Source organism: Oncorhynchus masou, chromosome 24 (genome assembly GCF_036934945.1).
Source record: "Oncorhynchus masou masou isolate Uvic2021 chromosome 24, UVic_Omas_1.1, whole genome shotgun sequence".
Lineage (NCBI taxonomy): Eukaryota > Metazoa > Chordata > Actinopteri > Salmoniformes > Salmonidae > Oncorhynchus > Oncorhynchus masou.
This window is the reverse complement of record NC_088235.1, coordinates 25,694,043-25,766,131: the sequence shown is the minus strand read 5'-3', so window position 1 is coordinate 25,766,131 and position 72,089 is coordinate 25,694,043. Positions and strand designations below refer to the sequence as shown.

Sequence of the window (72,089 nt, the reverse complement as noted above, 5' to 3'; positions counted from 1 at the left end):
ATTAATGCCCTCCTTGCCTGATCTGTGAGTTTTGGTGGACGGCCCTCTCTTGGCAGGTTTGTTGTTTAATAATGGATTTAATGATGCTCCGTGGGATGTTCAATGTTTCTGATATTTTTTTATAACCCAACCCTGATTTGTACTTCTCCACAACTTTGCCCCTGACCTGTTTAGAGAGCTCCTTGGTCTTCATGGTGCTGCTTGCTTGGTGGTGCCCCTTGCTTAATAGTGTACAGGTGTGTATATATATATATTTTTTTAAACTTTATTTTACTAGGAAAGTCAGTTAAGAACAAATTCTTATTTTCAATGACGGCCTAGGAACAGTGGGTTAACTGCCTGTTCAGGGGCAGAACGACAGATTTGTACCTTGTCAGCTCGGGGATTTGAACTTGCAACCTTTCGGTTACTAGTCCAACGATCTAACCACTAGGCTACCCTGCCGCGCCACTGAGATCATGTGACAGATCATGTGATACTTAGACTGCACACAGGTGGACTTTATTTAACTAATTATGTGACTTCTGAAGGTAATTGGCTGCACCAGATCTTATTTAGGGGCTTAATAGCAAAGGGGTGAATACATACGCGCGCACCAATTTTCCATTTTCCATTTTTTTTTAACAAGTAATTTTTTTCATTTCCCTTCACCAATTTCGAATATTTTGTGTATGTCCATTACATGAAATCCAAATAAAAATCAAATTAAATTACAGGTTGTAATGCAACAAAATATGAAAAACTCCAAGGGGGATGAATGCTTTTGCAAGGCACTATATTTATTGTCCCGGAATCCCGCATAACAGACAGGTTGAAGCCTGCTTGACAGAGAAGCTAAGCTGCTAGCCATCAATCTAACGAAGTTGGTAGCAGATGAGTTTTTTTTTGCAATGGAGTCATCTTTGTCTGGAGAAATAAATGAATGGTTCCTGCGCTGTAGGAGCAGTATATACTACGCTTTGTTTAGGGACAAACCGGATCACTCAGAGTTCCAATGCGGCAATTGTTTACCTGCCGAGGATCTTAGGCTTGAGGTGGCTTCCTTGATTACGCAGGTCACCAGCCTATGCAAGAAACTGGGGGAAAAGCACAGTGGAATATTTACATTTTCTATGCCGGTGGCTGGATGGAGTTTGAGATTGTTGGAAGACTGATCTTCCTGCACCTTCGTCTCTGGGGGTGCCTGTGTCTGCAGCCGCAGTGCCTACTACTACGATTTTGAAGTCGACGTAGACAACCTTCCATCCCTTCTCTGAATTGAGCGGGGCCTCTCCATCTGTCAGAGGCCTGCACCAGGCACCGGGAGCAAAGGGCTCAAGTTATCCTGCCTCTCGCCCGTCCATAAAGGGTTCTCCGACATTATCGATCATAGTCTGCTTCTGGACATTTTTTGTGTTATGCCTTTACACCCACTGCTATATTGTGGATAAAGAGTTACAGTGCCCTCCACTAATTTCGGCACCCTTGGTAAATATGAGCTAAATGGGCTGTGAAATTATTCTTTTTTATGCCACAGATTTTCTATGGGGTTTAGGTCAGGAGACTGGGATGGCCATGGCAAAACCTTGATTCTGTGGTCAGTGAACCATTTTTGTGTTGATTTTGAGGTATGCTTTGGATCATTGTCCTGCTGGAAGATCCAACCATGGTCCAGTTTAAGCTTCCTAGCAGAGGCAGTCAGGTTTTGATTTAATATCTGCTGGTACTTGATGGAGTCCATGATACCTTGTATCCTAACAAGTTGTCCAGGGTCTTTGGAAAAAAAGTAGCCCCACAACATCAAAGATCCACCACCATACTTTACAGTGGAGATGAGGTACTTTTCTGCATGGCTATCTTTCTGTCTACGTCAAAAAAACACCTCCGGTGTTTGTTTCCAAAAAGCTGCATTTTGGTCTCATCTGACCATAGAACCCGGTCCCACATAAAGTTCCAGAAACATTTGGCAAAATGTAGGCGCTTGAGTTTTATGACAACAAAGGCTTTTTATGGCAATCCTCCCAAACAACTTGTGGTTATGTAGGTGGCGTCTGATCATAGTTTTTGAGACTTTTCTGACTCCAAGACCCTACTAACATCTGCAATTATCCAGCTGTGATCTTTGGAGATTTTTTTGTCCACTCAAACCATCCTTCTCACTGTGCGTGGGGTCAATATAAACACACATCCTCTTCCAGGCCGATTGTTAACATCTACAGTTGCATTACACTTCTTAATTATTGCCCTGATAATGGAAATGGTCATTTTCAACCATTGAGCTATTTTCTTATAGCCATTTCCTGATTTGTGCAGCTAAACAATCTTTTGTCACACATCATTACTGTATTCTCGGGTCTTTCCCATAGTGATGGGTGACTATGGGAAGTTGGCCTGTATGTCACCACTTATTTATACCTAAGTGAAACAGGAAGTCATGGCTTTCCACTTAAATGTTTATAATCACTTAGGTGAACTTAAAAATATATATTAATGGGAATATACTTCAGTTAGATTTTACACATAAGAATTTCTAGGGGTGTCAACAATTGAGGCACACATGTTTCGGAGCAATTTTATTTTTCACTTTAAAAAAAAATCATTTTACTTCAATGAAGGTTCTGTTTTTGTGAATATTTTGAATGAAAGACCAAGAGAATAAACCGCAAAGACAATTTTTCGCAGCCCGTTTTGGTCATATTAACCAAGGGTGCCAAAATTAGTGGAGGGTATTGTACCTGTCTGACAGAACACAGAGGGTGTACTTTAATGAAAGCTTCTCCAACATAATCCAGATATAATCAGGAATTCCCCAGGGCAGCTGTCTAGGCCCATTACTATTTTCAATCTTTACTATTGACAGCTTTGAGTAAAGCTGTGTGTCTATGTATGCAGATGACTCAACACTATAGAAGTCAGCTACTATAGCAACTGAAATGACTCTAACCCCTAACAAAGAGTTGCAGTTAGTTTCAGAGTGGGTGGCAAGGAATAAGTTAGTCCTAAATATTTCTAAATGTGTGTGTATGTCTGTGCCTAGGAAAATACAGAGAACAATTAAACTGTGTTTGAACCGACCTGGCTAGAACTCCCTAATCTCGGGGGAATGGAACTGTTGGCTGGGTAGTGATACACAGTGGTGAGAACTATGGAGAAGGATACAACTCACCTACTGTTTGTTTGTATGTATGTGCATAGGATATCTACTGTTGGTGTGAAAGTATATGCGTAGCAAGTATAAAAGGGATGTTTTTGTATAATGGACTAGAGTACTCTCGTGAATAAACATTTGGACTATTGTAAGCTGAGACTCTTGTCTGTTTCATTCAACCAGAATCTTACAAACTCTGGGTTGCAGACTGAATAGATTCATTGAGGTTTATGAACATTGATAACGAAATTCTCATAACAGTTAAGAACACATTTTTATTTACAGTGATGGCCTACCCCAGCGAAACCCGGACGACGCTGGGGCAATTGTGCGCCGCTCTACTGGACTCTCAATCACAGCCGAATGTGATACAGCCTGGATTCAAACCACGGACTGTAGTGACGCTTCTTGCACTGAGATGCAGTGCCTTAGACCGCTGCGCCATTCGGGAGCCCTGACGTAACTGATGCAAGCCGTAAAATACATTTAAAAAATATAAAAACACCTTCTGCAACAACGTGGACTGTGAAGCAACACAAACGTAGGCACAGACTAATGCATACACACACACACGGTAACATACACACTACACATACATTTTGTACTGTAAATATGTGGTAGAGGTGGAGCCTGAGGGAACACAGTGTGTTGTGAAATCTGTGAATGTATTTTAATGTTTTTAAAATTGTATAAACTGCCTTAATTTTGCCGGACTCCAGGAAGAGTAGCTGCTGCCTTAGCCGCATCTATTGGCTTGGCGACATTTCGTAACATCTTCCTTTACCCAACAAATGAAGATAACTCCTCCTTGACTTATAAACAAGAGGCCTGGGATTAGACCCTTGCCTGTGAAAACATTACACTGCTAACAAAAACATATAAAGTGACAAGAACAAGTATGTGAACCCTTAGGAAGTACCTGGATTTCTGCATAAAATGGTCATAAAATTTGATCGGTACTTCACCTAGGTCACAACAATAGACAAACAGGCTGCTTAAACTAATAACACGCAAACACAAATTATTTTTTTAATGTCTTTATTTAACGCACCGTGTAAACATTCACACTGCAGGGTGGGAAAAGTATGTGAACACTTGGATTTAATAACTGGCTGACCCTCCTTTGGCAGCAATAACTTCAACCAAACTTTTTCTGTAGTTGCAGATCAGACCTGCACAACAGTCAGGAGGAATTTTGGACCATTCCTCTTTACAAAACTGTTTCAGTTCAGCAATATTCTTGGGATGTCTTGTGCGAACCGCTCTCTTGAGATCATGCCACAGCATCTCAATCGGGTTGAGGTCAAGACTCTGACTGGCATATTTCCTTCTGTTGAATCCGTTCTGTTGTTGATTTACTTGTATTTTGGGTTGTTGTCCTGTTGCATCACCCAACTTCTGATTAAATTGACAGACAGCCTAACATTCTCCTGCAAAATGTCTTGATAAACTTGGGAATTTATTTTTCCGTCGATGATAGCAAGCTGTCCAGGACCTGAACAGCAAAGTGTCTGGAGTATCTCACACGCTGCTTGATATTTGTCCTGGTTCTGGCATGTCTCAGAGTTATATTTTCAGGCAGTGGGGCTGCTTCCATATCAGCAGCGTGTTGTTCAGCACCTGCTTGGATGGCAGGTTCGGTCGATGGTCTCCAGTCATCCTCATCCATGTTTGTTTGGTAGTCGTTCGGGGGGATGCTGAGTTGTTAAATCACTGGATTAATGTCTTTTCTGTTTCTGCTGTATTTTTTACTGTTCAATAGTACTTCATACTAAGTTAATCAGTGCATATGCCCAGCGTCCAAGTGCTGGCTGAGTTGTTGGGTGGAGAGGAACCCTTACTGTTTTTCCTTGGGTGATGTTGGGCATGTCACAGGCATGTGTGTCATAGTGGTGTTTTGCTGTCAGCCCTTTGGCTTGTTTTCTTGGAATTACATGGGGTTTGAGCAGTTTCTTCATGGTGGGTAGGATTGTGTGCATCTGGACATGAGTCGCTGTACATGAGAACTGTTAAATTCCTCTGTTGGAGTATTCTGCCATGCCAACACTGCTTTCCATGGGTCTTCACCATCCATCGCAGCCTTTTTAAGGAGCGTGTTGGCAATTTTCACCACTGATGCTGCTTTTCAATTGCTTTGGCTGTGATACGGTGATGACGTCACTTGTTTAAAGTTCCACTCATCAGCAAATTTTTTTCAGTCCATTCTGGAGGATTGGCCATTATCAGAAACAATCGTGTGGACAACGCCATGTCTGCTGAACTGTTTTTTGCAGCATTCAATGATGGTGTCTGATGTGGTGTCAGTCAGCTCGTCGAGCTCCCAGTAGTCTGAGTAATAATCAACCATGATGAGGTGGTTGCTTTTGTTGACTGTAAGTAAGTCCATACCGATCTTGGACCATGGGAGGGGAAGGATTTGGTGGGGGACGAGTGTCTCCTTTTGTTGTCTCTTCTGGATGGAGTTGCATGTTGCGCATATGCTGATAAAGATCTTTATGTCCTCCGTAATCAATGTCCAGAAAATAGCATTCTGAGACTGGACTCTATGCCTGAGTGGCCAGAGTGTATTTTGTGTAGAAAGTCAGCATGTAACATGTTAGGGATGAAGACCCTGTTTCCTTTCTACGATGAGCTCCTCTTTGTATATCCGTTTCAGTGTGTGACTCACAGCCTGTATGGTTCCAGGCCAGCCGTTGTTGTTTTGTGAGTACAGAGCCTAAAACAGTGAGTCCTGGGAACAGTGTGTAAATAAGAATTTATTCTTAACTGACTTGCCTAGTTAAATAAAATAAAAATAGACTCATAGTGTAGACTGTGGCTGGTGTTTGCATTTGTCTGTGGTTGATTGAGCTGTACTGGACAGGAAGTCAGCTACATGTACTTCTTTGCCAAGTTTGTATTGCATGTGGTGTTGGTATCTTTGTAACCTTAGCAGCATTCTCTGCAGTCTCTTAGGTGCTGTGAGTAGGGATTTCTTAAAAATTGTCGCATGCGGTTTGTGGTCGCTGTGTATTGTGATGAACTCTCTGCCATGCAGGTACTGGTCAAACTTATCACATGCAAAAAAATGGAGAGATATTCTTTCTCAATCTGTGCATATCTTTGTTCTGTCTGAGTCCATGCTCTGAAGGCAAATGCAACAGGTTGTCCTTTCTGTAGAAGGGCTGCCCCCAAACCTGTCTCACTGACATCACACTGCAGTATAACTGCATCATTCAGATCACAGTATTTGAGCACTGGGTTTTGTGTGACTAACTGTTTGGTAGTCTCAACTGCTGCGTCATGCTGTGGTAGCCATGTTGATTCAATGTCCTTGTTAGTCTTCTAAGCGGCTCACACACCTCAGATAGGCAGGGCATGAACTTTGCAGAACGGTGTACCCATGCTCCGACTGGCTGTTATTTTCTCTGGGTCAGGGCAAAGGCCCTCTGTTGTGAGAAGATGACCCAGGCAGGGCTTGCAAACTATTACAGACTACAAAGGGAAGCCCAGCCGCAAGCTGCCCAGTGATGCGAGCCTACCAGACAAGCTAAATATATTTTATGCTCACTTTGAGGCAAGCAACACTGAAGCATGCATAACAGCACCAACTATTCAGGACGACTGCGTGATAACGCTCTCCGCAGCCGTTGTAAGACCTTTAAACTGCTCAACATTCACAAGGCCGCGGAGCCAGACGAATTACCAGTGCGTGTACTCAGAGCACACGCGGACCAACTGGCAAGTGTCTTCACTGAAATTTTCAACCTCTCCCTGACCGAGTCTGTAATACCTAAATGTTTCAAGCAGACCACCATAGTTTCCGTGCCCAAGAATACGAAGGTAACCTGCCTAAATGACTACTGCCCTGTAGTACTCACGTTGGTAGCTATGAAATGCTTTGAAAGGCTGGTCATGGCTCACATCAACACCATCATCCTGGAAACCCTAGACCCACTCCAATTCACAGATTCACAGATGATGCAATCTCAATCGCACTCCATACTGCCCTTTCTCACCTGGACACAAGGAACACCTATGTGAGAACGTTGTTCATTAACTACAGCTCAGCGTTCAACACCATAGTGCCCACAAGCTCATCACTAAGCTAAGGACCCTGGGACTTAAACACCTCCCTCTGCAACTGGATCATGGACCTCCTGACGGGCCACCACTAGGTGGTAAGGGTAGGCAACAACACATCTGGCACACTGATCCTCAACAACGGGTCCCTTCGGGGGTGCATGCTTAGTCCCCTCCTGTACGCCCTGTTCACCCATGACTGAGTGTCCAAGCACGACTCCAATACCATCATTAAGTTTGTTGACGATACAACAGTGGTAGGCCTGATCACCGACAATGATGAGACAGCCTATAGGGAGGAAGTCAGAGATCTAGCAGTGTGATGCCAGGACAACAACTTCTCCCTCAATATGAGCAAGACAAAGGAGATGATTGTGGACTACAGGAAAAGGAGGGCCAAACAGGCCCCCATTATCATCGATGGGGCTATAGTGGAGCGGGTCGAAAGTTTCAAGTTCCTTGGTATCCACATCACTCCAATACCTGGCCACTCCAATACCTTGACTTAGGTTTCCTTAAGCCATTTTGCCACAACTTTGGAAGTATGCTTGGGGTCATTGTCCATTTGGAAGACCCATTTGCGACCAAGCTTTAACTTCCTGACTGATGTCTTGAGATGTTGCTTGAATAAATCCGCATAATGTTCCTACCTCATGATGCCCTCTATTTTGTGACGTGCACCAGTCCCTCCTGCAGCAAAGCACCCCCACAACATGATGCTGCCACCCCCATGCATTCACGGTTGGGATGGTGTTCTTCGGCTTGCAAGCCTCCCCCTTTTTCCTCCAAACATAACAATGGTCATTAAGGCCAAACAGTTATATTTTGTTTCATCAGACCAGAGGACATTTCTCCAAAAAGTATGATCTTTGTCCTCATGTGCAGTTACAAACCATAATCTGACTTTTGTATGGCGGTTTTGGAGCAGTGGCTTCTTCCTTGCTGAGCGGCCTTTCAGATTATGTCGATTATAGGACTCGTTTTACTGTGGATATAGATACTTTTGTACCCGTTTCCTCCAGCATCTTCACAAGGTCCTTTGCTGTTGTTCTGTGATTGATTTGCACTTTTCGCACTAAAGTACATTCATCTCTAGGAGACAGAACACATCTCCTTCCTGAGCGGTATGACAGTTGCGTGGTCCCACGGTGTTTATACTTGCGTACGATTGTTTGAACAGATGTACGTGGTACCTTCAGGTGTTTGGAAAGGTCTTGGCTGATTTCTTTTGATTTTCCCCATAATGTCAAGCAAAGAGGCACTGAGTTTGAAGATAGGCCTTGAAATACATTCACAGGTACACTTCCAATTGACTCAAATTATGTTAATTAGCCTATCAGAAGCTTCTAAAGCCATGATATAACTTTCTAGAATTTTCCAAGCTGTTTAAAGGCACAGTCAACTTAGTGTATGTAAACTTCTGACCCACTGGAATTGTGATACAGTGTGAAATAATCTGTCTGTAAACAATTGTTGGAAACATTTATTGTGTCATGCACAAAGTTTGAGTTTGAGTTCATTTTATTTTTACAGGGACTTTGCACATAAATCAACGTTTCAGTAAAAGTGCCGGTTTTAGCCAGCCTGCTAATTTTCAACCGCAGTCCCTGGTTAGGTTATTAAAAACAATTACAATATAGACAATAGCAACATAGGACAAGCAATACATAGCATGCAGACATAGCAACATAGAACAAAAAGCAGCAAGACAAAATTCATAAAAGCAACAAAGTGTTTCCACACCTCACTAGCTACAGACAACAGACAACATGGAAAGCGGCAACACACAGCTAGGGACCATGTTCACAAATCTGATTGATTTGAAGTAGATGAAGTAGATGTCCTAACCAACTTCCCAAAACTATAGATTGTTAACAAGAAATTTGTGAGTTTTAATGACTCCAACCTAAGTGTATGTAAACTTCCAACTACAAATGTACTGGATATACTAGACAGTATCAGAGGAAGGCCCAAAAATGTGTCAAAGACTCCAGTCACCCAAGTCATAGACTGCTTTCTCTGATACCACACAGCAAGCAGTACCAGAGCGCCAAGTCTTGGTCCAAAAGGCTCCTTAACAGCTTCTACCCCCAAGCTATAAGACTGCCGAACAATTAATCAAACGGCCACCGGGACTATTTACATTGATCACCCCCCTTTGTTTTTACACTGCTGCTACTCGCTGTTTATTATCTAAGCATAGTCACTTTACTCCTACCTACATGTACAAATGACCTGGACTATCCTGCACATTGACTCGGTACCTGTACCCCCTGTATATAGCCTTGTTATTGTTATGTTATTTTATTGTGGTACTTTTTATTACATTTTTTACTTTATCTTATTTAGTAAATATTTTCGTAACTCTTTCTTGAACTGCATTGTTGGTTACGGGCTTGTAAGTAAGCATTTCACAGTAAGGTACCTGTACCTGTTGTATTCGTCCCATGTGACAAATAAAATTAGATTTGAACTGGATGTGCAATCTCATGAAGGCTTTGTTGAGTGCACTGTGGGTCATGCATATTCATGGTTTATCAGGTTTTTCAATGACAACCATGTTGGTGATCCAGTCTATACAAGAGCAAGGTAATGTTGATTATAAAGTCTTTATGCTTAACTTGGCTCAATATGTTGGATCCTGTGTTTTACATTATAGCCATTAGTGTATATATATATGATTAAATATCATTTGATGTTGGTGTGAGGTGTCTGCATTTGTGCACTGGAGCATCATTATGAGATTAAACAACTGCTTGCTACTTGCCTGTTTGTGTGTGACAAGAACTGAGTAACATGGTGTGACCTGCATGTTGCAAAACTGTAGATAACAGCCCAGCATATGCTTTGTCCTTGTGTTTGTATGTAACAATATTGAGCAAATGGTGTGACTTGCTGTATCTTACAAAGTTGTGATAGGGAGGGGTGGTCATCACGAGGTTTAAGTGAGATGGATAAATACTGAACAACACAATAGCAGGAACTGAGCAACTGCTATAACTAGGCTGCGATACCAGAACAGTAAGGATCTATACATCGAGGAGGGAGGACTCCAAGAAGCGCCAAGAGGCGGTGACCCGCCTGAGCGCCTGCAATAGGCTGGGCAAGTTTAAACCATGCCCAGCCTCTACTGTGATAGGCCAACAGACGGGTTGGAACTATGTCTATCACAGTATAAAGAATACTGTTAACATACATCTTGTCAGTTCTGTTCTGCCCTGCGTGGTATTACAGTGAGCCCGTATATATGAAAGTTGCATTTGCCATTTATTACTTAGCTAATAAAAAATACATAGTATAAAATTGGTGACTCATTGTTATATTTATCCTGATACCAGATTTGAATTTAAGCAACCCTAACAAATAGTACTATATAGTATCACATTCAGATATACATAACAGCGGCGTCATCTATTGGCTTGGCGACATCTCGTAAGAAAATGTAGACAGATCATTTGTTTGTTTGACACGATGGGATCTTTTTTTCTGTCAAATTAATTATGTGAAAATGGTGGTGGAAACGCATTAATGTGCAATTATTGATATACTAACCATCATAAAAGTACATTTGGAAGTCACAAAATTATATGGTGTTTAGTCTTCCACGTTCGAATCAGCTGTTGGCAAGAGTGCATGTGTCAATAACAGAGTGGGCGCACTCGCTATAGAACGCAACATTTTTTGAGAGAAAACCGTAGAAAATACAACAGAAGCCCATTTTACTTGTATTTTTTATTCGGTACACGTGTAACTGCAAAATGTATTTTTATGTGCACTACCTTATCAAACTTTTTCCCGCAGCAAGTCAATTTGATGTAAACATCTCTGGTGGGAAAATGTGCATATTTCTTTATGCCGATTTTAGAATATTCACATGAAAATCTGTCGTCAATTGGATGGAAACATAGCTCGTGAGAGAGAAATTACTACACCAGTGCATAAAGCAATTATCTCAGAGTAATCGTTCCACTCTGCTGAAAATGAGGTTGTATTGATGGCAGTTTGTGATAGGATAAAATGGAGTGTGACGTAATCAGGCATAAATCTAATACCATCTGGACAATTATGTTCCAGTCAAACATTACACAGGCCTCAATGCATTAACTCAGTTTTTCCCAACTCCAGTTCTCAAGAACCCCCAACAGCACACATTTTTGTTGTTGCCCTGGACAAACACACTTGAATCCCTCAATGAGTTGAATCAAGTTTCAATGTCACATGCACAAGTACAGTGAAATGCCTTTCTTTCAAGCGCTAAACCCAACAATGCAGTAATTAATCAATGTAATACAAAAAATGACATAAGGTAAAACAAAAACACAAATATAAGAACATGAGAAAGTAAGCATACTATAAACAGGGTCAGTTCCAGTACCATATTTACAATGTGCAGGGACATTGGAGTGATAGAGGTAGATATGTATAGAGGTAAGGCTTGATGGTTAGTTGACAAGTGGAATCATGTGTTTGTCAGAGCTAAAATCTGAACGTGTACTGTTGGGGAGTTGGGAAACACTGGATTAGCTCACTGACAAACTTCATGGGCCAAGAACATGTTGTTCCAAAGGGTGAGAACCAAGCTGATTATGCTACCTCAAACAGATCTGCCTCTTTCATTAGTTCTTTCTGTAATAAGAACAGTAAGTACACCAGCATTGTTCCACTGTCCTGTTGTGCATCACTGTGTCTGTACTTGATGGTCTTAATAATTATGATAAAAACAACTATGAATCTGAAGCAAAGGGACGAGAGAGTAGTGGTGTTGTTTTGTAATGCTGCAAAACGTGCTTTATTCAACACAAAACAAAATAATACATCAACGGTAAAAAGGAGGACAGAAGATGAGAAAAAAATCACATCCTGACTGGAGTCTGAGTCAGACTCCTATCTCCCTCTCTGACACTGACCTGCAGCGGGGAAAGAGATTCTGGTTTTGGATTCTAGTGTTTTTGTGCAAAAAGGGAGAGCGTGAGCCATCAGGAAAAGACATGTACTTCCAGCTCAAGCTCACACATTACAACACTACCGTAACTTTTAATACACAGAAATATTATACACAGGAATTGAGAAGAGTGCAAAACGTGTCTTTTTGACAGAGAAATAACTTGTAACATGCATTGTGGGAAACACTTAGAGGCAACAACAAATATCTCATGAATGATCTTTAAGATAGTGTGCTCATGTTCAGAGTCTGTTTTGGTTACTGCAGGGCTGTGTGTGTGTGTGTGTGTGTGTGTGTGTGTGTGTGTGTGGTGCACACATTTTTATTCATACAGTACGATCAGTTTCATTCCTTTAAAACATTTGTCATGTGCATTTCCAAAGTCTAGTTGACTGAAACATAAGGCACTGGCATCATCTTTGGCTATAAGACGTTAAAATCATTCTGACTGAGTAGTTAGGTTGCACACACACATGTACAGACACCAGTTTGAAACCTCTTCTGGTAAGAAATTAACTTTAGGACATGAGGGGCACATCAAGGGTTGTCTAAAGTGAACCTCAATATGCTGCTAACAGTATGGCTTCTTCCACTGTCCCTGTCCCCATACCAGGGGACGAGTGATCCTCTGCTCGCAAACACACGTTTGACTTATTCAAAAGGATAATTTCAAGCAAGCTGTGGAGTGAGCTTACACTACGTTCTTGACTCCGTTAAACAATCACATATGGCTCTCAGGCATTACTTAATGTAACACTGATATCAGATATTCACCTCTGATGATTTCTGGTCATCAGCCCTCATAATAAAACACCAGTCCAGTACATTTTTGGGACCTAAAAGCAAATGCATTTACATTTCACCATGTTCAGCATCTTAAGGTACCTTTAAAACAGTCATCTAAATACATTAATACTTCTTCAAAGATACAGTGGGGCAAAAAAGTATTTAGTCAGCCACCAATTGTGCAAGTTCTCCCACTTAAAAAGATGAGAGGCCTGTAATTTTCATCATAGGTACACTTCAACTATGACAGACAAAATGAGAAAAAAAATCCAGAAAATCACATTGTAGGATTTTTAATGAATGTATTTGCAAATTATGGTGGAAAATAAGTATTTGGTCAATAACAAAAGTTTATCTCAATACTTTGTTATATACCCTTTGTTGGCAATGACAGAGGTCAAACGTTTTCTGTAAGTCTTCACAAGGTTTTCACACACTGTTGCTGGTATTTTGGCCCATTCCTCCTTGCAGATCTCCTCTAGAGCAGTGATGTTTTGGGGCTGTTGCTGGGCAACACGGACTTTCAACTCCCGCCAAAGATTTTCTATGGGGTTCAGATCTGGAGACTGGCTAGGCCACTCCAGGACCTTGAAATGCTTCTTACGAAGCCACTCCTTCATTGCCCGGGTGGTGTGTTTGGGATCATTGTCATGCTGAAAGACCCAGCCACATTTCATCTTCAATGCCCTTGCTGATGGAAGGAGGTTTTTACTCAAAATCTCACTACATGGCCCCATTCATTCTTTCCTTTACACGGATCAGTCGTCCTGGTCCCTTTGCAGAAAAACAGCCCCAAAGCATGATGCTTCCACCCCCATGCTTCACAGTAGGTATGGTGTTCTTTGGATGCAACTCAGCATTCTTTGTCCTCCAAACACGACGAGTTGAGTTTTTACCAAAAAGTTATATTTTAGACCATATGACATTCTCCCAATCTTCTTCTGGATCATCCAAATGCTCTCTAGCAAACTTCAGACGGGCCTGGACATGTACTGGCTTAAGCAGGGGGACACATCTGGCACTGCAGGATTTGAGTCCCTGGCGGCGTAGTGTGTTACTGATGGTAGGCTTTGTTACTTTGGTCCCAGCTCTCTGCAGGTCATTCACTAGGTCCCCCCGTGTGGTTCTGTGATTTCTGCTCACCGTTCTTGTGATCATTTTGACCCCACGGGGTGAGATCTTGCGTGGAGCCCCAGATCGAGGGAGATTATCAGTGATCTTGTATGTCTTCCATTTCCTAATAATTGCTCCCATAGTTGATTTCTTCAAACCAAGCTGCTTACCTATTGCAGATTCAGTCTTCCCAGCCTGGTGCAGGTCTACAAGTTTGTTTCTGGTGTCCTTCGACAGCTCTTTGTTCTTGGCCATAGTGGAGTTTGGAGTGTGACTGTTTGAGGTTGTGGACAGGTGTCTTTTATACTGATAACAAGTTCAAACAGGTGCCATTAATACAGGTAACGAGTGGAGGACAGAGGAGCCTCTTAAAGAAGAAGTTACAGGTCTGTGAGAGCCAGAAATCTTGCTTGTTTGTCGGTGACCAAATACTTATTTTCCACCATAATTTGCAAATAAATTAATTAAAAATCCTACAATGTGATTTTCTGGATTTTTTTTCTCTCATTTTGTCTGTCATAGTTGAAGTGTACCTATGATGAAAATTACAGGCCTCATCTTTTTAAGTGGGAGAACTTGCACAATTGGTGGCTGACTAAATACTTCCCACCCCCCCACTGTATATCTGGACCACAATAGTATGTTTGGGATTCAAAGCTACAACAAAAGCAATGAGTGGTGAATCATTGATATGGCAACAGCCAACAGTGGCAACTTCCTGCGTTGACTGGAGGGTACACTAGTGATAATAAAGAGTAGTGGGGTGTTTCTTCATCATCCCACCATGTCCAAAGCGATCCTCACTCCAGTTACCTCATCTTCTCTCGCCTCATGTCCTCTCAAAAACCCACAGACGTCTAGCCATTTGATCTGAGTGAAGTGGTTCTGTAGGGTTAGCCTGGGTGCCAGTGAACCTGTTTGGCCTTGTAATAATTTTGCCATGGCCATGATATAGCTAGCATACACAGAGACACCAGTCAACCAGGCCGGTAGGAAGTATTGTAGATATGCTGTACTGTAGTGGTCATCAATGGTTACCCATACTAGGACACCAGTCAACCAGGCAGGTAGGAAGTATTGTAGATATGCTGTATTGTAGTGGTCATCAATGGTGACCCATACTAGGACACCAGTCAACCAGGCAGGTAGGAAGTATTGTACATATGCTGTACTGTAGTGGTAATCAATGGTGACCCATACTAGGACACCAGTCAACCAGGCAGGTAGGAAGTATTGTAGATATGCTGTACTGTAGTGGTCATCAATGGTGACCCATACTAGGACACCAGTCAACCAGGCCGGTAGGAAGTATTGTAGATATGCTGTACTGTAGTGGTCATCAATGGTGACCCATACTAGGACACCAGTCAGTATCTGGGTAGAGGAGGCAGTGGACAGTCTTAAACCTAGAGAGAGACACAGAGAGGGCAGACGGAGGGAGAGAGGAGAGATGGGGGCAGAAAGAGATTGAGGGAGAGAGATATTGAGGGGAGGGAGAAAGAGTGAACGAGGGCAGATGGAAGTAGAGAGAGGGGATACGGAGGGGGGGAGAGAGGGAAATGGTAAGACAAAGAAAAGTGTTGGTGGAGAGAGAGGGAATAACCATTTACATGTCACTCACAATTCAGCAGAGGTTAAGCAAACCAGTGTCATGCAATTTTCTAGTGCCTGGCAATATTGGGTAAATGTTGGATGGATGTTTACCGTGACGGGTCCTCCACCAGAGAGAAGGCTCCTCCAATGCTGATCACATTCCTCCTGTTCTCAAATCCCCCGTAGCTCAAAGTGACCTAGACACAGACACACAGTTTTTCTTTGATGGCTGAAAACAATTGGGATCTGTTGTATTTCTTTCTCTCTCAGTCTCCCTCTATTTCTCTCCTCCCCACCCCTACCTGCTCCAGCACGGTGTCTGTGGGAAGCCTCTGCAGGTTCTCCAGGTGGGAGTGGAAGAGGTGTGTGTGTGTCAGTGTCACCTCCAGCAGCGCCTCAATGATGTAACCCATGGTGCAGTCGTCAGGGAGACGGATCTTCTCCGCCGTGCTGATGAAGTTGCCCAGACTGGGGGGAGGAGGAGGGGAGAGGATGAGAGGAAAAGAAAGGAGGGAGAAGAAGCGGTAGTGAGTGAACTGCTCAAAACGTATCTCGTATCTCTGAGTGAAGTTCGATCGATTCCCGAGGTCTTTTCATGTGTACTGTATCTCTACAGTATATGTAGCAACGGTTTTAACAACAATTCTAATGAATGCAACAGTTGGAAACTACCCAACAGGGGGTTAAAAATATGACAAAACCAGGTATACCGAGAAAGAGGCTTTGGAGGAAATGTTTTGGGAGTCAGACACAGATGCTGAAGGCTGAGAAAAATGTTTTCTAGAAAGATTGGATTCCGTTTTATATCTGTAGTTAAAAAATTTGGTAAACTTTCTATACTATATGTATTTAGTTTGTTTTATATAGTTGTGGTCTTGTTCTTTGTATTTACAGTATAACTGTGTCCAGTCCTGTGTATCCTATATTCTGTCTATCATTCCAAAGTACTTACATATTTTATATACACTACCACTCAAAAGTTTGGGGTCACTTAGAAATGTCCTTGTTTTTGACAGAAAAGCAATTTTTTTGTCCATTAAAATAACTTCAAATTGGTCAGAAATACAGTGTACACATTGCTAATTTTGTAATTTTTTATAATTTTTTATTTTACCTTTATTTAACTGGGCAAGTCAGTTAAGAACAAATTCTTATTTTCAATGACGGTCTAGGAACAGTGGGTTAACTGCCTTGTTCAGGGGCAGAGCGACAGATTTTTACCTTGTCAACTCGGGGATTCCATCTTGTGACCTTTCGGTTACAAGTCCAACGCTCTAACCACTAGGCTACCTGCAGCCGCAAAATGACTATTGTAACTGAAAATGGCAGATTTTTTAATGGAATATCTACATAGGTGTACAGAGGCCCATTATCAGCAACCATCACTCCTGTGTTCCAATGGCATGTTGTATAAGCTGTTGTTTTGTTATGGTCTGCTTTTTGGTGTTTTGAACTGTATGTATAGCCTACACACAGTATAGGCCTATGTAACTGTGTCCTATTTGTGCAATATAATTCCAATGAGTTCCCCACTAGGAGGCAGGGGAGTACTGTGCCCACCCACTGGGGCGCCAGGCCCTGCCAGGCCCACCCAAACAGAGTGAACAAAAACAACACATTATTGATGGCTGAAAACAAAAATACTACTCAGCCTTGCCCCCCTCCCCACTATTTGCATTGTGTCTGGATGTGTTTCACACCTCTGTCTGAGGCACTTTCCAGACAGTGTCCAAATAATCTTATTCATTATGATCTAAAAAGCTAAACTGCTCCTAGATCAGCACTCCTACTCAGAAATGCTTTGTGGACAGAGGTGAGCTTGCTGCACTCACCTGGCCAGTTGTGAATGGCCAGTCTACAATCCCCCTGGCCAGCTTTGTCCAGTGGGGAGGGGAGCCTACTGGAGAAGTTAGACATTTAGAGTTAGTCTCTGAGATGCCACAAGTCACCAGCAGGGAATGTGTAACACAGTTTAGGCTGGGTGTTATTTTTTTGTATATTGCTTTTATATTAGAAAAATGCAGTTTTGTAAAATTTGTCAAGTGCAATATTGATCCTATTATATTCCTGCATTTTATTCCCCATAGAGAGGATGATGATGTTTGGGAGGTTGAAAGGACACTTGGATGTTCCCTGACACCACCACAATGTTTGGAAGAAGTTGATATTGTAGAAATTTTGTTTTTATACCTCTTACTAAAACATCTGTAAAGTTAGAGCTGTTGTTTCTATAAATCACATTTGTGTCCCAGAAGTGGTTGACTTGTTGTGGAAGGCATCTGATGAGTTTCCAACTCTATTCAGCAATCATCTACTTACAGCTTGTCCATGAAAGATCACGTTAAAAAACACTAAAAAAACAGTTACTTTGTGTGTGCTTGATCTTGTGTGATCTGAACTGTGCCATTCCTATGTTCTGACCATGTCCTTATCAGGTGTGATACCAAGTTCAATGCATGTCCTTATTTAACTGCTCATTAAAATCAGTTACTTTTGGGTGTGTCTATTTAGGCAGAAATCTACATTTTTGCCTTTACATTTAATTCACCTTGAACAGCCACAATAATATGTGCATCTGAAGAACATTGAAAAACGCTGAACTGTTAACTCACCTAGCCCATGGACTCATCTTGAGGGCCAGACCACGACTGATACAGAACCCTGCTCCTCCTGTAGCAAACCAGAACTTCACTGACACCTGGGAGAAGAAAACAAGGGTCAGAGAGAACGAGAGAGGGTTCGAGAGAACGAGAGAGGGTTCGAGAGAACGAGAGAGGGTTCGAGAGAACGAGAGAGGGTTCGAGAGAACGAGAGAGGGTTCGAGAGAACGAGAGAGGGTTCGAGAGAACGAGAGAGGGTACGAGAGAACAAGAGAGGGTTAGAGAGAGACAGGAAGGGAGGTATAGACAGAACGACAGATGGAGGGATGGAGAAAGAGACAAACAGACTGACACTGGATGTACTCACAGATCCGTCACTCTTGACCCTCTCTGCGGCCTCTATGGGGTGGTCAAGGCTGGGCCGGCCCAGATAAACATCCTGTGTGTGGTGGTAGGAGGACAGCAGCTTCAGCAGACTGGGTACAATCACATAGTTATCATCATCCATATGGCAGAACCACCTGGGGGGGGGGGTAGATGCAAGCTATTACATAAACAGTTATAAAAGTGTTACTGAGAAGTTGTTGATGGTGTTCATCAAGTAACAAATACAGGACATGGGACTGGAATAAATGTGTCCATGTTTTCAAATAATGCCTGTGATTAGCAGAGGTATGTGGAGACATATGGTCCTATTCATCTGTTGACCTCCTTAACCAACCACACAGAGAATCTAAGATATACACTACATGACCAAAAGTATGTGGACACCTGTTTGTCGAACATCTCATTGCAAAATCATGGGCAGTAATATGGTTAGTCCCCCCTTTGCTTCTATAACAGCCTCCACTCTTCTGGGAAGGCTTTCCATTAGATTGTAAAACATTGCTGCGGGGACTTCCATTCAGCCAAAAGATCATTAGAGCACGGATGTTGGGCGATTAGGCCTGGCTCACAGTCGGTGTTACAATTCATCCTAAAGCTGTTTGACGCGGTTGAGGTCAGGGCTCTGTGCGGGCCAGTAAAGTTCTTCCACACCTATTTGTATGGACCTCGCTTTGCATTGTCATGCTGAAACAGGAAAGGGCCTTCCCCAAACTGTTGTTACAAAGTTGGAAGTCTAGAACAGCACCGAATAGTCTAGAATGTCATTGTATGCTATAGCGTTAACATTTCCCTTCACTGGAACTAAGGGGCCTAGTTTGAACCATGAAAAACAGCCCCAGACCATTATTCCTCCTCCACCAAACTCTACAGTTGGCACTATGCATTGGGGCAGGTAGTGTTCTCCTGTCATCCGCTAAACCCAGTTTCCACTGCTCCAGAATCCAATGGCGTCAAGCTTTACATCACTCCAGCCGACGCTTGGCATTGCGCATGGTGAACTTAGGCTTGTGTGCAGCTGCTCGGCCATTGAAACCCATTTCATGAAGCTGCTAAAGAACAATTCTTGTGCTGACGCTGCTTCCAGAAGCAGTTTGAAACGCAGTGGAGTGTTGCAACCGAGGACAGACAAATGTCATGCGCTAAGCACTACAGCACTTGGCAGTCCTGTTCTGTGAGCTTGTGTGGCCTACCACTTTGCGGCTGATCCGTTGTTGCTCCTAGACGTCTCCACTTCACAATAACAGCACGTACAGTTGACCGGGGCAGCTCTAGCAGGGCAGAAATTTGACGAACTGACTTGTTAGAAAGGTGGCATCCTATGATGGTGCCATGTTGAAAATCACTGAGCTCCTCAGTATGGCCAATCTACTACCAATGTTTGTCAATGGAGATTGCATGGCTGTGTGCTCTATTCTATACACCTGTCAGCAACGGATCTGGCTGAAATATCCAAATCAACTAATTTGAAGGGGTGTCCACGTACTTTTCTATATAAAGTACCAGTCAAAGGTTTGGAAACACCTACTCATTCAAGGGTTTTTCTTTATTTTTGCTATTTTGTACAGTTTAGAATAATAGTGAAGACAAACCCTATTAAATAACAATTGAAACCATGTAGTAACCAAAAAAGTGTTAAATAAAAATATATTTGAGATTTGAGATTCTTCAAAGTAGCCAGCCATCCTTTGCCTTTGACAGCTTTGGACACTCTCTGCATTCTCTCAACCAGCTTTACCTTTATTGCTTTTCCAACAGTCTTGGAGTTCACACATTTCATTTGATATGCTGAGCACTTGGCTGCTTTTCCTTCACTCTGCGGTCCAACTCATCCCAAACCATCTCAATTGGGTTGAGGTCAGGTTATTGTGGAGGACAGGTCATCTGATGCAGCACTCCATCACTCTCCTTCTTGGTCAAATAGCCCTTACATAGCCTGGAGGTGTGCTGGGTCATTGTCCTGTTGAAAAACAAAATATAGTCCCACTAAGCGCAAACCAGATGGAATGGCGTGTTGCTGCAGAATGCTGTGGTAGCCATGCTGGTTAAGTGTGTTTTGAATTCTTAATATAATCACAGACAGTGTCACCAGCAAAAGCAACCCCACACCATCACACCACCTCCTCCATGCTTCATGATTTCATGATGGGGACCACACATGTGGAGATCATCCGTACTCTGCGTCTCACAAAGACACAGTGGTTAGAACCAAAATTCTCATATTTGGACGCATCAGACCAAAGGACAGATTTCCACCGTTCTAATGTCCATTGCTCATGTTTCTTGGCCCAAGCAAGTCTCTTCTTATTATTGGTGTCCTTTAGTAGTGGTTTCTTTGCAGCAATTCAACCACGAAGGCCTGATTCACACTCTCCTCTGAACAGTTGATGTTGAGATGTGTCTGTTACTTGAACTCTGTGAAGCATTTATTTGGGCTGCAATTTCTGAGGCTGGTAACTCTAATGAACTTATCCTCTGCAGCAGAGGTAACTCTGGGTCTTCCTTTCCTGTGGCAGTCCTCCTGAGAGCCTGTTTCATGATAGTGCTTGATGGTTTTGTGTTTGCACTTGAAGAAACTTTCAAATTTGTTCAAATTTTGCAGATTGGCTGACCTTCATGTCTTAAAGTAATGATGGACTGTAATTTCTCTTTGCTTGTTTGAGCTGTTCTTGCCATAATATGGACTTGGTATTTTACCAAATAGGGCTATCGTCTTTATTTCAACCCTACCTCGTCACAACACAACTGATTGGCTCAAATGCATTGAGAAGTAAAGAAAATCCACAAATTAACTTTTATCAAGGCACACCTGTTAATTGAAATGCACCTCATAAAGCTGGTTGAAAGAATGCCAAGAGCGGGAAAAGCTGTCATCAAGGCAAAGGGTGGCTACTTTGAAGAAATACATTTTGATTTGCTTGACAGTTTTTTAGTTACTACATGATTCCATATGTGTTTTCATAGTTCTGATGTCTTCACTATTATTCTACAATGTAGAAAATAGTCAAAATAAAGACAAACCCTGGAATGAGTAGGTGTGTCCAAACTGAAAATAGGCCTTTTCTCAGCATTAAAGAAAGAGCCCTATTTCTTTACAGTCTCCTGAAACTGGGGGGGGCTCAGTACTCTTGACAAAGGCAGCAGGGTTAAAGGTCCCATGCAGCCGTTTCCCAATATCAAATCTTACTGTGATTGTTTTTAATTCAAATCGTCAAAAGGAAACAAGAATAGCTTCTTACCAAGGAGCCATTTCTCAAGCAAGACTGTCTGGAAGTGGTCAGAGTGGGGAGAGGAAAACTGCAGTTGTTATTGGCGGCAGGGAGCCTAGTGGTTAGAGCATTGGGCCAGTAACCGAAAGGTTGCTAGATCCCCGAGCTGACAAGGTCAAAATCTGTCGTTCTGCCCCTGAACAAGGCAGTTAACCCACTGTTCCCCGGCAGGCCGTCATTGAAAACGAGAATTTGTTCTTAACTGACTTGCCTAAATAAATAAATACAAATAAATTGGCAGAGATCTTTGGAAATCTTTTTATTGGTCTATTAACTAATCTACTGCCTGGAATGTCACCAATCATGCCAAAACTCCATCTCTCCAAAACAAGCTGAAACTTCAGGTGGTCTTTTCAAACAGCTCATCATTTTACAATTCAACAGTATTATTCCAACCTCATAGTATGGAAATACAATAAATATAAAACACCGGAAAATCACGTTTTGACTGCAATGGGCTTTAAAACACAGAGCAAGTGGGACTTCGTCAAGGTCTCTGATCAAGGCAGGAGTAAACATGAACTTCTTCTGAATTGGCTTCTTATTGGCCAATTATAATAAATGACTTCATCTATAGTTAAGTTCTTAGCATGTAATGTGATGGGGAATAACAGGTGTAGCAGACATGGCTACTCATAGTCACGTGATGAGGTAGCCTCGCCTGCGAGATCAAAATCAGTGTCACCAATTTCCTCTTGGTGTTATGGTCAAGACCTGTGTTCAAATCCCACCGGTTACACAGGCAGTAAGGTAAAGTGTGACTGAACACTCACTTCCTCTGTGACTCGATGAACTTGTCGTATTCCACAGACATCTTACAGCACAGGGCCTGCCGCGTGTGTGCTGCTGAACAGTTGGTGTTGATGACGTTAGCCCCTGACAGAGAGAATAAGAAAGGGTGTTAAGACAGTTATAATGGAGAATCAAATACACATATCCCTGATAACATATTATGAGCCTCTCTAAGAACATCAATCACAAAGGTACAGTGACACAATAATTGCTCTCCTATGTGTACTTCCATTGTCTACCTTTGGAAGAGTGTATTGTCTTACCTGCTCTACTCCTCAGCTCCTGATCCTCCCCATCTGTGAATATAAAGGTCTTAAGGACACAAAAACAGAGAAAGAGAGATGGTGTTAAAGGAACTCAATATAAAGGTCTTGAGGACACAGACACAGACGTAACGGAACTCAAACGTTCAACCTGAATTTGGACAGAAACACCTGGAAAGGATTTTTACTGCTAAAGACTGCCAAGGACTACCCAGCAACACAACAACCAGTAGGTAAAGACTGCTAATGGCTACCCAGCAACACAACAACCAGCAGGTAAAGACTGCCAAGGACTACCCAGCAACCAGCAGGTAAAGACTGCCAAGGACTAACCAGCAACCAGCAGGTAAAGACTGACAATGACTACCCAGCAACACAACAACCAGCAGGTAAAGACTGCCAAGGACTATCCAGCAACACAACAACCAACAGGTAAAGACTGCTAAGGACTACCCAGCAACACAACAACCAGCGGGTAAAGACTGCTAAGGACTACCCAGCAACACAACAACCAGTGGGTAAAGACTGCCAAGGACTAACCAGCAACCAGCAGGTAAAGACTGCCAAGGACTAACCAGCAACACAACAACCAGCAGGTAAAGACTGCTAAGGACTACCCAGCAACACAACAACCAGCAGGTAAAGACTGCCAAGGACTAACCAGCAACACAACAACCAACAGGTAAAGACTGCCAAGGACTACCCAGGAACACAACAACCAGCAGGTAAAGACTGCCAAGGACAAACCAGCAACCAGCAGGTAAAGACTGCCAAGGACTAACCAGCAAGCAGCAGGTAAAGACTGCCAAGGACTACCCAGCAACACAACAACCAGCAGGTAAAGACTGCCAAGGACTACCCAGCAACACAACAACCAACAGGTAAAGACTGCTAAGGACAAACCAGCAACACAACAACCAGCAGGTAACGACGGCTAAGGACTACCCAGCAACACAACAACCAGCAGGTAAAGACTGCTAAGGACAACATAACAACAAGCAGGTAAAGACTGCCAAGGACTAACCAGCAACACAACAACCAGGACATAAAGACTGCTAAGGACTACCCAGCAACACAACAACCAGCAGGTAAAGACTGCTAAGGGCTACCCAGCAACCAGCAGGTAAAGACTGCTAAGGACAACATAACAACAAGCAGGTAAAGACTGCCAAGGACTAACCAGCAACACAACAACCAGGACATAAAGACTGCTAAGGACTACCCAGCAACACAACAACCAGCAGGTAAAGACTGCTAAGGGCTACCCAGCAACACAACAACCAGGACATAAAGACTGCTAAGGACTACCCAGCAACACAACAACCAACAGGTAAAAACTGCAAAGGGCTACCCAGCAACCAGCAGGTAAAGACTGCCAAGGACTACCTAAAAACACAACAACCAGTAGGTAAAGACTGCCAAGGACTAAAGGCAAATTCAATTTACATGGGAAGTGATTTACACTTCCCATGTGCTCTGCTGCCATACAACAATGGCAGCAGAGCACCACAGCCTCCTCAACCCAAATTAACAGGCCTCACACTCCTATGCAGAGGCCACACCCCTATGCAGAGGCCACATCCCTACGCAGAGGCAATCAAAGTACAGTTCACCCCAGAATGTAAAAAGTATCCTGTATGTAAAAAGTACAAATAGAAGCTCCACAAGGAATATCCAGAGACACTATTTGCTAAACAACCTCATCTTCCACACCGACCAGTCCCCTGGCACAGCACAGGGCCATAAGAGCACACTACACCTCTGTCAGGAGAAAGGGTATTGATTCAGGGTGGAAACTCAGAATACTGGACATTGAGGACACTGAGACTGCCTCTTTCAACATGTACACGTCTGGAACAGTTATGGTGCAGGGAAACCTCAAACCGTTTCAGCAGGACTTTCACAGGATTAAAGAGAGAGAACAGCAGGAGAAGCTCAATTGTGGTGGCGAACCCACCATCCCGAGCAAGTCGGATCACACCCACTCCTCAAACAGCCCCACAGATGAGCAGCCCCAAGAGGAGAGCCAAAACATGCAAGCTGAGGTCAACCCCTCAGATTTTTTTTGTACATGACTTAAAAAAACATAAGCCTATGCAACATTAACCAATTAAAACAAGTTCTGTAGCAATATCACTGCATATTGGCTATGCTTGAACTGCCCTGCCTATGTTTCTTTTAGGAGATAGTGGTCAGCTTAAGATATTTTTATTGACCGTTCTGGTTGCCTAGTGATGGACTTAAGTTCCTTACAGACAAGTAAAATGTCAGTTAATATCACAAGAGAAGGTTTTGTGTCGGCATTTAAAAAAACAAACCAGACAGACAAACAAACATGCCGTAGCCGAGGCGCTTTCAAGGGGCCACATTCCACTATGTCTGAAAACTGTAACTGATACAGGCTACCGGTAGCCTACTGTCATTTCATACGACACTAAAATGAGGGTCACAATTCCAGCAGCTGTCACACGCTGGGTCTGTACATAGTCAATGGTAGGCTTCAATAGGACTCGTACAGTAGGTACACCAGACTATAGCTCATCTTTTGGCAGTAGTGCTGGAGACTACTTTATCACTGATCATAACCCAGAGTCTCAGAGCGTTCACGGCCAACCAACTGACATACCTATCAGACCACAGCAAAATCACAACCTACAGAAAAACTATTGGCCAACAACAAATCCAATCCCTCCTAGACAACTTCCTGGACAAAATGTTTCCCTGCTATAGTGAAGGAGTAAACTTAGCAGTAGGAAGCCTGAACAGTATATTTAACATATCACATTTAAATATTCAATCACCACCTTCCGGAGACACCTGAAACCCCACCTCTTCAAGGAATACCTAGGATAGGATAAGTAATCCTTCTCACCCCCCCTTAAATGATTTAGATGCACTATTGTAAAGTGGCTGTTCCACTGGATGTCAGAAGGTGAATTCACCAATTTGTAAGTCGCTCTGGATAAGAGCGTCTGCTAAATGACTTAAATGTAATGTAAATGTAAATGAAAACCTAAGAAAACTAACAACAATTAAAAATGGTTTGATGAAGAATGCATCAAACACATTTTTTTTGAAAACTATCCAACAAACTACCCAGAAAAACACAGCTTAGTCCTTCACTATGGTGAAGCACTAGAACAGTCCAGAAATACACTATGAAAAAAGAAGGAACAGCATGACAGATAACAGCTCAATGTGACTGAAGAATCCATAGTATCAAATCACTCATGTGAAGAAAAAAACTACGAAGATCTACCTACCCAAAATGGAGATGTACAGATAAACCCCTTCTCCAACCCTTTCAGCCAAGAACCAAGAACAAAAGCATATAAATGATCATTTACTAAACTTAGAATCAGTTATTAAAGACTACGAAAACAAACTGGTTTCTCTAGTTACATTGAATGAGCTGCAGGACAAAATACAAACCCTCCAACCCCAAAAGTCCTGTGGTGTTGATGGTAAACTAAACCAAATGAGAAAATATACAGACCACAAATTCAAATGGGCTATTCTTAAACTCTTCAACATTATCCTCAGCTCTGGCATCTTCTCCAATATTTGAACCAAGGTCTGGTCACCCCAATGAGGAAATGTTGGAGGATGCTGTTGATGATACTGCAAAAGATTATTCTGAGATTGGAATCTGTATCAACAGCACTGTCATTATTGGGATCAAATTTGTCTCAACTTTTGTTTGGAATTTGTGGTCTGTATATTTTAATTTAGGTTACCATCAACACCACAGGCCTTTTTGGGTTGGAGAGTTTGTATTTTGTATTGTAGCTCATCCAATGTAATTATTGAGTTGGGTTATCTTTTGAGTTGATTATTTTTTGTTCATCGTCCTGTTTATTTGTTTTTGTAAAGACTTTCTTGGTACACACAGGAAACTGTTTAGTGTCAAACACCCAGCAGTGTTGCAGTTCTTGACACATTCAAACCAGTATCCTTGGCACCTACTACCATACCCCATTCAAAGGCACTTAAATATTTTGTCTTGCCCATTCACCCTCTAAATGACACACATACACAATCCATGTCTCAAGGCTTAAAATCCTTCAATAACCTGTCTCTTCCCCTTCATCTACACTGACCTCAATAAGGGATAATAGCTTTCACCTGCTCAGTCTATGTCATGTTTTGTACACCCAGTGTATATCAATGAATTGGCAAGGGCACAAGAGCAGTCCTCAGCAACTGGCCTCACCCTACTGGACTCAGAAATCACATGTCTACTGTTTGCAGATGATCTGGTGCTTCTGTCCCCAACCATGGAGGGCCTACAGCAGCACCTAGATCTTCTGCACAGATTCTGCCAGACAAATCTCAGTAAGACAAAGATAATGGTGTTCCAAAAAAGGTCCAGTGGCCAGGACCACAAATACAAATTATATCGAGACACCGTTGCCCTAGAGCACACAAAGAATTATACCTACCTCAACACCACAGGTAACTTCCACACGGCTGTGAACGATCTAAGAGACAAGGCAAGAAGGGCCTTCTTCTATGCCACCACAAGGAACATAAAACTCGACATCCCAAAAAATGACTTCAATCAGTTATAGAACCCATTGCCCTTTATGGTTGTGAGGTCTGGGGTCCGCTCACCAACCAAGAATTCACAAAATAGGAAAAACACCCAATTGATGCAGAATATACCAAAATATACTTTGTGTACAGAATTAGGACTATACCCACTTGTTATCAAAATCCAGAAAAGAGTCGTTAAATTCTACAACCACCTAAAAGGAAGAAAGTCCCAAACCTTCCATAACAAAGCCATCACCTACAGAGAGATGAACCTAGGGAACAGTCCTCTCAGCCATCTGGTTTTGGGGCTCAGTTATAGGGCTCACAAAAACAAACAGACCCCACAGAGCCTCTGGACAGCAACATAATTACACCCAACCAAATCATGAGAAAACAAAAAGACAACTATTTGACAAACTGGAAAGGGTCAACTAAAATAACAGAACAAACTAGAATGCTATTTGGCCCTAAACAGACAGTACACAGTGGCAGAATACCTGACCACCGTGACGGACACACAATTAAAGAAATCCTTGACTAGGTACAGACTCATTGAGCATAGCCTTGCTCTTGAGAGAGGTCACCGTAGGCAGACCTGGCTCTCAAGAGAAGACGGGATATGTGCCCACTGTCCACAAAATGAGGTGGAAAATGAGCTGCACTTCCTGACCTACCAAATGTATGACCACATTACAGACACCCTTCCCACAGATCCACAAAGAATTTGAAAACAAATCAAACACTAATAAACTCCCATATCTGTTTGGTTAAATACCACAATGTGCAATCACAACAGCATGATTTAGGCCTGTTGCAATGAGGAAAGGGCAACTACTGGAGCACAAACAACACTATAAATACCGCCAATATCTCTGTTTATCTTCCCCCACAAATCGTACTACACATTGCTAAAACACTGTACATAGCTGATAATATAACACATGAAATGGCTATCTTTTTCAACCTTTTAGAGAGAGAGAGGAGAGGGTGAGAAATGTGGCTTGCACAACCATGTCCTAGACCTGCTGATTCATGGATTAAACAATAACCAGACTATTCTGTCAGACAACACTGGGCCCTTTCTCTCTCTCTCTCTCCTTTACCCTGCTCACCTCAACCATGGCTTTCTCTCTCTCTCTCTCTCTCCTTTACCCTGCTAGCCTCAACCATGGCTTTCTCTCTCTCTCCTTTACCCTGCTAGCCTCAACCATGGCTTTCTCTCTCTCCCTCCTTTACCCTGCTAGCCTCAACCATGGCTTTCTCTCTTTCTCTCTCCTTTACCCTGCTAGCCTCAACCATGGCTTTCTCTCTCTCTCTCTCCTTTACCCTGCTAGCCTCAACCATGGCTTTCTCTCTCTCTCTCTCCTTTACCCTGCTAGCCTCAACCATGGCTTTCTCTCTCTCTCTCCTTTACCCTGCTAGCCTCAACCATGGCTTTCTCTCTCTCTCTCCACTTTACCCTGCTAGCCTCAACCATGGCTTTCTCTCTCTCTCCTGTACCCTGCTCACCTCAACCATGGCTTTCTCTATCTCTCTCCTGTACCCTGCTCACCTCAACCATGGCTTTCTCTCTCTCTCTCTCTCCCCTGTACCATGCTCACCTCAACCATGGCTTTCTCTATCTCTCTCCTGTACCCTGCTCACCTCAACCATGGCTTTCTCTCTCTCTCTCTCTCTCCTGTACCATGCTCACCTCTCTCTCCTGTACCATGCTCACCTCAACCATGGCTTTCTCTCTCTCTCTCCTGTACCCTGCTCACCTCAACCATGGCTTTCTCTCTCTCCTTTACCCTGCTCACCTCAACCATGGCTTTCTCTCTCTCCCCTTTACCCTGCTCACCTCAACCATGGCTTTCTCTCTCTCTCTCTCTCTCTCTCTCTCTCTCTCTCTCTCTCTCTCTCTCTCTCTCCTTTACACTGCTCACCTCTACCATGGCTTTCTCTCTCTCTCCTTTACCCTGCTCACCTCAACCATGGCTTTCTCGCTCTCTCCTTTACCCTGCTCACCTCAACCATGGCTTTCTCTCTCTCTCTCTCTCTCCTTTACCCTGCTCACCTCAACTATGGCTTTCTCTCTCTCTCTCCTTTACCCTGCTCACCTCAACCATGGCTTTCTCTCGCTCTCCTTTACCCTGCTCACCTCAACCATGGCTTTCTCTCTCTCTCTCCTTTACCCTGCTCACCTCAACCATGGCTTTCTCTCTCTCTCTCTCCTTTACCCTGCTCGCCTCAACCATGGCTTTCTCTCTCTCTCTCCTTTACCCTGCTCGCCTCAACCATGGCTTTCTCTCTCTCTCTCCTTTACCCTGCTCGCCTCAACCATGGCTTTCTCTCTCTCTCTCCTGTACCCTGCTCGCCTCAACCATGGCTTTCTCTCTCTCTCCTTTACCCTGCTCACCTCACCCATGGCTTTCTCTCTCTCTCCTTTACCCTGCTCACCTCAACCATGGCTTTCTCTCTCTCTCTCCTTTACCCTGCTCACCTCAACCATGGCTTTCTCTCTCTCTCCTTTACCCTGCTCACCTCAACCATGGCTTTCTCTCTCTCCTTTACCCTGCTCACCTCAACCATGGCTTTCTCTCTCTCTCCTTTACCCTGCTCACCTCAACCATGGCTTTCTCTCTCTCTCCCTCTCTCCTTTACCCTGCTCACCACAACCATGGCTTTCTCTCTCTCTCTCCTTTACCCTGCTCGCCTCAACCATGGCTTTCTCTCTCTCTCCTTTACCCTGCTCACCTCAACCATGGCTTTCTCTCTCTCTCCTTTACCCTGCTCGCCTCAACCATGGCTTTCTCTCTCTCTCTCTCCCCTTTACCCTGCTTGCCATGGTTCCTCTCTCACTCTCTCCTTTACCCTGCTCGCCTCAACCATGGCTTTCTCCCTCTCTCCTTTACCCTGCTCGCCTCAACCATGGCTTTCTCTCTCTCTCTCTCCCCTTTACCCTGCTTGCCATGGTTCCTCTCTCTCTCTCTCCTTTACCCTGCTCGCCTCAACCATGGCTTTCTCTCTCTCTCTCTCTCTCCTTTACCCTGCTCGCCTCAACCATGGCTTTCTCTCTCTCTCTCTCTCTCTCTCTCTCTCTCTCCTTTACCCTGCTTGCCATGGTTCCTCTCTCTCTCCTTTACCCTGCTTGCCATGGTTCCTCTCTCTCTCTCCCCTTTACCCTGCTTGCCATGGTTCCTCTCTCTCTCTCCCCTTTACCCTGCTTGCCATGGTTCCTCTCTCTCTCCTTTACCCTGCTCACCTCAACCATGGCTTTCTCTCTCTCTCCCCTTTACCCTGCTTGCCATGGTTCCTCTCTCTCTCTCTCTCTCTCTCTCCCCCTTACCCTGCTTGCCATTGTTCCTCTTTCGTTTCCTCCTCCTTCTCTCTCCTTATTGTCCCTTACCCCTTCCTACTGTCATTTATTCTTCCCTCCCTCCCCTCAGTCATCCTCCCTCCATCCTGTCCCTCATCCCCCTTCTTTTATGATTCAGTTGTCTCATCCCTGCCTCGGCCTAGAGGCATGCCCTCTTTTTCTTCTGTGCCCTGGGAGACACTGGGCATTACTGCCAGAAAACTACACAGGACACCACAGGCATGTGACACACACACACACAAATAGCCTACCAGGCAGAGCCAGGCCATGCCAGGCAAACAAAGGGATTTCACCATGAGGACAATGGGGGCTTTAAAACAGTTAAAAGTTTAATGGCTGTCATGGGAAAAAACTGAAGATGGATCAACATTGGAGTTACTCCACAATACTAACCTAATTGACAGAGTGACCGGAAGAAAGCCTGTACAGAATACAATGACTCCAAAAGATGCATCCTGTTTGCAACAAGGCACTAAAGTTATACTGGAAAAAAAGTCAAAGCAATTCACTTTTTGTCCTGATACAAAGTGTTATGTTTGGGGCAAATCCAACACATTACTGAGTACCACTCTCCATATTTTCAAAGAAAAGTGGTGGCTGCAACATTATGTGTGTTATGGCTATGCTTGTAATCATTAAGGACTGGGGAGTTAGCAAGAATACAGTGACTATTCCCACATAAAAAAAATATTTAAATTTTAAGCTATCATTATGGGGTATTGTGTGGAGATGGGTGATATACATTTATTTTAAAAAATCCTTTCTGAATTCAGGCTGTAATAAAATGTGGAATAAGGGGTATGAATCCTTTCTGAATTCAGGCTGTAATAAAATGTGGAATAAGGGGTATGAATACTTTCTGAATTCAGGCTGTAATAAAATGTGGAATAAGGGGTATGAATACTTTCTGAATTCAGGCTGTAATAAAATGTGGAATAAGGGGTATGAATACTTTCTGAATTCAGGCTGTAATAAAATGTGGAATAAGGGGTATGAATACTTTCTGAATTCAGGCTGTAATAAAATGTGGAATAAGGGGTATGAATACTTTCTGAATTCAGGCTGTAATAAAATGTGGAATAAGGGGTATGAATACTTTCTGAATTCAGGCTGTAATAAAATGTGGAATAAGGGGTATGAATACTTTCTGAATTCAGGCTGTAATAAAATGTGGAATAAGGGGTATGAATACTTTCTGAATTCAGGCTGTAATAAAATGTGGAATAAGGGGTATGAATACTTTCTGAATTCCGGCTGTAATAAAATGTGGAATAAGGGGTATGAATACTTTCTGAATTCAGGCTGTAATAAAATGTGGAATAAGTGGTATGAATACTTTCTGAATTCAGGCTGTAATAAAATGTGGAATAAGGGGTATGAATACTTTCTGAATTCAGGCTGTAATAAAATGTGGAATAAGGGGTATGAATACTTTCTGAATTCAGGCTGTAATAAAATGTGGAATAAGGGGTATGAATACTTTCTGAATTCAGGCTGTAATAAAATGTGGAATAAGGGGTATGAATACTTTCTGAATTCAGGCTGTAATAAAATGTGGAATAAGGGGTATGAATACTTTCTGAATTCAGGCTGTAATAAAATGTGGAATAAGGGGTATGAATACTTTCTGAATTCAGGCTGTAATAAAATGTGGAATAAGGGGTATGAATACTTTCTGAATTCAGGCTGTAATAAAATGTGGAATAAGGGGTATGAATACTTTCTGAATTCAGGCTGTAATAAAATGTGGAATAAGGGGTATGAATACTTTCTGAATTCAGGCTGTAATAAAATGTGGAATAAGGGGTATGAATACTTTCTGAATTCAGGCTGTAATAAAATGTGGAATAAGGGGTATGAATACTTTCTGAAGGCACTGTACATTCCCTGACAGGCTGTTGAAACAACGCACATGCACCAACACACACAACAAAAGTGATAACATCTTGTATAAACATTTCAAAATACCATTGGTTCTACTCTAGTTGTTTAAAAGTTGCTTTACCGTGCAGGTGAAGGCTTCCAATCCCTTCATTCTACAGTAACTTTCATCCTTCCCTCAATTCCTTTTCCACCAACTTTATTATGAACACTGTAGAAGGATTCCTAGAAGAAGTTTCCACTTTAGAAAGACCCAGAGAGTAAAGCTGTGACTCAGTGTGGTTCCATTTCTCTCATTTCTTCAGACTCCCACTTATACAGAGACAAGGTTAGCCCTGAGATTGTTCACTCAGCAAGATAGGGGCTGAAGAGAAATGGCTGCTCTCTCATAGGGTTTTAACAGGCCCAAATAAACACAGCAGGCATCCTTTAAATGCTCTAGGTAGATATTGCCCATAGTCACAGATCTAGGATCAGCTTACCCACCATCAATTTGAACTTTAACCATTAGTGAGGAGAAACACAAAACAGACCTTAGATCAGTGTCTTGTAGCAACTTCATACTACTCCATAAACCTTGCATGAGCCAGACTGACTGTTTGAAAGCTCCATTCCATTGAACCTCAATCAGAGCTCTGTCCCTCTATAGATCCCACTACTCTTCAAACCATCCGGGTTTCCTAACAGTAAAACAACTGAAGAGTCTGACACATCCACATGATCTACAAATTAGTAGAACAACCCAGCTGCTGCTCTTAACGGATGCTCTTTTAGTCAATAGTTGTGCAGGTGGTTAGTAGACTGTAGACACACATTGGGCCTTTGGCACAACGCAGTCTTTGAACAGTCATCTTCTGGGCTGTCCCAAATGGCATCCCTATGGTCCTGGTCAAAAGTAGTGCACTATAAAGGGAATAGAGTGCCATTTGGGACATACTGCTGGAGCAGCCTGGGAGGTAGAATCTTTTTATGTCAACACAAAAGGAGCTGGTTAGAGACGGTGGTCCAACATCTGTGACGTTAGTTACTGAGCAAATTGGGCCAGTGTGTTTGGTCCTGTTAATGTGCAGCTGAACACTGGAACTCTTTGTGTTGTAGGGCCTCACTGCTGATCTGTTTTATAGGCTCAGAACAGACCGGTGATATTAACCAGTCACATTCTCTCTCTGACTCAAATGGTACCCTATTCCATATATAGCGCACATGTAGTACATCAGGGTCCATACGGTGCTATTTGGGAAACATCAGTTTCTAATTGGTCCCTAAACTTGAGTGGCTGAGCTAACATCCCTGCTGTTTCCTTAAGCAGTGCAAAGGTGTACTGGCATAAAAAAGTTGCATAGGTGTGAAGCAGAGTACTTTATGTGCGTTTCAAGATGCGTTTCAAGATGCAGTGTGTTTTAAAGTTTTCTGGGTGTGAAATAACCATAAGTGTGAAAGTGTGTTTTAATGTGACTATGTTGGCTATGGAAAGAGTATGAAGTAGCCCTTCACTCCTTTCTCTTCAAGTTAATCAGACAAATGGGAACCCATTCCAACTTTAAACACAACTATCCCCTACACACTATTTAACACATGGGAATCTTTCATTAAGGGAAACTTCTGGATCTACCCCATGACACAGTTCTGGTCCTACCCCATGACACAGTTCAGGATCGACCCCATGACACAGTTCTGGTCCTACCCCATGACACAGTTCTGGTCCAACCCCATGACACAGTTCTGGTCCTACCCCATGACACAGTTCTGGTCCTACCCCATGACACAGTTCTGGTCCTACCCCATGACACAGTTCTGGTCCTACCCCATGACACAGTTCTGGTCCTACCCCATGACACAGTTCTGGTCCTACCCCATGACACAGTTCTGGATCTACCCCATGACACAGTTCTGGTCCTACCCCATGACACAGTTCTGGTCCTACCCCATGACACAGTTCTGGTCCTACCCCATGACACAGTTCTGGTCCTACCCCATGACACAGTTCTGGTCCTACCCCATGACACAGTTCTGGTCCTACCCCATGACACAGTTCTGGTCCTACCCCATGACACAGTTCTGGTCCTACCCCATGACACAGTTCAGGATCGACCCCATGACACAGTTCAGGATCGACCCCATGACACAGTTCTGGATCTACCCCATGACACAGTTCTGGATCTACCCCATGACACAGTTCTGGATCTACCCCATGACACAGTTCTGGTCCTACCCCATGACACAGTTCAGGATCGACCCCATGACACAGTTCTGGATCTACCCCATGACACAGTTCTGGTCCTACCCCATGACACAGTTCTGGTCCTACCCCATGACACAGTTCTGGATCTACCCCATGACACAGTTCTGGTCCTACCCCATGACACAGTTCTGGTCCTACCCCATGACACAGTTCTGGTCCTACCCCATGACACAGTTCTGGTCCTACCCCATGACACAGTTCTGGTCCTACCCCATGACACAGTTCTGGTCCTACCCCATGACACAGTTCTGGTCCTACCCCATGACACAGTTCTCCCCAGCTGTGCTCTTTAGCCTGTTGACATACACACCTATGCAACCTACATGTACAAATTACCTTGACTAACCTGCACCCCTGCACATAAAAAAGAAAAAGAAAAAAGTAACATTTCTTTAACCAGGCAAGTCAGTTAAGAACACATTCTTATTTTCAATGACAGCCTAGGAACAGTGGGTTTAACTGCCTGTTCAGGGGCAGAACGACAGATTTGTACCTTGTCAGCTCAGGGGTTTGAACTGGCAACCTCCCAGTTACGAGTCCAACGCTCTAACCACTAGGCTACCCTGCCGCCCCACTTGGTACCGGGCCCCCTGTATATAGCCTCGTTATTGTTATGTAATACTACTGTGTTACTTTTACTTTATTTAGTAAATATTTTCTTAACTCTATTTCTTGAACTGCACTGTTGGATAAGGGCTTGTAAGTAAACACTTCACAGTTGTATTCCTGTTGTATTCTGCGCATGTGACAAATACAATTTGATACAGTACCAGTCAAAAGTTTGTACACACCTACTCATTCAAAGGGTTTTTCTTAATTTGTACTATTTTTTGCATTGTAGAATAATAGTGAAGACATCAAAACCATGAAATAACACATGTAGAATCATGTAGTAACCAAAAAAGTGTTAAACAATTCAAAATATATTTTATATTTGAGATTCTTCAAAGTAGCCACCCTTTGCCTTGATGACAGCTTTGCACACTCTTGGCATTCTCTCAACCAGCTTCACCTGGAATGCTTTTCCAACAAGGAGTTCCCACATATGTCGAGCACTTGTTGGCTGCTTTTCCTCCACTCTGCGGTCCAACTCATCCCAAACCATCTCAATTGGGTTTAGGTCGGGTGATTGTGGAGGCCAGATCATTTGATGCAGCCTCCTATAGATCTCTGGCTAGGGACCGCTGATATATAATGTATTCTACAGCCTCCTATAGATCCCTGGGTTGGGACTGGGGAGCCCTGTGTTTGGAGAGGGATTACACCAGAGAATTCTCCCCCTTTCTCCCTCCCTTGTTATTCACCCTGACTTACCCACTAAACACATTTCTCCTGACCCCCAGCCCCCCGCTCATTCTTCTTGCTCCTATCCCAACCCCTTTACCTAAAGACATGTCCCCTCTCCCCAACCCACCCAGCACCCTATCCCCCTTCCTTCCCAGTTCACCCACCCAACCCTTCTCCCACAGACTCCCAATGCACCCCTGCCATCTAAAGGGGAGGTGGGGGTGGTGGAGGAGGAGGGGGGCAGATTCCTGTAGAGTGAGAGAACAAACACAGCAGTGTGTTCCTCCTACTCACGTCTCCTGCTCTCCTCTAGTTGCTCAGGAACTTCCTCCCTTTGGGAACACAGGGTCTACCACCACACACACATGCTTCCCAACCCTACTGAGACACAACCAGCAGCTGCCATGCCTTTCCACCACATACACAAGCTGTCATGTGCTTAACCATTCCATATCCCCTGCCTGCCATGGTCCCACACACACACACACACACACACACACACACACACACACACACACACACACACACACACTTCAGATCCTATGGCCAACATCTGTCCCGTCCTTCTATACCACCTCTACTACTGTCTACTCCAACATCTGTCCCGTCCTTCTATACCACCTCCACTACTGTCTACTCCAACATCTGTCCCGTCCTTCTATACCACCTCTACTACTGTCTACTCCAACATCTGTCCCGTCCTTCTATACCACCTCTACTACTGTCTACTCCAACATCTGTCCCGTCCTTCTATACCACCTCTACTACTGTCTACTCCAACATCTGTTCTGTACCATCTCTACTCCAACATCTGCTCTGTCCTTCTGTACCATCATGTGGTTTGCTAGAAGAGTTATAGAACCAGATCCAAAGAGTCAATTGATTCCAAATGACCTCTATGCTCTTGACGCGCTAATTTTCATTCTGAACCACATGAGCTGATTCTCTTGGCAATGGGCAAGTCCATGTCAACAGAATTACGCTGGCTATTTTTCACATAAAAATGTATGCCAAAAAAAACCAAACCTCTATATGATATGATCTATATGATATGTTCAATATGATACATTATGTTTTATATGATGTGTTCTATATAATACAGTATGTTCTAAGTGATACAGTATGTTCTATATGATGTGTTCTATATAATACAGTATGTTCTAAGTGATACAGTATGTTCTGTATTATATGTTCTATGTGATACAGTATGTTCTATATAATACAGTATGTTCTATACTATACAGTATGTTCTATATGATGTGTTCTATATAATACAGTATGTTCTAAGTGATACAGTATGTTTTGTATTATATGTTCTATGTGATACAGTATGTTCTATATAATACAGTATGTTCTATATTATACAGTATGTTCTATATTATACAGTATGTTCTATATGATACAGTATGTTCTATATGATACAGTATGTTCTGTATTATATGTTCTATGTGATACAGTATGTTCTATATAATACAGTATGTTCTATACTATACAGTATGTTCTATATGATGTGTTCTATATAATACAGTATGTTCTAAGTGATACAGTATGTTCTATATGATATATTCTATATGATACAGTATGTTTTATATGATGTGTTCTATATAATACAGTATGTTCTAAGTGATACAGTATGTTCTATATAATATATTCTATATGATACAGTATGTTCTATATGATACAGTATGTTCTGTATTATATGTTCTATGTGATACAGTATGTTCTATATAATACAGTATGTTCTATATGATACAGTATGTTCTATATGATACAGTATGTTCTATATAATACAGTATGTTCTATATGATACAGTATGTTCTATATGATACAGTATGTTCTATATGATACAGTATGTTCTATATGATACAGTATGTTCTGTATTATATGTTCAATGTGATACAGTATGTTCTATATAATACAGTATGTTCTATATTATACAATATGTTCTATATAACTTAGTATGTTCTAAGTGATACAGTACGTTCTATATGATATATTCTATATGATACAGTATGTTCTGTATTATATGTTCTATGTGATACAGTATGTTCTATATAATACAGAATGTTCTATATTATACAGTATCTTCTATATTATACAGTATGTTCTATATTATACAGTATGTTCTATATGATGTGTTCTATATAATACATTGTTCTAAATGATACAGTATATTCTTTATAATACAGGATGTTCTTTATAATACAGTATGTTCTATATTCTATATGATATGTTCTATATGATACAGTATGTTTTTCATAATAGAGTATGTTCTATATGATACAGTATGTTCTATATGATGTTTTCTATATCATACAGTATGTTCTATATGATATGTTCTATAAGATACAGTGTGTTATATATGATGTGTTCTATATGATACAGTATGTTCTATATGTGTTCTATATGCTACAATATGATATGTTCTATATGATACAGTGTGCTCTATATGATACGTTCTAAAAGATACAGTGTGCTCTATATGATATGTTCTATATGACAGTGTATTCTATATGATATGTTCTATATGATACAGTGTGTTCTATGTGATATGTTCTATATGATACAGTGTATTCTATATGATATGTTCTATATGATACAGTGTGTTCTATGTGATATGTTCTATATGATACAGTGTGTTCTATATGATATGTTCTATATGATACAGTGTATTCTATATGATATGTTCTATATGATACAGTGTGTTCTATGTGATATGTTCTATATGATACCATTTGTTCTTTATAATACAGTATGTCCTATAATCTATATGATGTGTTCTATATAATACAGTGTGTTATATATGATATGTTCTATATGCTACAATATGATATGTTCTATATGATAGTGTGTTCTGTATGATACAGTATGCTCTTTATAATACAGTATGTTCTATATTCTATTTGATATGTTCTATATGATACAGTGTGTTATATATGATATGTTCTATATGATAGTGTGTTCTGTATGATACTGTATGCTCTTTATAATACAGTATGTTCTATATTCTATATGATATGTTCTATATGATACAGTATATTCTATATGGTATGCTGTATATGATACAGTATGCTCTTTATAATACAGTATGTTCTATATTCTATATGATATGTTCTATATAATACAGTATGTTCTATATTCTATATGATATGTTCTATATGATACAGTATGTTCTATATTCTATATGATATGTTCTATATGATATGTTCTATATGATAGTGTGTTCTGTATGATACAGTATGCTCTTTATAATACAGTATGTTCTATATTCTATTTGATATGTTCTATATGATACAGTATGTTCTATATGATATGTTCTATATGATACAGTATGTTCTATATTCTATATGATATGTTCTATATGATATGTTCTATATGATAGTGTGTTCTGTATGATACAGTATGCTCTTTATAATACAGTATGTTCTATATTCTATATGATACAGTGTGTTATATATGATATGTTCTATATGATAGTGTGTTCTGTATGATACAATATGCTCTTTATAATACAGTATGTTCTATATTCTATATGATATGTTCTATATGATACGTTTTATATGATAGTATATTCTATATGACATGTTCTACATGATACAGCATGTTCTATATATGTTCTATATGACATGTTCTACATGATACAGCATGTTCTATATATGTTCTATATGACATGTTCTACACGATACAGCATGTTCTATATGATATGTTCTTTATGCTACAATATGATACGTTCTATGATACAGTATGTTCTATATGCTACAATATGATACATTCTATATGATACAGTATGTTCTATACGCAACAATATGATACATTCTATATGATACAGTATGTTCTACATGATATGTGCTATATGATACAGTGTGTTCTATATGATATGTGCTACATGACACAGTATGTTCTATATGATTTGTTCATATGATATGCTCTATATAATAAAGTGTGTTCTATATGATGTGTTCTATATGATACAGTGTGTTCTATATGATTTGTTCATATGATATGCTCTATATAATACAGTGTGTTCTATATGATTTGTTCATATGATACAGTGTGTTCTATATGATGTGCTCTATATAATACAGTGTGTTCTATATGATTTGTTCATATGATACAGTGTGTTCTATATGATGTGCTCTATATAATACAGTGTGTTCTATAGGATGTGTTCTATATGATACAGTGTGTTCTATATGATTTGTTCATATGATACAGTATGTTCTATAGGATGTGTTCTATATGATATGCTCTATATAATACAGTGTGTTCTATGTGATTTGTTCTATATGATACAGTATGTTCTATATGATTTGTTCATATGATATGCTCTATATAATAGTGTGTTCTATATGATTTTTTCATATGATACAGTGTGTTCTATATGATGTGCTCTATATAATACAGTGTGTTCTATAGGATGTGTTCTATATGATACAGTGTGTTCTATATGATTTGTTCATATGATACAGTATGTTCTATAGGATGTGTTCTATATGATATGCTCTATATAATACAGTGTGTTCCATATGATACAGTGTGTTCTATATGATTTGTTCATATGATACAGTGTGTTCTATATGATGTGCTCTATATAATACAGTGTGTTCTATATGATTTGTTCATATGATACAGTGTGTTCTATATGATGTGCTCTATATAATACAGTGTGTTCTATAGGATGTGTTCTATATGATACAGTATGTTCTATATGATAGAGTGTATTCTAAATTATTTGTTCTATATGATGTTCTATATAATACAGTGTGTTCTATATGATGTGTTCTATATTATATGTTCTACATTATGTGTTTTATGATGTGTTCTCTATGATACAGTAGTTTCTATAATATAGTGTTTTATATGTGGTCTTTTTTTAATGTAACCTTTGTTTAACTAGGCAAGTCAGTTAAGAACAAATTCTTATTTTCAATGACTGCCTAGGAACAGTGGGTTAACTGTCTTGTTCAGGGGCAGAATGACAGATTTTTATCTCGTCAGCTCGGGGATTCCATCTTGCAACCTTTCGGTTACTAGTCCAAAGCTCAAACCATTAGGCTACCTGCCGACCCATGATACAGTACATTCCATATGATGTGTTCTATATGATACAGTATGTTCTATATGATACAGTATATTCCATATGATGTGTTCTATATGATACAGTATGTTCTATATGATACAGTATATTCCATATGATGTGTTCTATATGATACAGTATGTTCTATATGATACAGTATATTCCATATGATACAGTATATTCCATATGATGTGTTCTATATGATACAGTATATTCCATATGATACAGTATATTCCATATGATGTGTTCTATATGATACAGTATGTTCTATATGATACAGTATATTCCATATGATACAGTATATTCCATATGATGTGTTCTATATGATACAGTATGTTCTATATGATACAGTATATTCCATATGATACAGTATATTCCATATGATACAGTATATTCCATATGATGTGTTCTATATGATACAGTATATTCCATATGATACAGTATATTCCATATGATGTGTTCTATATGATACAGTATGTTCTATATGATACAGTATATTCCATATGATACAGTATATTCCATATGATGTGTTCTATATGATACAGTATGTTCTATATGATACAGTATGTTCTATAGGATACACCATATTTTACAGTTGAAGTCAGAAGTCTGCATACACTTAGGTAAGAGTCATTAAAACTAGTTTTTCAACCACTCCACAAATGTCTTGTTAACAAACTATATTTTTGGCAAGTTGGTTAGGAGATCTACGTTGTGCATGACAAGAAAATTTTCCAACAATTATTTAACTGTATCACAATTCGAGTGGGTCAGAAGTTTACATACACTAAGTTGACGGTGCCTTTAAACAGCATGGAAAATTCCAGAAAATGACATCATGGCTTTAGAAGCTTCTGATAGGCTAATTGACAATTTGAGTCAATTGGAGGTGTACCTGTGGATGTATTTCAAGGCCTACCTTCAAACTCAGTGCCTCTTTGCTTGACATCATGGGAAAATCAAAAGAAATCAGCCAAGACCTCAGAAAAGAAATGTGTAGACCTCCACAAGTCTGGTTCATCCTTGGGAGCAATTTCCAAATGCATGAAGGTACCACACTCATCTGTACAAACAATAGTACGCAAGTATAAACACCATGGGACCACACAGTCACCATACCGGCCAGGAAGGAGATGCATTCTGTCTCTTCGAGATGAACGTACTTTGGTGCGAAAAGTGCAAATCAATCCAAGAACAACAGCAAAGGACCTTGTGAAGATGCTGGAGGAAATGGGCACAAAAGTATCTATATCCACAGTAAAACGAGTCCTATATCGATATAACCTGAAAGGCCGCTCAGCAAGGAAGAAGACACTGCTCCAAAACCGCCATAAAATAGCCAGACTACGGTTTGCAACTGCACATGGGGACAAAGATCATACTTTTTGGAGAAATATCCTCTGGTCTGATGAAACAGAAATAGAACTGTTTGGCCATAATGACCATCGTTATGTTTGGAGGAAAAAGGGGGAGGCTTGCAAGCCAAAGAACACCATCCCAATTGTGAAGCATGGGGGTGGCAGCATCATGTTGTGGGGGTGCTTTGCTGCAGGAGGGACTGATGCACTTCACAAAATAGATGGCATCATGAGGTAAGAAAATGATGTAGATATATTGAAGCAACATCTCAAGACATCAATCAGGAAGTTAAAGCTTGGTCACAAATGGGTCTTCTAATTGGACAATGACTCCAAGCATAGTTCCAAAGTTGTTGCAAAATGGCTTAAGGACAACAAAGTCAAGGTATTGGAGTGGCCATCAGAAAAGGCCTGACCTAATCCTATAGAAAATGTGTAGGCAGAACTGAAAAAGTGTGTGTGAGCAAGGAGGCCTACAAACCTGACTCAGTTACACCAGCTCTGCCAGGAGGAATGGGCCAAAATTCACCCAACTTATTGTGGGAAGCTTGTGGAAGGCTACTAGAAATGTTTGACCCAAGTTTAAATAGTTTAAGGCAATGCTACCAAATACTAATTGAGTGTATGTAAACTTCTGACCCACTGGGAATGTGAAGAAGGAAATAAAAGCTGAAATAAATCATTCTCTCTACTATTATTCTGACATTTCACATTCTTAAAATAAAGTGGTTATCCTAACTGACCTGAAACAGGGCATTTTTACTAGGATTAAATGTCAGGAAGTATGAAAAACTGAGTTTAAATGTATTTGGCTAAGGTGCATGTAAACTTCCGACTTCAACCTGTATATGATACAGCCACAACTGTCAGTAAGAGTGATCATGATGGAGTTTTTGAATGAAGAGAATGAGATAAAACTGTCCAGTTTGAGTGGTTTTTGCAGCTCGTTCCAGTCGAGAGATGCAGCGAACTGAAAAGACGAGCAACCCGGGGATGTGTGTGCTTTGGGAACCTTTAACAGAATGTGACCGTTAGAACTGGTATTGGATGTGGAGGATGAGGGCTGCAGTAGATATTTCAGATAGGGGGGAGTGAGGCCTAAGAGGGTTTTATAAATAAGCATCAACCAATGGGTCTTGCGAGATGACCAGTTTACAGAGGAGTATAGAGTGCAGTGATGTGTCCTATAAGGAGCATTGGTAGTAAATCTGATGGCCGAACGGTAAAGAACATCTAGCCGCTCGAGAACACCCTTACCTGCCGATCTATAAATGATGTCTCCCTAATCTAGCATGAGTAGGATGGTCATCTGAATCAGGGTTAGTTTGGCAGCTGGGGTGAAAGAGGAGTGATTACGATTGAGGAAACCAAGTCTAGATTTAACTATATCCTGCAGCTTTGATATGTGCTGAGAGAAGGACAGTGTCTAGCCATACTCCCAAATACTTGTATGAGGAGACAACCTCAAGCTCTAAACCCTCAGAGGTAGTAATAACACCTGTGGGAAGAGGGGCATTCTTCTTACCGAGCTGTTCAGGACAAGGCAAAGAAAGCTTGTTGGGCACTAAGAAAGCTTTGTTGTAGAGCGTTTAACACAAAATCCAGGGATGGGCCAGCTGAGTATAAGACTACCATCTGCATATAAATGGATGAGAGAATATATATGATATATTCTATATTATGAACTGGGTGGTTTGAGCCCTGAATGTTGATTGGCTGACAGCTGTGGTATATCAGACCGTATACCATGGGTATGACAATACATTTATTTTTACTGCTATAATTACGTTGGTAACCAGTTTATAATAGCAATTTAATTGTACCTTTATTTAACCAGGCAAGTCAGTTAAGAACACATTCTTATTTTCAATGACAGCCTGGGAACAGTGGGTTAACTGCCTGTTCAGGGGCAGAACGACAGATTTGTACCTTGTCAGCTCGGGGGTTTGAACTTGCAACCTTCCAGTTACTAGTCCAACTCTCTAAACACTATGCTACACTGCCGCCCCTAACCACTAGGCAACTCGGGAGTTTGGGGTATCTGGCCAATATACCACGGCTAAGGGCTGTATCCAGGCACTCTGCGATGCGTTGTGCATAAGAACATCCCTTATCCATGGTATATTGGCCATAATACCACAACCCCTCGTGCCTCATTGCTTAATTAATGATATGTTCTATATGGGACAGTATGTTCTATATGATATTTTAAGAGAGAGAAAGAGAAAGAGAGAAAGGTGTCCTGGAGGACTTGGTAACAGTACAAGACAAATCTACCCTGTGGACAAAATGTGTGTGTATGCCTACGTGTGTTCCTCCCTACCTGTTCTTTGGCTTTGGACACCCAGGTCTGGAACAGCAGATCCAATCTGGACTTGTGGTACTTCCTGGTGGTCTTCACCGCTATGAAAATGTCTTTCAGCTCCAGAGGGTTCCTGGGCCGAGACCCTCCAGCCCCCGTCACACCCCCAGTTCTGTGGAGGAAGTCCCCCTCTGACCCTGTCTGAGAGTCTATATGCTTCCCAGCGCCCTGGGTGTCAGCTCGACGAGCTGTATACACCCAGTCCCCATCCACAGACCTCTTGGTCTCTCTGGGTGTACTCTGTCCCATAGAGTCACCATCAATTACATTACGCCCCACTGTCACTTTCCCCATATCTGTCTGGAGAGGAACCACCAGACGTCCAGGGTGCCGGGCAGGCTTGTTGTGGGCCCGAGGCCGGGGAAGGTCCCCCTGATGCTGTGAGGGCTGGAGGGTGGGAATGAGGAGCAACAGGGCACAGAGAGCCAGGGAGAACAGGAAGCAGAGCTTGCTGACACCCATTGAGGAAACATGCATCCTGATTGGCCACTGGAGGGGCCTGTCAGCCGCCAGCACCAGCTCTGCTCCCCACACCGCCGTGTCCCATCTTTATGACCTCACATGGGAACCTGAAGAGACTTCGACACACAACATCATCATTATCAAGGCATTAGACTGATGATTCATAAAAATCGCCACCAGACAATTCACATTGACGACCCCCACCCCTCCGTACACTGCTGCTACTCGATGTTTGTTTGCTACCTATGCATAGTCACTTCGCCCCCACCTACATGTACAGATTACCTCAACTAGTCTGTACCCCTGCACACTGACTCGGTACTGGTGCCCCCTGTATATAGCCTCGTTATTCTTATTCTGTTACTTTTTGTTATAGCCTACTTGGTAAATATTTATTTTTATTTTTGAACTGCACTGTTGGTTAAGGGCTTGTAAGTAAGCATTTCACTGTAAAGTCTACACTTGTTGTATTCGGCGCATATGGCAAATGAAGGTTGATTTGATTTGATCATAAAATGACAGTGACACACTTGAGAACATAATCTAGCTGGAAACTGGCTCCTGCACTGAGTTTACTGTAGCCTGGGTGACAGACAGGCCAGACTGTTTCTATGTAAAAAGGACCAGGTTTTCGCTGTACAACTGTAGAAATATTCTGTCCATCTCAAATGGTAGAAACTCTCTCTTCTGTCTGACGACTAACTTTTGCTGAATTGGCAAAGACAGGCATGTAGAGTCTGGAAGTTCTCCTCTTGGCACATCATCACTCACGCCCTGCAATTTGTCAGTCTATAAGTGTCACATTAAATAGCAAGACTTACCTTCAGTGTGTGAGCAATTTCCTGTTTGCTGCTATTTTCAGAGGGAATGATACTTCAACTGGTAACAGATGTCTGTTGTAGGAAGCAGAGGGATGAAATCCAACCCTTTTTTTCTTTACTAAAATTAGCCTCCTTAGAGAAATATGAGCTCTTAGCACATATAGATATGTGGATATTGCATGAAGGAGAAAAAATGGTTTATGAATTAGATATGAATCATTTACAGGATGGATGTAAATAAATAATCCTAATGCATCAAATTAATGTTAATCCCAAACTAGGCAAGTTATCTAAAACAGTCAAAAATAGAAATCGTTTTTTTCCTCTGAAGATTATGCATCGTAAATCTGGCAGATTGGGGCACTGCCAATAGAAACAGGTCTGACTGCTGTGGGCTTGGTGATTTAAAAAATGTATGAAAGCAAAAACAATGCGATTTAGCAACATTATCGGCTCTTAAAAAGTCAATTTAAAGTTTAAAAGGATGTTTAGGAGTGGTTTTGTGTCCATGTCGTGCATGTAGGCTGTCCTACGGTAAACAAGAGAGGCAAGAGTCTATGGTCTAATAAATTATTTTGAATTAGGCTACATTATATGAAAATGTAGCACTTCCTAATCGATCTTGTGGCAATAATGTACAATAACCCTAATTATGCCGATTTACTTAAAACACGTATTATGTGATGAAGAAAATAGCTACATTGTAGGCCTAATAACTTACTTACATGGAAAGAAAATAAACCACATGGCTGTGGATTTACATCTTGTACATTTTCTAAAACAAAACACCAGGGAACTGGTCACCAATACTGAATTAAGTGAGCAGAATCTGACCAAAGAAGAGATAAAGGTTTCCGGGCGCTTTTAATCCTATTCAACGATCGTGTCTTTTTTGTCTCATCGTCTTGATTTTGATTCGATCGGTCTCAAACTTTAACCATCGCTTTCAGCAGCTCGCTTATACGACCGCGATTCAAAGTAGCCAAGCTGTGCACTCCGCGAGTCAAATGCAAGTGAATTAAACAACATCATGTGTTTCCATTGCGATTATAAACGGCTTATGTTTCTCCGATTCCTCTCAAACCACCTACTATTAACTTCCTCTCCAAAATAAAATCATCTGAAACTGAGCGCCCTCTGGCTGGTGATGCTGACCTGGCCCTTGCTACAATATGTAACTTTTTGGGAGAATCGAATACATTCACATAGAAATATAAGTTATAGATATTTCATTCATATTGAAAGCAAGTATACGCAGCGGTAGTTCTGTTCTGTGTGTGCTACTTCTATGCTTCCCGTGCTGAAGTTTCGTTTTGCATCTTTTCCATTCGGTTTTACACGCCAGCTTCAAACAGATGAATATACAATATTATTGGTTATGGAAATATACATTCCACAGCGGTTTAGATCGTACACTGATTCTCTATCCAATGATTGCTTGTTTTGTCACAAACTGAAATTAGGCGAAGCGAACTATCAGGATTTTTGCAACCAGGAAATGGCGGATCGATTTCCGCATAATGAATCTGTCCCTGTAGCATAGTAGCCTAGGGGTGTATTCATTACGCCAATTCTGTTGCAAAACTTTTCTTAAACGGAAGCAAACTGTTTGGACAAATGATTACACCCCAGGCTACAGCTAGGCTACCTATCAGTTTTCGACCATGTTTCATCTTTTTTTCGTCTGCATCCGACACATCTGGAGCGGAGCAGACGTCGTTACGTAACGATCCCTGCTGTGAACCCATGCGCCGGATGTGATAACCGCTGTTGATGCAGAACGACAAAAGATGCCTTTGCCTGTGCAAGTATTCAACTTTCAGGTAATTTATCATCGATTTTAATGCATTTTTACCCAGCAACGGTGTGGCGGGGATGCACGTGGAGAAGGCTGTGCCCGCGTTTACTTTGGAGCGAGGAAAATTCGATAAGCACGAGAGCCTCCTTGCAATGATCAATTGAGTAGCTAGTTAGGGCCGCTAGCTGTACTGGCAAGCTAGGCTAACTTTCGCAAGTTCATATAGCGTTATATTTCCATTCATTGTTATTCCATACCAACTAAGTGTTAGAATGATCTACTCGTTTTTGAGAAAGGTGCCTATGCATTTCAGGATGCTGTTCGCTGGTAATTTATGGCTTCAGTTCAGACACTTTTGACAGTCATGGGGTATTTAATTAGCTAGCTAAGTCAGCTAGTAGTTTAGCAAGCCCTTTTTTTAAATTTACATTGTTTCTCCAATGTAAATATCCAGTAGGACATGCGCGATCTGGCCACTGTGGGAGTGTAACGTTCGTGTATGACTGATTACCTTGTTAACCTGGTTGCAGACTAGGGCTGACCCCATTTAGTCGACTGGTCGATTGTTTGGTCGATCGTGATGTCCTTTAGTCAACTCGACATTTGGTCGAGCAGCAGCAACAAAAACAAACAAACAAAATATATATATATATATATATATATATATATATATATATATATATATATATACAGTACCAGTCAAAAGTTTGGACACACTTGCTCATTCCAGGGTTTTTCTTTATTTGTACTATTTTCTACATTGTAGAATAATAGTGAAGACATCACAACTATGAAATAACACATGGAATCATGTAGTAACCAAAAAAGTTAAACAAATCCAAATATATTTTATATTTGAGATTCTTCAAAGTAGCCACCCTTTGCCTTTGACAGCTTTGCACACTCTTGGGATCCTCTCAACCAGCTTCACCTGGAATGCTTTTCCAACAGTCTTGAAGGAGTTCCTACATATGCAGAGCACTTGTTGGCTGCTCTTCCTTCACTCTGCAGTCCAACTCATCCCAAACCATCTCAATTGGGTGATTGTGGAGGCCAGGTCATCTGATACAGCAATCCATCACGCTCCTTGATCAGCCTGGAGGTGTGTTTTGAGTCAGTCTTGTTGAAAAACAAATGATAGTCCCACTAAACGCAAACCAGCTGGGATGGCGTATTGCTGCAAAATGCTGTGGTAGCCATGCTGGTTAAATATGCCTTGAATTTTAAATAAATCACAGACAGTGTTACCAGCAAAGCACCATCACACTTCCTCCTCCGTGCTTCACGGTGGGAATTACACATGCGGCGATCATCCGTTCACCTACTCTGCGTCTTACAAAGACATGGCGGTTGGAACCAAAATTCTCAAATTTAGACTAATCAGACAAAAGGACAGATTTCCACCGGTCTAATGTCCATTGCTCATGTTTCTTGCCCCAAACAAGTCTCTTCTTCTTATTGGTGTCCTTTAGTAGTGGTCTTTGCAGCAATTTGACCATGAAGGCCTGATTCATGCAGTCCTCTGAACAAACAGTTGATGTTGAGATGCCTGTTAAACTCTGTAGCATTTATTTGGGCTGCAATCTGAGGTGTAGTTAACTCTAATGAACTTATCTTCTGCAGCAGAGGTAACTCTGGGTTCTTCCTTTCCTGTGGCGGTCCTCTTGCGAGCCAGTTTCTTCATAGTGCTTGATGGTTTTTGCAAAATTTTCCCCATGGACTGACCTTCATGTCTTAAAGTAATGATACAATGTAATTTTTATTTGCTTGTTTGAGCTGTTCTTGTCATAATATGGACTTGGGCTTTCTTCTGTATACCACCCCTACCCTGTCACAACACAACTGATTGGCTCAAACGTATTAAGAAGGAAAGAAATTCCACAAATGTAATTTTACCAAGGCACACCTGTTAACTGACTACCTGGTTGAGAGAATGCCAAGAGTGGGCAAAGCTGTCATCAAGGCAAAGGGTGGCTACTTTGAAGAATCTCAAATATAATATATATTTTGATTTGTTTAACACTTTTTTTGGTTACTACATGATTCCATGTGGTATATCATAGTTTTGGTGACTTCATTATTCTACAGTGTAGAAAAATGTAAAAAAAATAAAGAAAAACCCTTGTCCAAACTTTTCACTGGTACTGTATGTGTACAGAAATAAGACCGATCCTGCTTCTGTTGCCTGTTTGAGTGTTTGTTTAATAGCCTACTTATTCTGTGAGCACCAAGCCTGACTCAATGACATGTTAAGTAAACAAGTTCCCAAATTTTGTGAAATCTTTGCTTTGCTGTAATAAAGGCTTTTCACTTTTCTCTGGTATTATTTATAATTGACTTAGTGTTTACACTGTTCCAAATGGTCGGAAAAATAATGCAAGTAGTAACACGCCTTTTACTTGTCCTCTTATTGTCATTTATATTATCATAATTTCTAATAAGTAATATCATTAGTAGGCTTAATATAGCAGCCTTGTATAACGACCATCAAGCTGTAGGCCAAAGAGTACATCCTGTTTAGTCTTAATACTGTAACTTACTTAGGCCTGTATTTCAATACTTTATATAGGCTACTGTATCATTTATTCATTCATGTCATCACACAGCATACGAGTCATTCATGATTTGAAATGCAATCAAGCATTCTAGTTTTAAAATAAAGCAAGCCTTGAATAATTAGCTTAAACAATAAACTGTTCCATTTTGGAAATTGCATTCATGAATGAATGTGACTGTTTTTAGTCTCTGCTGTAATAAAGGCTTTATAAAAAATGTTATGCTTATAACTTGTTTTGTTTACATTGTTCCAAACGGTCAGAAAAATGATATTGTAATCTAACCGCACCTGTTTGGAGCACCACATTGGAACACATAATATGTGCCTGCTCCTGACCTTGAATTTTTTGATCTCCAGTATTTTCCACAACTAGTGAAATTTATTCCACACATCTGACTTCCCCATTTACCTCATTAGCAACCAGTAAACACACCCCTGTTTCAAGTTTGTCTTGTCCTCTGCGTCCATTTTGCTGTTCCGAGTTTGTTATAACCAATTTATTGATGAGATTCTGATGGGCTTTAGGTCAGGCCCTATTGGTCACATCCATGCGATGCATACATGTGTCACGTAATGAGAGCAAAAGTTGAAGGAATATGGAACGTTTTTCCTAAACAAATTGGATTTCAGTAACAGAACTTTTCAGTCAAATGGCTGTAATTATGTTGCGGCTTCAGCAACACGGACAGCACAATAAACACTGGTGGTGATTGCACAGCAGGGAGGAAAGAGTGACAACAGGTGCTAGTCACACAGTCACTCGCTGTCTTTAAAAAAAAAACAGAGCAGCAAGTCTGAGCCCAGAAGGCCACAATCAAATCACTTGCTTATCGGACTCCCTCTAGGTCAACCAATATTTTGTTTAGCCGGGCACAGCCCTATTGCAGTCAATATTCCCCTCGTTGATTGTTCCACACTGTTATATGACACTTTTCAGTGTATGTCCTCTCTTCTTCAGGGGGTTGTGGAGCCCATGCAGATAGATGCTGACCCACAAGAGGACCAGCACAATGCACCAGATGTCAACTATGTGGTGGAAAACCCCACACTGGTATGAATCTATCCAGGGTTTCCCCATACTAATATTGTAAAAGCCCACTTGTTTCCTGTGGACTGGACTCCAATACAACACAAATTACACGTTTCTACTGAGATCAAATGAATCTATAGAGTCGGTATGTGTAATATTAAGTGAAAAATCTCACTCACTGAGGTGTGTGTGTGTCTGTCTTTCTCTCTCTAGGACCTGGAGCAGTATGCGTCCAGCTACAGTGGTCTGATGCGCATTGAGAGGCTGCAGTTCATCGCAGAGCACTGTCCCCAGCTCCGCGCCGAGGCCCTGAAGATGGCCCTGTCCTTCATCCACAGGACCTTCAACGTTGACGTGTACGAGGAGATCCACCGCAAACTCACAGAGGCCACCAGGTACGTGTAGCTGTTGCTCGGGGCTAGCTTAGCCTGTTGTTGGAAAGTGTCTTCAGTTGTTTTCGTTGAGTGTTTGATTCATTTGAGGTGTGTGTGTGTGTTCAGAGAGGTCCAGGTGGCTACAGATGCCGTTGTGGAGGGCGGGGCAGTCGATCCCCCTCCTCTAGACACAGCGTGGGCCGAGTCGACCAGGAAAAAAGCCCTGCTCAAACTGGAGAAACTGGATACTGACCTGAAGAACTACAAAGGCAACTCCATCAAAGAGAGCATCAGGTGGATTGGAGAAGCTACGATTGTTAGCACCAAGTAGATAATAAACCCGATTTGAATAATCCTCACCTCCAAGAGGATCGGCCTGAGTAAGGTGCTGGATTGATTTCTAAATATTGATCACTTAGAAGTAATCACTGAGTAGTTGACAAGTAGTACTAGTTTTTAATGTAAGGTAATTTGCAATGAAAAGTTGTAAAGTTCATTTGTCGATCAGTCATTCTGCATAGTGTTTTGTTCAGGCCAAAGGGGGAGAAACAGACATTTTCCGTTCCTGCCTATATTTGACATTTCAGTCATTTTGCATATGCTCTAATCCAGAGTGATTTACAGGAGCAATTAGGGTTAAGTGCTACGTTCGAGTGCACATCGACAGATTTTCCACCTAGTTGGTTACTGGCCCGACGCCCTTAACAGCTAGGCTACCTTCCACCCCTCTGGTATTGACCCGAACCCTCTCCATACTATTTATTTTCACTTCAGGCGGGGTCATGATGATCTTGGGGACCACTACTTGGACTGCGGTGACCTCAGCAACGCCCTCAAGTGCTACTCCAGAGCCCGAGACTACTGCACTAGCGCCAAGCATGTCATAAACATGTGTCTTAATGTCATCAAGGTATGTCACCATTATAGTTAGTGGTCAATGTTGTGATGTATTATTTTTTGTCCAGAGAGCAGAAGGGATATTTTGTTTAAGGGCGCCAATAGAGACGGCAGCCGAGCTTCTAGCCCCAATGCAATTTCTTTTACAAGCATTTCGCTACACATTTCGCTGCAATAACATCTGCTAACCACTGTATGTGACCAATAAGATTTTATATTCCTCTCTCTCTCATTCTCTCTCCCTCACTCGCTTGAACTCTTGTTTTCTCTGTGATCTGATTAACTCCACTGACAAACACTAGAGGGCAGTCTTGAAATTTGTGTCCTGTAGGCTTTCTTACTGAAATGTGTGTTTTCATCTATCAGGTTAGCGTCTACCTCCAGAACTGGTCCCACGTCCTTAGTTATGTGAGCAAAGCTGAATCCACTCCAGAGATAGCAGAGGTAAGTTATTGGTTCCACTGAGAGAGAAAGCTTAAGTCTTCTACTGTCTACTAAAAGACAAACCCAGAAGTGTTCTTCTTTACTGATCTTTGTTATTTTTGTTTCAGCAACGAGGGGAGAGAGATTGCCAGAGTCAGTCAGTCCTCACCAAATTAAAATGTGCTGCAGGTAATTCACTCTTTGTTGTGCTACAAAGAGATGTACAGAGCAAGGAGGGTTAGTGTATACTATTGAATAAGCTATATTCAGTGGATAGGACAAACATCCATGCCTCCTGCCAAAGCTCTTAGGCCTACGTGTGCACACAGTGCCTTATGCTCATGGCACAGGATATGTGATTTATGACATCATGCTTGTGACACGATGCTATTTAGAAATATTGTTGTTAATTTAAAAGACGGGTTGTTTTTATTTAATTTGATTAATGAACTTATTAGAAAGATTTACCATCCATGGGTTTATGGTGAGAACATACATGGCTCAAATGCAATGCTATTTCTGAAGAAGTGCAAATGTGATCGCCAAGATGGTTCCATGATGTTTATAAAACATGACATTTATAGCAGTGTAATGGTGAGTGGATATTCCCCCACCCTCTGTGTATTTGCTCTTTATCCAGCTCCTGTGAAAAGTTTGGCTGTGCATAAAACCCTTCATAGTCTGCCTTTATGGTGTCTAAATACAGAGTTCAGGCATTACCTTTTTAAAACAAGTTAAATATTTATTAGAATTTGATTATAATTGTACACTCTTTTTTTTAGGCCTTATCAATAGCCTAGTGAATTTAATCTTACTTATTGACTATGTTTGCCATGTCCAGACTACAATTTACAACAAGCCTAGCCCTTATATTACTGTGAATGCAATTAGAACAATGTTGACTGCAAACATGTTCAAAATATATTGCAAATATGGGGCAGGCTATTTAATGGACTAACATTTGAATTGGAGTTGATAACAACGCAATGCATAAGACTGTAAATGCACAACTTGAAGCAACCACATATTTAGCCATGGAGCACTTTCTGATTGGCCACTGAGGGGCCAAACCTCGACACACCTACAACAACTTGTTTATTCATCAAAACCCAGTCCTTTCGCACCACCGCCAGCTTACCTGCCCAGAATTCCAGTTGCAAAAATAGCAAAAATATTTGGGTATCTGTATTTCACATTTCTGACAACTTTTACTCTTACTTTACTACATTCTTAAGTAAAATAATGTACTTTTTACTCCATACATTTTCTCTGACACCCAAAAGTACTCATTACATTTTTAATGCTTAGCAGGATAGAAGTGTCCAATTCACATACTTATCAAGAGAACATCCCTGCCCATCCCTACTGCCTCTGATCTGGTGGACTCACTAAATACAAATGTTTCATTTGTAAATTATGTCTGACATTTGGAATGTGCCCTGGCTATCTGTAAATGTAAAACAAAAACTAAAAATTGTGCCTACTGATTTTCTTAATATAAGGAATTTGAAATGATTCGTATTTTACTTTAATACTTAAGTATATTTTAGCAATTACATTTACTTTTGATACTTAAGTATATTTAAAACCAAATATGTTTATACTTTTACTCAATTAGTATTTTACTGGGTGACATTTACTTGAGTAATTTTGTATTCAGGTGTCTTTGCTTTTACTCAAGTATGACAATTGGGTACTTTTTCCACCACTGACCAAGTCCGATCCTAAGCTATTATGTCAACATTAAAATGCTATTATTTAAAAGCCCAATGCAACCATTTGTATATCAAATCATTTTTAGATAACAATTAAATACCTTACTGTAATAGTTTTCCATTTAAAATTGACAAAAATCGCTTGTTAGCAAATAAAAAAGATTTCCCAGGCAAGAATTTTGCTAGGACTGCCTGGGAGTTGTCTGAGGTAGGGAAGGGAACTTATACTAGGTGTTATTGGGAGAGAGCTCTTCATACATATATTTCTTTTGAACTCTTTGTTTATTTGTATTTATTTTTTATTACATTTCCAAATGACAATAATAGCAAATAAAAATAGGATATCACTACAAGTATATATTTTTCATAAACATACAATAACATTAAAATAAAGCAAATAAATAAAAATCACTACGCGTTTCAAAAGTTAAAGTACCTCAAATAAAATAAATATAATCAAGTCAGGGAATACAGTGGTATACACCTATGATAGAGTTGTAAGAATACGTAGATGTTTTGTTGTTATTGACTTAATTCTAGAGATTTTACTAAATATTTGATTTCAAGTAAAAATATATTGCATTTTGGGACAGATTTCAAATGTTTGTTTTTGTGTATGTAAAATTTACCAGAGAGAATGAAGAACATAATGACGAATTGAGTACCTTTATTGTCATTTGAATAATAACACATTACAAATTCTATTTATTAATCAATTTACCGCCTGGTGGTGACACCAGGCAAGCCGAAACTCCCACCCATGCAAACAGGCTGAAATAACACTGATCTAATCTTTTAACACTTTTTAAAGTGTTAGTTTCATCAGCTGTTGCGCAATTTTATACAACACACAGGAAAAACTGGGCCTTTAACACAATAGAATACTTATTTAATATGCCTTAATTTTAGGTCCTAGTTTTACCCTAATAAAGTGGGCTGAAACTAATATCTTACAGGACACAGCATGCCTGCAAGTCACATTATGCTGGTTTGCAAATTGATGTGTAATTCCTATTGAAATCCAGCCAGTGTGGGGATATCCAAACTTTGGCAAAAATCACCCACAACCTGCATTCGCAATGACTGCCAGGGTTGGCTAAGACTAAGATTTGAGACTACCTAAAGCATCTAAACTGGAGCAACCATTTCAGTAGTAAGTACTATATTGGATTAGTTTAGAAATATATGTCCATTTATATTTGAGTAGCATAAGATTAATTACTCAATCAATGTGCACAAACATAGATATTGAAACAAGCAATTTGAAAAAATCTGCCTGCAAAAGAGCATACTGGGAAATATGACAATGATGCGTGTGGTTTTGATTCAACTAGTATTAACAACAAAACTGGGGTTATTTTACACCAATGAGTGTTCATTTAACACACTGAAAAATCAACACGTAGGTAACAATGGCCAATTTGCTGTGTACAACGGTTGAAGTCGGAAATGTACATACACTTAGGCTGGAGTCATTAAAACTCGTTTTTCAACCACACCACACATTTCTTGTGAACAAACTATAGTTTTTGCAAATCGGTTCGGACATCTACTTTGTGCATGACACAAGTAATTTTTCCAAAGATTGTTTACAGACAGATTATTTCACTTGTAATTCACTGTATTACAATTCCAGTGGGTCAGAAGTTTACATACACTAAGTTGACTGTGCCTTTAAACAGCTTGGAAAATTCCAGAAGAAGATGTCATGGCTTTAGAAGCTTCTGACAAGATAATTTACATAATTTGAGTCAATTGGAGGTGTACCTGTGGATGTATTTCAAGGCCTACCTTCAAACTCAGTGCCTCTTTGCTTGACATCATGGGAAAATCAAAAGAAATCAGCCAAGACCTCAGAAAAAAATATTGTAGACCTCCACATGTCTGGTTCATCCTTGGGAGCAATTTCCAAATGCCTGAAGGTACCACACTCATCTGTACAAACAATAGTACGCAAGTATAAACACCATGGGACCACGCAGCCGTCATAGCACTCAGGAAGGAGATGCATTCTGTCTCTTAGCGCTGAACATACTTTGGTGCAAAAAGTGCAAATCAATCCCATAACAACAGCAAAGGACCTTGTGAAGATGCTGGAGGAAACGGGTACAAAAGTATCTATATCCACAGTAAACCGAGTCCTATATCGACATAACCTGAACGGCCACTACGCAAGAAAGAAGTCACTGCTCCAAAACAGCCATAAAAAAGCCAGACTACGGCTTGCAACTGCACATGGGGACAAAGATGGTACTTTTTGGAGAAATATCCTCTGGTCTGATGAAACAAAAATAGAACTGTTTGGCCGTAATGACCATTGTTATGTTTGGAGGAAAAAGGGGGAGGCTTGCAAGCCAAAGAACACCATCCCAATTGTGAAGCACGGAGGTGGCAGCATCATGTTGTGGGGGTGCTTTGCTGCAGAAGGAACTGAAGCACTTCACAAAATAGATGGCATCATGAGGTAGGAAAATGATGTTGCGTCAATATATCTACATCTTAAGACATCAATCAGGAAGTTAAAGCTTGGTCACAAATGGGTCTTCCAAATGGACAATGACTCCAAGCATACTTCCAAAGTTGTGGCAAAACGGCTTAATCTTGGCGCACCCATCCCGTTAGCGGGATCATTTTCGTCAACATCCGTTGAATTGCAGAGCGCCAAATTCAAATTAAATTACTAAAAAGATTTAATTTTCATAAAATCACAAGTGCAATATAGCAAAACACAGTTTAGCTTGTTGTTAATCCACCTGGCGTGTCAGATTTCAAAAAGCTTTTCGGAGAAAGCTATCCAAGCGTTTGTTAGGACATCTCTCTCAGCAGACAAACATTACAAACAGCTAGCAGCAAAGTAGATTGGTCACGAAAGTCAGAAAAGCAATCGAATGAATCTCTTGCCTTTGATGATCTTCGGATGTTTGCACTCACAAGACTCCCAGTTACACAATAAATGTTATTTTTGTTCCATAAAGATACTTTTTAAATCCAAAAACCTTATTTTGGTTGGCGCGTTATGTTCAGAAATCCACAGGCTCGAGCGGTCACGATGGGGCAGATGACAATTCCAAATAGTATCCCTAAAGTTTGTAGAAACATGTCAAACGTTTTTTTTTAATAATCCTCAGGTTGGTTTTACAATAAATAATTGATAATATTTTGACCGTAGCTTTTTCAATAGGAGTGAGAGAGAAAATGTCTGCTCCAAGCTGGTCACGCATGCAAAACTCTGTTGGCACCCAGACATCCAATGACGGGATGTGATCTTTCTCGCTCATTTTTCAGAATAAAAGCCTGAAACTATGTCTAAAGACTGTTCATACCATGTTGAAGCCATAGGAAAAGGAATCTGGTTGATATCCCTTTAATTGGAGGGAAGGCATGCAATGGAACAGAGGTTTCATCCTGGTTAGATTTTCCTCAGGTTTTCGCCTGCAATATCAGTTCTGTTATACTCACAGACAATATTTTGACAGTTTTGGAAACGTTAGAGTGTTTTCTATCCTAATCTGACAATTATATGTATATTCTAGATTCTGGGCCTGAGAAATAGGCAGTTTCATTTGGGTACGTTTTTCATCCAAACATCAAAATACTGCCCCCTACACTCAAGAGGTTAAGGACAACAAAGTCAAGGTATTGGAGTGGCCATCACAAAGACCTGACCTCAAAAATGGAAAATATGTGGGCAGAACTGAAAAAGCATGTGTGAGCAAGGAGGCCTACAAACTGACTCAGTTATAACCAGCTCTGTCAGGAGGAATGGGCCAAAATTCACCCAACTTATTGTGGGAAGCTTGTGGAAGGCTACTTGAAATGTTTGACCCAAGTTAAACTATTTAAAGGCAATGCTACCCAATACTAACTGAGTGTATGTAAACTTCTGACCCACTGGGAATGTGATGAGACATAAAAGCTGAAATAATTATTATTCCTACATTTCACATTCTTAAAATAAAGTGGTGACCCTAACTGACCTAAGACAGGGAATTTTTAATAGGATTAAATGTCAGGAATTGTGAAAAACAGAGTTTTTAAATGTATTTGGCTAAGGTGTATGTTAACTTCCAACTTCAACTGGAAGTGTTTTCACCCGTTCTCTAGAAGGTATAAAAACACTAACAGATGCCAACCTTCAACAAACATGCTAACAACAGATGCCAACCTTTAAAGGGTGCAGACGCTCATGCTAATACTTTGTTTAAATGAAAATGGATTAGTTTTAAACCGACTAATCCATTGTGCTTTTACCGGGTTTTCTCCCCAGTTTAATTTGACCTCTCGTTGTTGTTCCTCCTCCCCGTCTGTCTGTGGTTCTGTCCCCCAGGCCTAGCAGAGCTGGCCTCCAGAAAGTACAAACAAGCAGCCAAGTGCTTCCTGCTGGCCTCCTTCGACCACTGTGACTTCGCTGAGGTTAGTCTGCCTGTCTGTGACTTCACTGAGGCCTGTCGGCTTGCCTGTCTGTCGGCTTGCCTGTCTGTCGGCTTGCCTGTCTGTCGGCTTGCCTGTCTGCCTGTCTTTCTGTCTGTGTAGTATCTTAAAGGTGAAGTCTGTGACTTCCCTGAGTTGCCTTTTTAAAAGTGAACTCTGTACTTTCGCAGTCCCCTGTGGCCAGAGAAAGTAAGAACATATTTTAAAAAACAAAATGTTGCTGTTGATGAATGGAGAGTTCTCCATAATGTGTTGTTTATCAACAATTGCTACTAGACAAATGCTAATTATTGTTTCTGTTGATGTACCAATGTCCTGTACTTCGTGGCGCTATTGATTGCGTGTGTGCGTGCGTCTCCAGCTCCTGTCCCCCAGTAATGTAGCTGTGTACGGAGGGATGTGTGCCCTCGCCACCTTTGACAGACAGGAGCTGCAGAAAAACGTCATCTCAAGCAGGTGTGTACGCCTGTGTTCTGCTGTATAAACTGTGTGTGTTCATGTATCGTAATTGAGATGTCCAACAGTTCACCGTCATTGATTCATGTCTTTGTTGTCCCAGCTCCTTTAAATTATTCCTAGAGTTGGAACCTCAGGTCCGTGACATCATCTTTAAGTTCTATGAGTCAAAGTACGCTTCCTGTCTCAAAATGCTGGACGAGATCAAGGTGAGATTGATGTAAGATCAGTAATCAATACTAATGATGCATTGGTGTGAATACCACAAAACAGGTAGAGTAGAATTTGGAAACGGGAATGAAACAAAGTAACTAAAGCAAGTAACATGATTTGATACGTTGAAAACAATGATGCATTTTCATTATGTTGATGATGATGTTGATAACACGTGTTTGAATGCTGACCTAAATTCAGACTGCCACCCTCTTTTCTCTCAGGATAACCTGCTGTTAGACATGTACCTGGCCCCCCACGTACAGACGCTCTACACACTGATCAGGAACAGAGCTCTCATACAGGTGAGACACATGAGACAGAAAACAAATTCTCCAGTACTCCATATAATACTGAACATCACCATTGGGTATTCTGTTGTCTTCCTTGACCACTCACAACTATGTTTGAGTTCTAATAATCAATTTGTCAATCAAGGGTTCCCTCATCGACTTAAATAATAGGCAATCATGCGTCTGGAGGGAAAGAATCAGATAGAAAACTTCTCTCTCTGTCATACTTATAGCGATCAAAACTACATTTAGCTGAGGATTCTGAATAACTCTGACCCCTAGCGGCAAACATCTACAGGGGATAAGTCCCAAACGGCACCCTATTCCCTATATGGTGCACTACTTTTGACCATAGCTCTAGGGTGTCAATTGGCTGCCACTTTGGACAACCAGGGTTAACTGGAACAGCAGGTAGTGGAAGGATAACCAGGGTTAAATAGACCAGCAGGTAGTGGAAGGATAACCAGGGTTAACTAGACCAGCAGGTAGTGGATGGACAAACAGGGTTAACTGGACCAGCAGGTAGTGGATGGACAACCAGGGTTAACTGGACCAGCAGGTAGTGGATGGACAACCAGGGTTAACTGGACCAGCAGGTAGTGGATGGACAACCAGGGTTAACTGGAACAGCAGGTAGTGGAAGGATAACCAGGGTTAACTAGACCAGCAGGTAGTGGAAGGATAACCAGGGTTAACTAGACCAGCAGGTAGTGGAAGGACAACCAGGGTTAACTAGACCAGCAGGTAGTGGAAGGACAACCAGGGTTAACTGGACCAGCAGGTAGTGGATGGACAACCAGGGTTAACTAGACCAGCAGGTAGTGGAAGGACAACCAGGGTTAACTAGACCAGCAGGTAGTGGATGGACAACCAGGGTTAACTAGACCAGCAGGTAGTGGATGGACAACCAGGGTTAACTGGACCAGCAGGTAGTGGATGGCACCAAAATGGTGGTTCTGCTAACGTTATTTAATCTATGCACTAAATTAGTTCTACTTAACATCTTGGTGTGCCTTTTCTGTTGTACCACAGTGGGATGAATGTGTGAGTTATGCTGGTGTAATGTTGTAAATATGTAGTCAAAAAATGAACATGAGACATTCAGCAGTTCCTGTCCCCTGCTCCCATGGCCAGTATTGCTGGGTGTGTTTGCAGGAAGGTCTGCTCTAATCTATACTGTTGTTTTGTTTAGGTGTAGTGGGTATAGTGGTGTGGGTGAGGGGCATGTGTGTGTGCCGACAGTATCTCTGTACTTTTCATGCGGGTGTGTGTGTGTGTGTCAGTACTTCAGCCCGTACGTGTCTGCAGACATGACTAAGATGTCCCAGTCCTTCAACACCACAGTGTTATCTCTGGAGGATGAACTGACCCAGCTCATACTGGAGGGACTGATCAACGCACGTATAGACTCTCACAGCAAGGTAACACACACACACGTATAGACTCTCACAGCAAGGTAACACACACGTATAGACTCTCACAGCAAGGTCACACACACACACACACACACACACACACACGTATAGACTCTCACAGCAAGGTAACACACACACATGTATAGACTCTCACAGCAAGGTAACACACACACACACACACACACGTATAGACACACACACACACGTACAGACTCTCACAGCAAGGTAACACACACACACACGTACAGACTCTCACAGCAAGGTAACACACACACACAAGTATAGACTCTCACAGCAAGGTAACACACACACACACACACACGTATAGACTCTCACAGCAAGGTAACACACACACACACGTATAGACTCTCACAGCAAGGTAACACACACACACACACGTATAGACTCTCACAGCAAGGTAACACACACACACAAGTATAGACTCTCACAGCAAGGTAACACACACACACAAGTATAGACTCTCACAGCAAGGTAACACACACACACACACACACACGTATAGACTCTCACAGCAAGGTAACACACACACAAGTATAGACTCTCACAGCAAGGTAACACACACACACACACACACGTATAGACTCTCACAGCAAGGTAACACACACACACACGTATAGACTCTCACAGCAAGGTAACACACACACACACACACACACACGTATAGACTCTCACAGCAAGTTAACACACACACACGTATAGACTCTCACAGCAAGGTAACACACACACACGTATAGTCTCTCACAGCAAGGTAACACACACACACGTATAGTCTCTCACAGCAAGGTAACACACACACACGTATAGACTCACAGCAAGGTAACACACGCACACGTATAGACTCACAGCAAGGTAACACACACACACGTATAGACTCTCACAGCAAGGTAACACACACACGTATAGACTCTCACAGCAAGGTAACACACACACACGTATAGACTCTCGCAGCAAGGTAACACACACACACGTATAGACTCTCGCAGCAAGGTAACACACACACGTATAGACTCTCGCAGCAAGGTAACACGCGCACACACGTATAGACTCTCACAGCAAGGGAACACGCGCACACACGTATAGACTCTCACAGCAAGGGAACACGCGCACACACGTATAGACTCTCACAGCAAGGGAACACACACACACACACATGTATAGACTCTCACAGCAAGGTAAAACACACACACATATAGACTCTCACAGCAAGGTAACACACACACACACACACATACACACACATGTATAGACTCTCACAGCAAGGTAACACACACACGTATAGACTCTCACAGCAAGGACACACACACAAGTATATACTCTCATAGCAAGGTAACGCACATACGTATAGACTCTCACAGCAAGGTAACACACACACACGTATAGACTCTCACAGCAAGGTAACCCACACTCAAGAGTCAAGACACATATCCACCCCCATCTCTCTCACACACACATGCACACAAAATGAGCTCAGATCACTCTTTCAAATGTCTTGTAATGCAAGACTTGTAATGCAACATGGTATATTGATTTGACAGTGATCCAAATGGTTTGTCACATCACTCTTATCCCCAGGATGTCTCTCTCCACCCTTCTCTCTTTGAGATGCCAAGCACGTTTCTCTACAGACAGATAATGAAGTGCTCTCTCTTTCCTCATCTTAGATCCTGTATGCGCGGGATGTCGATCAGCGGAGCCACACGTTTGAGAAGTCGATCCACATGGGCAAAGAGTTCCAGAGGCGAGCCAAAGCCATGATCCTACGAGCTGCCGTGCTGCGCAACCAGATACACGTCAAGGTACCGCTGTGCATGGGATCTCCCAGAAGTTTTATGGCAGCCTACTCTTTGCTCTTCTCCCTCTGGGATATGGACATCCCTCACAACAGCCTCAAACAGCCTCCCTTTCAGTGTACTATCTCTCTTCTTTCTGTCTCTTTCCCCTTTCCCATTTCTGCTTGTCTTCCTTTCATTTTCTCTCTCGTTGCCCTCTGGTCCACCCCGTCCTCTCTCCAGGCTGTCCTCCCCCTCTCCTCTCAGCCACCCAACACAGCTCATTTCCACACATCAGGGGTTTTAAAATAAAATACCTTAGATTCCGAGGAGTCTCTGTCCCTCTCCCTCCCCCTGTCGTCCCAAAAATTTGCACAAGTTATAGTGACCTTCCATCGAGGCTGCTAGCTAAATATGCTAACGAGCGTTTTGTAAACGGATCTGAAATCCTTATTGTAATTTCTGCTCGGCATCAGACTAATTTTGTGCTTCTGTTGCACTTCTCCACTCTGAGAATTCACAAACGGACATTCTATCAGCTGCCACCTGATGTACAGGATGAACAAGGGGTTAGTGCCATTTTCACTGCATAGGAACCATTTACCGGTGCTGCCTGTAAATAGCTTCGTTACTATTATTCTTATGTTACTTTTAATTATTACTTTTTATTTTAGTCTACTTGGTAAATGTTATCTTAACTCCTCTTGAACTGCGCTGTTGGTTAAGGGCTTGGAAGTAAGCATTTCACTGTAAAATCTACACTTGTTGTATTCGGTGCATGTGACAAATACAGTTTGATTTGGATTGCCTCAGATATATACTAAATTAAAGCAATGGCAAAAATGTAGGCTATTTTTCGGGGATAAACAATATTTATCTACTTAAATTGTAAATTATTAGGTGTATCACTTTGCGTCATCCTCAATTATGTAAATGCATAAAGTCCACTTGGCTGTATTGTTTTTAAATTGGCAAATACTTTTAATCAAATTAAAATCACAACAAATGTAAGGTGTTTATAGAAACAACAAAAACAGCTCTGAGTGGAGGCTAAACGCCAGAGATGCAAAAGCAGCCTGCCGAGGGCATAGCAGTCCACTGAATGGGGGCTACCCAGAGATGCAAAAGCAGCCTGCCGAGGGCATAGCAGTCCACTGAATGGGGGCTACCCAGAGATGCAAAACCAGCCTGCCGAGGGCATAGCAGTCAACTGAATGGGGGCTACCCAGAGATGCAAAAGCAGCCTGCCGAGGGCATAGCAGTCAACTGAATGGGGGCTACCCAGAGATGCAAAAGCAGCCTGCCGAGGGCATAGCAGTCAACTGAATGTGGGCTACCCAGAGATGCAAATCACGTCTTGAACGGCAAACTGCACTCACCCGCTGGCGGTAGGGATTTATAGCCTTGGGCATAGCAACAGCGGAAAATAGCAAGCGCGGGTTAACTTTTTAAAAATATATATCTGGGTAACTACACTGAACAAAAATAAAAGCGCCACATGTAAAGTGTTGGTCCCATGTTTTATGACCTGAAATAAAAGATCCCAGAAATGTTCCAGATGTACATAAACATTATTTTTCTTTACCTTTGTGCAGAAATGTGTTTGCATCCCTGTTTGTGAGCATTTCTCCTTGCCAAGATAATCCAACCACCTGACATTTGTGGCATATCAAGTAGCCGATTAAACAGCATGATCATTACACAGGTGCACCTAATTACTTTTATTTCAATTGACTGATTTCCTTATGAACTTTAACTCAGTAAAATCTTAGAAATTGTTGCATGTTGCGTTTTATTTTTGTTCAGTATATTTTCTGCCGAATGTGTTGCACTAATGTATTTTCTATGAAGGAAAACGCCCCTCATAACTCTATTTGAAAAAAACCAAGACTGACTTTCAATATAAAACGCGACCCCTGTCAATACACAGCCTGACTCATCTGCTCCTGCCTTCTCCCGTTGTGCCACTTACAAACACATGACTGGCTCATCTGCTCCTGCCTTCTCCCGTTGTGCCACTTACAAACACATGACTGGCTCATCTGCTCCCGCCTTCTCCCGTTGTGCCACTTACAAACACATGACTGGCTCATCTGCTCCTGCCTTCTCCCGTTGTGCCACTTACAAACACATGACTGGCTCATCTGCTCCTGCCTTCTCCCGTTGTGCCACTTACAAACACATGACTGGCTCATCTGCTCCTGCCTTCTCCCGTTGTGCCACTTACAAACACATGACTGGCTCATCTGCTCCTGCCTTCTCCCGTTGTGCCACTTACAAACACATGACTGGCTCATCTGCTCCTGCCTTCTCCCGTTGTGCCACTTACAAACACATGACTGGCTCATCTGCTCCTGCCTTCTCCCGTTGTGCCACTTACAAACACATGACTGGCTCATCTGCTCCTGCCTTCTCCCGTTGTGCCACTTACAAACACATGACTGGCTCATCTGCTCCTGCCTTCTCCCGTTGTGCCACTTACAAACACATGACTGGCTCATCTGCTCCTGCCTTCTCCCGTTGTGCCACTTACAAACACATGACTGGCTCATCTGCTCCTGCCTTCTCCCGTTGTGCCACTTACAAACACATGACTGGCTCATCTGCTCCTGCCTTCTCCCGTTGTGCCACTTACAAACACATGACTGGCTCATCTGCTCCTGCCTTCTCCCGTTGTGCCACTTACAAACACATGACTGGCTCATCTGCTCCTGCCTTCTCCCGTTGTGCCACTTACAAACACATGACTGGCTCAACTGTTCTGGGGAACTATGGAAAGCTTCATAATGTGACAGGTGAAATGAAGAACAGGATTTGCTTTATCTCCTAACGTATTGCCCAAGTTGATTGCAGGTATTTACTTAAAAAGTAGCTATTAATACAATTATTTTGGGGGGAAAACATCAAAGTTTCAGCAGTTTTGACGGTATTGAAAAACCATCCCGTGGCTATTTCCAAATACCCAAGCCTGATAACCATGGTAGCCAAAATAATGGCCTGCCCAGCATTTTTATACATGACCCTTAGCATGATGAGATGTTTATTACTTAACTCAGGAACAACACCTGTGTGGAAGCACCTGCTTTTCAATATACTTTGTATCCCTAATTTCCTCAAGTGTTTCTATTATTTTGGCAGTTAACTGTAGGTGTTCTTACGTCTGAAAACTGGTAAACACATCAGCATGCAGGATGAGAATTAAGATATCTTTTTCCCTACTTTGCTTATAGAGAACGTCCACCAGAACATCCACCACTCAACCTTGTTTTTCCCTCCTTCTCTCCCTCTCGATCTCCCTCCAGTCTCCTCCCAGAGAGGGAAGCCAAGGCGAACTTAACTCTGCCAACAGCCAATCACGAATGAGCACCAACATGTGAACATTCCCCTGAGACCTCTGTCTTACAGGAAGTTACCATGTCAGTGGGTTCCGCCAGGGGGACCTAGCACCCCTCCACCCCATCCCTCCATCTCTGAGGCTCATCCTCCGACTCAGTGCTGCATCTGCCTGCTGAAAGAAACATGCAAACTGAAACGTCAACTTTCATAGCTTGCAGCTCAAATGGCACCTTTATTCAATATATAGTGCACCATGTTTGGCCCATAGAGCTCTGGACAACCATAGTGCACTATATAGTGAATAAGGGTGCCATTTTGGACGCAGACGAGGACTTTGTTCATGTGAGAAGTGATTGTCTGTGTAGACTGAAGACTTGATGAGCAATCTGTGTGTTAATGTTATAGCGGGAAGGCTGTGTGTGTCTGTGTGTGGCGCTCTCTTCTTCGTAGTGTCCTCTTTTTGTCCTTTGTATGAGATGCACCTTTCTTCCCTCGCTTTCATTTGTCTTTCTGATGATGACAGACTTTGAATTCACCCACTGAAGATTAAACAGAACACACACATACCTAAGAGCCACTGTCCACAAGATCTGATTTTAAAATAAATATGTATGATAATCAGAAGCTTGGTCAGGACATTTTGTCGTCTTCTCTCAATATGTGTTTTTTACAAGTTGCACAATAAGCCGATTTCACACACACACACACACACACAGACTCCTCCTTAACATTGTTTATTTATGACCACTAAATCACAGAATGCTGATACTAATAAAACATTATTTTTGAGGAAGATTGCAATGACTTTCAATGTTATGATTTGATTAGTTTTATTCGGATCCCCATAGTCTTACTGGGGTCCGACATGTAAAGAAAAAGACATTACAGTCAAAAGACTTTACAATTTCCATACATTTTAAAAAGCATGAACATGTAGTGATTGTGCATCTATCAGTTGCCGGTGCTTAATTTGAGCCGGATCCCGCACTGTTTTGTTCTGGGACATATTTGGCTGGATCTGGTACCTCTTGGTTTGAAAAATAATTTAGACTTTCTGCAATGTAAAAATTCTAATAAAAGTGATCAAAGTTAATTTCGAGTAGCCTCTTTTTTAATTAGTTTTAAAAAATGCATATGAAAAAGTAGATTTTTCAGGCCGGGACTGCTATTTTAAGGCAGCGTTTCAAACTCAAAGTAGACAGCCATCGGCACTAAACCCTCAGCCCTTGAATGATGTTTTACATGGTCATATCTGAATGTATCTCAAATGTCCCTTACCCAAGCAAAGGAGAGCGACGATCACAGAGGAAACGTCCTTGGTGGAAATCTTTGAAGTTGAGCTTAAAAAACAACCAACCTAAAGCTATTAATGTAGCTAGCTAGCAATCCTGTCAGGTAGCTAGCTACAGTTACCCATATCTGGCTAGCTAGTTTTATAGTTTAGTCATTTATTCCAATACATTTCAGAATTCCAAAAAACATGTTTATGACCTAACCACATTTTATAGGCTCCTCACTATGAGACGAAGCCAATTTGCCAAAGCTAAAATCAATGTCTATATATATTTTTAATCAAGATAGTTTCATACTTTTTTTATAACATGCTAAATCGAGGGCCGAGGTATGGCGCCAAATACCTGCCAAAAGGTTGAACTTACAGTGGGGAGAACAAGTATTTGATACACTGCCGATTTTGCAGGTTTTCCTACTTACAAAGCATGTAGATGTCTGTAAAAATATTTTATCATAGGTACACTTCAACTGTGAGAGACGGAATCTAAAACAAAAATCCAGAAAATAACATTGATTTTTAAGTAATTCATTTGCATTTTATTGCATGACATAAGTATTTGATCACCTTACAACAATTAAGAATTCCGGCTCTCACAGACATGTTAGTTTTTCTTTAAGAAGCTCCCCTGTTCTCCACTCATTACCTGTATTAACTGCACCTGTTTGAACTTGTTACCTGTATAAAAGACACCTGTCCACACACTCAATCAAACAGACTCCAACCTCTCCACAATGGCCAACACCAGAGAGCTGTGTAAGGACATCAGGGATAAAACTGTAGACCTGCACAAGGTTGGGATGGGCTACAGGACAATAGGCAAGCAGCTTGGTGAGAAGGCAACAACTGTTGGCGCAATTATTAGAAAATGGAAGAAGTTCAAGATGACGGTCAATCACCCTCGGTCTGGGGCTCCATGCAAGATCTCACCCCGTGGGGTATCAATGATCATGAGGAAGATGAGGGATCAGCCCAGAACTACACGGCAGGACCTGGTCAATGACCTGAAGAGAGCTGGGACCACAGTCTCAAAGAAAACCATTAGTAACACACTACGCCGTCATGGATTAAAATCCTGCAGCGCACGCAAGGTCCCCCTGCTCAAGCCAGCGCATGTCCAGGCCCGTCTGAAGTTTACCAATGACCATCTGATTGATCCAGAGGAGGACTGGGAGAAGGTCATGTGGTCTGATGAGTCAAAAATAGAGCTTTTTGGTCTAAACTCCACTCGCCGTGTTTGGAGAAAGAAGAAGGATAAGTACAACCCCAAGAACATCATCCCAACCGTGAAGCATGGAGGTGGAAACATTCTTTGGGGATGCTTTTCTGCAAAGGGGACAGGACGACTGCACCGTATTGAGGGGAGGATGGATGGGGCCATGTATCGCGAGATCTTGGCCAACAACCTCATTCCCTCAGTAAGAGCATTGAAGATGGGTCGTAGCTGGGACTTCCAGCATGACAACGACCTGAAACACACAGCCAGGGCAACTAAGGAGTGGCTCCGTAAGAAGCATCTCAAGGACCTGGAGTGGCCTAGCCAGTCTCCAGACCTGAACCCAATAGAAAATCTTTGGAGGGACCTGAAAGTCCGTATTGCCCAGCGACAGCCCCGAATCCTTAAGGATCTGGAGAAGGTCTGTATGGAAGAGTGGGACAAAATCCCTGCTGCAGTGTGTGCAAACCTGGTCAAGAACTACAGGAAACGTATGATCTCTGTAATTGCAAACAAAGTTTTCTGTACCAAATATTAAGTTCTGCTTTTCTATCAAATACTTATGTTATGCAATAAAATGCAAATTAATTACTTAAAAATCATACATTGTGATTTTCTGGGGTTTTGTTTTAGATTCCGTCTCTCACAGTTGAAGTGTACCTATGATAAAAAATTACAGACCTCTACATGCTTTGTAAGTAGGAAACACTGCCGATTTTGCAGGTTATCAAATACTTGCTCTCCCCACTATAAATATCGTTAGGATTGTAAGAAAATCCATACGTAAATCGTTAGGATAGTAAGAAAGGCCATGCGTGAAACATGAAAGTAAATGTGAAATTTCATCATAGCAGATGCCACATTACTAACAAACGTTTGTAAGCATAGAAAAGTACAGAATAAAAAAGATCTGTAGCCGAGTAAAGGGAACCCTATAGTAAAAATTAAACATATAAATGTTCATTCATAGTCATAACATAGGGTTTGTACATTTACAGATCTATTTTAACATTTACGTTCCATGTTTCACACATGGCTTTTCTTACGATCCTAACAATTTACTTATGGATTTTCTTACGATCCTAACCATACGTACGTTCAACCTTTTGGCTGGTATCTGTCTCCATACCGAGGGGGCAAAGTTAGTGAATTGTACCTCGACTTAAGATGGCAATCAAACTGTATCCGGTTTCGTGGATTCCCCCGAGGGAAAGTGGCACAAGGGCCGAGGGGATAAAAATAACATGTTTGGACTGCAGCCTGACATGCTGACCAGACCACTCGCATGTTTATTTTCTCCACCCACACTAGATGCAATCAGGACACGCAGGTTGAAATATCAAAATTAACTCTGAACCAACTTTATTAATTTGGGGACAGGTCAAAAAGCACTCAACATTTATGGCAATTTAGCTTGCTGTTGCTAGCTAATTTGTCCTGGGATATAAACATTGGATTGCTATTTTACCTGAAATGCACAAGGTTCTCTACTCTGACAATTAATGCACAGATAAAAATGTAAACCGAGTTCGTTTCTAGTCAACTCTCCTCCTTCAGGCTTTTTCTTTGGACTGTATATGGCGATTGGCAACCAACTTTAAGGTGCATTACCAATACCAACTGGACTGGAGTGTGGACCTCAGTGCATCTTTCAATCACCCACGTGGGTATATGCTCCTAAAAACCAATGAGGGGATGGGAGAGGCGGGACTTGCAGCTAGCTCGTCAAGCATCACAAATAGAACCAAGATCTATTTTAGCACCTGGCTACGCTGACGCTCGTGAGCAGTGTGGGTGCAATGATTGAAGAACATATATGTGTACATTTATTTTGCAACACTCAATCACGTGCCACCATCCATGTGGCCATGTTGATTTTATTGATCTCAGTTTGTCAGTGTCAAAGTAGCCTGTCATTTCGATCACTTGTGTGGTATTAAAAAACATTCTGCTAAAGTCTCCAGTCATTATTCAAAATTATGTAGAATTGCATGAAATACCAAAATGTAGATGGCTCCACTCTACTGCTCTATGCCACTATGCAAATGAGATGATTGTTAGATTCTGGGTTAAACTTGGAACATTGTTATACTCAGCAGTATAATATCTGAGGGGTGAAAGAGACTGGTTTTTACATCAGAAGTTAATGGTTATCTGTAGGAGCCAGATGGCTTTGGAATGTGTTGGGTGGACGGGAAGAAGTCACAGGATTGCTATAGGGGATACGAATGGACATCTGTGGATTAGGCACGAGGGAGAAATTATGGTTTATTGCCCTATTACTTCGTCTTCCTGTCAAACCTTAAAAGATGTAAGGATTGGCGAGAAGGAGGAGTGCCTAAATTGGAGTATATATACTTGTGGTGGTGGAAACCTGTTTTGTCTGAATGCAGCTGTATTGACCCTCTGGTAAGCAATACACTTGGTTAAGCTTTCATAATGTCTGCTGAGTGGTTTACTCAGAGAATTAGAACCTAACAGCATTCAATGCTTTATTATGAGAAAAAAAATTATCATGTGTTCTGGTACCTCAGAACTC

At 41.5% G+C, this 72,089-nt stretch overlaps 2 protein-coding genes across 3 annotated transcripts; one reads left to right on the top strand and one right to left on the bottom strand.

Moving 5' to 3' along the window:
* Nucleotides 1–14,539: 14,539 nt before the first annotated feature.
* LOC135511932 (beta-1,3-N-acetylglucosaminyltransferase radical fringe-like) lies at nt 14,540–47,703 on the bottom strand. 2 transcript variants are annotated; one of them, XM_064933461.1, is made up of 10 exons: nt 47,041–47,703; nt 46,316–46,465; nt 44,994–45,610; nt 22,932–22,980; nt 22,650–22,752; nt 18,591–18,744; nt 18,236–18,321; nt 15,926–16,091; nt 15,735–15,820; nt 14,540–15,436 (listed from the first exon to the last, which is right to left on the bottom strand). In XM_064933461.1, the coding sequence occupies exons 3-10, from the start codon at nt 45,507–45,509 to the stop codon at nt 15,370–15,372; spliced, it is 1,227 nt and encodes a 408-aa protein (XP_064789533.1). In that variant the 5' UTR covers nt 45,510–45,610; nt 46,316–46,465; nt 47,041–47,703; the 3' UTR covers nt 14,540–15,369. The 2 variants fall into 2 exon arrangements, with proteins under 2 accessions (XP_064789533.1, XP_064789534.1); XM_064933462.1 differs by having other exon boundaries at nt 46,316–46,387.
* Nucleotides 47,704–48,020: 317 nt separating this feature from the next.
* LOC135511931 (COP9 signalosome complex subunit 1-like) lies at nt 48,021–68,136 on the top strand. The gene is made up of 14 exons (XM_064933460.1): nt 48,021–48,138; nt 51,629–51,721; nt 51,914–52,095; nt 52,201–52,368; nt 52,849–52,984; nt 53,338–53,415; nt 53,523–53,583; nt 59,437–59,522; nt 59,902–59,996; nt 60,100–60,205; nt 60,434–60,514; nt 61,786–61,923; nt 63,600–63,734; nt 67,010–68,136. The coding sequence occupies exons 1-14, from the start codon at nt 48,106–48,108 to the stop codon at nt 67,082–67,084; spliced, it is 1,467 nt and encodes a 488-aa protein (XP_064789532.1). The 5' UTR covers nt 48,021–48,105; the 3' UTR covers nt 67,085–68,136.
* The last annotated feature ends 3,953 nt before the right edge of the window (nt 68,137–72,089 follow it).

Bases quoted from the DNA above. Each gene is read 5' to 3' on its own strand.
- LOC135511931 (XM_064933460.1), top strand. From the start codon at position 48,106: ATGCCTTTGCCTGTGCAAGTATTCAACTTTCAG. The intron at 52,096-52,200 runs GTACGTGTAGCT...GTGTGTGTTCAG, and splicing joins AAACTCACAGAGGCCACCAG to AGAGGTCCAGGTGGCTACAG. The intron at 60,515-61,785 runs GTGAGACACATG...TGTGTGTGTCAG, and splicing joins GGAACAGAGCTCTCATACAG to TACTTCAGCCCGTACGTGTC.
- LOC135511932 (XM_064933461.1), bottom strand. From the start codon at position 45,509: ATGCATGTTTCCTCAATGGGTGTCAGCAAGCTCTGCTTCCTGTTCTCC. The intron at 18,745-22,649 runs GTGAGTGTTCAG...CCCCCCCCCCAG, and splicing joins TTCATCGAGTCACAGAGGAA to GTGGTTCTGCCATATGGATG. The intron at 15,821-15,925 runs GTAGGGGTGGGG...GTCTGTGTCTAG, and splicing joins CAGACACCGTGCTGGAGCAG to GTCACTTTGAGCTACGGGGG.